Below are 72,089 nucleotides of genomic sequence, written 5' to 3'. Positions count from 1 at the left end.
TTGGCTCCATTCCTTGCAGTGAAGGTGCTTGGACTGCGAAACTGTAAATGACACGCACAACGATTACCCCTGTGGCATCACTTGAACTCACACACGTGGCCGTACATACACTGAAACCAGAGACTCTCGCAGCCGTTGCGTGACTGTCGTGGGGGCGGCAACGGAATGCAGCAACTACAGCAGAAAAAAAAAAACAGACGCGCGTCTGGCGAAGGGTGAGAAAGAGGGCGGCACGCGCATCTACGGCGTCATCTCTCGCTGACTCCCCCTAACTCTTTTTATATGCGTCGTTGCCAAGAAGCGCCCTCTCCATGCTCATAGACTGTTAAGTTCACCGCTGATCCAAGCCACGGGAACGCAGTTACTGTACATTGTGCGGTTTGCACTTCACGCGAGGGCTTTAAATGAGCGCAGGTGGGAAGGCCGCAGCTACCCTCGGTGAGCAGACCACCCGTCTCCCCGTTTCCTCGCGTGGCCGTAGCTGAGTCGGTATAGACGACGAGCTGGCGCTCTGTTTTGCTCTCCGTGGCGGGTTGGATTCCTGGTGGTGCCAACAGTAGCCTGGGAGTTTTCAGCTCACGCGCATACAAGAATTTCCTTAGCTGGTAGAGGTACACTGCTTCGCCGTAAAAGCGGATGAAACCCAAAGGTTTCTGTGTTAAGCTGCATCACACCGGTAGCGTCCGCACAGCAGTGCACCGCAGCCCTTACTTCGTCGACACAACGTCCACACGGTGAGGAAGAGGGGGCGTATCTCTGAGGGGCGCTTGGTTATAAAGGCTAAACCCAGGGCATGCTGCACTGCGTCGCTTACATAGGTCCTCCCCGTTCACTTTCGCAAATCACGGGGCATTCACGGTAACGTTTTGTGCCACCGAACTGCAGGTCCCCCAGGTGGAATTGGGAGATACGCATTCTCATCCTGGCCACAGTCGTGGTCATTGGCGGCTTGACCGCCATTGCTGGCATTCTAATCCTCGTTGGAACAGGTGAGAAGACGACGTATACGTCTTGCCCAGCCTGCCATGCCATCTTTGCACAGGCCTAAAAACAAAATACTAGGTAAACAGACCATAAGACATTCTCCTCAATGAAGGTGGATGACCAGCGTTACTTTTCAGCAGACAACATAAAGGTGACACAAAATTTCGGTTGAAGGAATAGAAAGTTTTATTTCCCTGGAGCGCTGATGGCGGTCACTGTTAAGAAATTCGCGCGGAGGTACTACAGTCGTCTGCTGAGCAAACGCGGGTAAGTTAGGACCTTTGTAAATCGGGGACATCAGGAGACGAGTTAGGGAGTGTGCATGGTGCAAAAAATCACGGGAAGATGCGAAAGCTGCACAGTGACAGGTTAGGCGTTTCTTGACTGATTAACATTATGGCGACAATGAGGCGGTACGGTGGGGCCGAAGAGTCCGAACGGGTTCATTTATGTAGTGTGGCGGGTGCAGCAATGACCATTGTCTTGCTAAGAAAGACTTCGGTGAGGCGGCTTAGCCGGAGGATTACACAGGTAACCCGGCGGAGTCTTTTCGACGAGCCGTTTGAGATAACAAGGGCACAATCCGGGAGGTTGTGTTTCAACGCATGCCCGATATATGACGCCACGTGCTTTAAGAGGTTTCATTTTAACTTTACTGTGACAGTTTTTTGTATTTTTTTTGTTTATTACATGTCATGCGGGTAGCGTGTCGCTAACGCGGTATTGTTGCGGTGATTGATGGTAACGGAGGTGTTGGAGCTATCAGGCGTTTGGAATGATGCCGCGATGGGGCGGCTCTTCTCTGCTCTTAGCAGAAAGAAAGGCGGAGAAAAACTCTAGATTGGGGGAAAAGAACATAAAGGAGGCAGAAATGCTTCTAAAAAAGAGGGATCTGCAAGGAGGAAAAGGCAAAGTGGGGAGAGAAGAGGACGAGCAGCGCGCGATAGCGTTATTATAGGGCAATACCTGCAAACTGGACACATTAAGTCACAGCGGTGATTTTGCCATTTTTGGTGTATTCTGTGTAGGAAAATATCGGGTTATCTCATTTTGCGTGTGTGTTCGTGCGTGCTTGTGTTTGTGTGTGTGCTATAAATTTGCATGATTTAGTCTCTAATTAAGGCAAAATCCTTTGTTGTAAAATTTTCTTTTCTCGCTACTCTGAAAATGACGCTTTTCTGGCCGTTTAACCTCTAAAAGGCAAACCTTTGTCGTGTTTCAATTTCCTTCAGGCTCGGATGATCCAACTACGTCGCGTGGTGGTATGCCTCAGCCTACAACACGAAAACCAGAAGGGGTGGTCTCGGAAGTAACACCTACGATGCTCAATGCCCAAGCGACAGCCATGACAACCGAGAGAATGAGGACGATTCCTACAGCGTCGATAACCATGCATAACCATGCTTCCACAAGGGTGCATATAACGCCGAAACCGACCGCAGAGACGACGCCCAACCCGCCCGAACGGACGACGCCGCGTGAGTTCTCTTGGCAACACGCTTCATCCCCCCCCCCCCCCCACCAAAAAAAAAAAAAAAAGAAAACACGAAGCCCAGGAGAATGGAAACGAAAATGAAAGGAGCTGACTATCAGTGAAAGGCAACGGGAAGGAGGTTTCAATGCCCAAACTGTAAGGACCAGGGTAGCGTTACTGAACGCGTAGCAGCGTTGCGTGAAATCAGCGGGCAGGTCAGCCTATTGAGAATCGGGGGCGGTAAAAGTGGGACATTTATTTGTGATTTTCAGACTCTTCCGACTTACGGGCTCTTACAGCAGTGAGCAGGTTCATTATAAACTACACTCATCCACACCACAAGGTAAATAATAAAAAGAAGAAAGAGTAATACAATCGAACCTCGTTATAACGATGCATATGGGGACAGAAATTTAGTTCGTTATATACGATATTCGTTGTAACAGAGGAGTTAAAATCGGTTCAAACCAATCGGTAATCTGGGCTCCACAGAAATTCCTGATACGAAAGCGCATTATTCTAATCTTCGAGCCTATAATAAACAAGTTACCCTTGCCTTCTTCCTTGTGGCATTTCAAGCTCAATGAACCCGACATGAAACGGATAATTCCAACAGAACAAATTTCAGCTGAAGAAACAGGCCTGCGTTCCTATTTTTTGAGGAAGGGTGTGATCTGTCTGGTGGCTATTCACAGAACTGAGATGGGTGGAGCTTTCCACTGTCCCTGAAGAAAGCGGCCTTCTGTACTTCTGCAGTTTCGGACGCCAGGAGTTTTCCCAAGTAGCTTCTCAGCCTACTGGTCACATATTTTCTTGTTATATACAATAGTGCGCGTGCCTCTCAGAGTTTCACTTTCGTTAAAAAAGAATAAGTGTCATTGAAATGAAGCGTGACCAACCAAAGTATGTATTTAGTTCGCTAGAGCCGACAATTGGCTATACCAGAGTTTGTTATAACGAGGTTCAACAGCAACAAAAGAGTAACTCAGGCTAGTTTAGGATTCCTTGAAAGTTTTTTTACAAATCATTCATGGTATTATGTTGCGGAAGATCTCGCGGGTGAAGGCTCTGCCAGTCCACCATCATTTGATGACACCACAGAAAATATCCTCTACGCATTGGGAAAAAAACCAGCAGTACTAGTTTTCTGGGCAAGAGTTCTTCAAGGATGCCTCTTGCGTTAAACATCACCATTGATGAGTTTTTATGGAGCTAGGGGATAGGAAAGGAAGAATCTCTAGTGGCCACAAGGTGTGACGAAGGGGCGGGTCAGAAAATTGCAATTATATTTTGTCGAAACGTTCATAAATATATAAATACTCGCACTGCCCGCCATATTTTTGTTCTGTAGGCTCAGGGTATCCTAGCTTTTAAAAAAACAGAAAATTTTAATGGCATGCGTACCTTAACAGTTGTCATGCCTGTAAACTAGCAAGTGCATCACTATCAGCTCAACTTTTCGTTTCTATGCTTCTGAGGACCAAAACTTTTAGGTGAACAAAAATTGTCTCTGAAGGGATTGAGACATGAACGCTTAGAGCATTAGGCAAATCAGATACGCATTATCGATGCACTGTGACTTTCCTTTGGGAAAGTCCAGATGTTATATAGGACATAAATTTAGTTTCCTCTTGTATAGTTCCTTCAAGAATATATGCTTCCCCAATTATGCTTTCCAGGGGGTCACAGACTGATTCATGGGATATGAATACAAAGAAACCCAGCAGGTTTTCGTTGAACTTCCCTCCCATTTGTATTATCTGCAGTCGGACTGGTCGGCTACAATAGTAGCGACCACGAAGCTCCGTGGCTTCGGCTTTTTTCTTTAGCGTAATGTATCAGTCGTCTTAGCGGCTAATTGCCACATGATTTTTTTCCAGATAGTTCCGGTAAATCAATAGTCACAAGCGTCTTTTGCAATCATACTCCGTCCTTAGAAGTCCCTGTATTGACAGCAGACAGTAATTCTATAACGTTTACAACTTCACTGTCAATTGAGTATCACAAGTAAATGAAACTCTCCGTAGCGGTAGAGCAGTCTAGCGCGAGATTAAGAGCCGTTTTCTGTAATCTTATTGTCTCCATAGATATGCACGCTTCACTGTGCAACAGACGACGTAGAAAAGCTACCTTTCAAAGATCAAGGTTACAACGACCTCTTTACAGTGGGCTTCACCTCTAAACAATATTGCATTACAGGGAAGCCATTTTCCAGGGCAATAAAAGCCGTCTTAAATGTGAAAATTATGGAATTTTTTTGCACACCTTTTAAAGACTTTCTAGGTCTACTTAAGGGCAGAAATTTTGGTCTGACGGTATGTCTGTCTGTCTGTGACTTGATTCAGCCAACGGGCCAAAGTGAAACAGAAGACACTATAGGCTTATATGCTCACAGCCAAATCTAAACGTTTAAGTCCGGTGTCAGTGTTCATACTTGTCAACATTGTTGAAGAACAAGACATTACGGAAATGTAAGGCAGCAAATCAGTACATAAGTGATGTTTTCAGTGTTTCTTTATTAAAAATTCATAAATGCTTGGTTTTTCGACAGCGAATTAAATACTACATCAACTTCCGAAAAACCGCCGCTTGCTGTTGCCAGCACTACCTCCTGGCGGCATTTAAGAAATAAAACGGAAATGACAACGAAAGTTTACCCTATATGGGATCCACGTTCCACTTGGAACGCTCGTGGAGTAGCGCAACGTGGTTCTATAAACGTTCAAGTAGGACACCTCAATTCAGGCGCGTATCCGCCGTACTGCAGCGCTGGCATCGAGGAACCCCGCCTGTAGCAGTGGAACGCGGTAAATTTAAATTGACTTGAGCAAACCTCTAGCGTGTTATCTTGGGAGGAACGATACGGGGCAGGAACAGCATGCGACGTGAGCACGGAAGAGAAGGGGGCCTTTACTTGCCCCGGGTGCCAGTCGGCTATCGTCTTTCAGCGACATTTGCAATGAAAGGAGCAGATACGTGGCCATTTTTTTTTTCTATATTGGGAACCGGTTCTTGCGCGGCTGAGAAACCTGCTCCACAGGCAGCGGGACGCGATACCAGCTGAGGCTGTCGTCAAAACCGCCACTAAAGCAGCTCAGTGGTTAAAAGAAAACAAGCTGATTAGAAGTCAAGGGTAGCGGCGAATTAAACTGTATATCGACACTATGTTACCTAGAGCAGCAGTAATAAAGGCGAATTATGCTTTATTCTTTTAACACGAAAGTATTTTATGCCCGGTTACACCAAGATCTCACTCACGTCATATCTGTCACGGAAGTGACGTAGACAGAAAAAAGTGCCATTGGCGCTGTGGTGCCCCTATTCTTGTTCATGCCCTCTCGAGCTGTCTTGCCGCACCGGGAGGTACGTGGCGCTCTTGCGACTGCGCTATGAGCAGGAACGTGAGCAGCTTTACGAACGCGCCTTCTGTCCTTCCCTATGACTCATTAGGATGGTGCTGCCATCTAGAAGAGGCGAAGCGTAGTAGCGGATCACGACGCAATGAGCGCCGACAGTTGGCGTCTCGACAGTTGGCCTTCGTGTACGGGGGACGAGCATAAATTGACGCGAGGCTCCGCTGTGGCATTGTTCGGATGACCGTTGTGCTTCAAGCTGCTGTTCCACCAGTTCGACCAATTTTTTTTCTGTTTACACCATTATAAGGAATAAATGCATGACTTGCCACAATTATGCCTTCTTGTGCAAATGCAAGGCGTCAGAACATTGCCTTGTCTTCGCCATTTTTACACGCATTTACGAAGTTGTTTCCCGGGCTTTTTAATTTTAGGCTTCGTTTTTTGGAAGAGATCTATGAGATAAATATTGTTAATGTAGTTATTTTATATTTCTAAGATCGTTAGTTTTGCTTTCGTTTGTATTTTTTGGTTCTCACAAATTTCTTGCATGAATTTTCTCAATTTACGCTGTAAAAATTAATGTGCTACTTATGCCAATTATGCCTTTTTGTGCAAGTGGCGTGCATGACCCAGTTTGCCCATTATCGCTTTTTTTTCAATCGTGTTTTCAGCGTTCCTTTCTGAGATTTAATATTTTAGCCCCCGTTTAGTAGAAGAGATGTGTAAGACGCATATTTTAAAAACGACAGCCTTTCTTGGGATACCTTAACCCGAAAATTTTGGTCTGTATGTATGTATGTATGTCGGTCTGCTGCTCGGTACAGCCGTCTGAAGTTAATACTTCAACCACAAGGTTTATTTATTCCGAAGCAGTATACCTCGGAACAGATGTCATACCTGCCAACATTGCTCAGAAAAAAAGAAAACACCAGTAATATTTGCTGCCAGATATCGATACATAGGTTTTATCTGCACTGCTCTTTTGATTAAAAATAAATGGTTTCTTGATTTTTCCGACAGCAAATAAAAAGCGCGCCTGGAAATATTTTTGGAGTCAAAAATACAAACATATCCTACAAAGCCTATGCCTCGTAGCGGCATTCCAAGTTCAACAGTAACGGAAGGTTTCACTGGATGGCGCGAGCAGTGGAATGCGAGAATTTTTAATGACTTTAGAAAATCTCCGGGCTTATCGTGTGAAGAGCGAAACGGCAGGGAAGGCCGCCACAGATGGGTGGGGTAACAAAACAGTGGATTTTACGCGGCATGGACGGCAAAAGACTATCGTATTTCGGCGACAGTTGCGGGGAAGTGACCAGACACGCACGCGGCCGATTATTTGGTTTTGTTATTTTATTTTTGTAAAATTTAAATTTTTTTTCCCACATTCTTGGTTTTTGAAAATTCCATTCTATCAATTATCTTCATCCTTGTCATTATACCGATAGAAGTTTTTACTACCGCCAGTAATGCATTTTTGTGAAAATGCACGGTTGGCCCGTTTTTATTTTTCAATAGTCGTTAAATATTTTTTCCAGGCTTCTATATTTTAGTGTTTGCTTTTGCGGCGAGATGTATCAAGTGAATGTTTTTGGTTTTGTCGTTTTAATTTATTAAACATTTTTATTTTTCTGGGTTTTTGGTTTTTCGAAATTCTGTTTGACCAATTATTTCCGTTAACGCTATGTAACGATTAAGCATGTCACTACCACCGATAGTCCATTGTTGTGCAAATGCAAGACGTTACACGTACCTCTTTGAAAGGGGGGGGGGGGGGGGTACTCGGCAAGGAATGCTGATCATAAAGAAGAAGTGTATTGAAATTTGGTAAGGCAGCGGACGGTCAGATAATGGACTCTGTCCCGACGGTGTAAATTTAAAGGCGACAGACAAGTTCAAGGCATAGGGAACAAAATATTTTCCTTGGAAAAAATTGTCAACCTTCCAGCCATACGGCAACAATTGTATGGACCCTTCACTTGGAGGTGGTTGAATTCGAACGTTTTTTCTACCTCTTTATTTCTTTTGTCACCATGCCACAATCTGACATCGAAGTATTAAAGTTACCGAGTTCTCATGGGCTGGATCGTGTGTGTCGTTCGGATTTCATTTGTTGCTTAGGAAGGATTCATGGACTTCATGGTTCTTTGTAATTAGATATAGCTACTTCGATCAAGTTTTGGTGCGCAGTTTTTGTAAACAGCAAATAACCTAAGGTTAATCCGGAGTGTTAGCCCTGCCCTGCAGTTATTCGATGTCGGCAGGCCGTAGCAGCCCTGAACGCTATAGAATTTGGCTCTAGAAGTATAGCATACAAGCTGTTGAAGTATGACATAGAACAAGGTATAGAAGTATGCTACAGGATTTGAACTGTGATAACATTCGTTGGCCTGCTTAAGAGGCCTCAAGTATTGAGCAGAGGGAGGGTGAGAGTGGGATGAAAAAGGTAAATCACCGTCTAACGTATTTTCAAGCCACGCCTTACCCCGGCAGCTGTTGCTCGATAGCTTTTCACGTCCGCTACAGCCACGCTGCAATTTACTTGGGAGAATAGAGGCCGTCTGCAAGGTTTTCAGGGTGGCTTGGTGCGTGTTGCATTGATTTAGGTCCCACTGACAGAGGAAAATTCGACAGTAGCTGGTGCAAACGGAGATACGTCGTTGAGTTCAATCTCTACTGCAGTATTTCTCAATTAAGCGGAATTCCAAGGATCCTTATAAGAGTGGAAAAAGTGATTGGGGAACCCAGGATGAGTGATGTAGAATCCATGATAAACGAGGTTGATTCGTGTTCAAATATCCAACAATTTGCAGTTTTGGTAAAGTCGCCCACATACTTTTTCGAATTCCGCCTTTGGTTGTGGTGATTATGATATTGTCAAGCAGTTTACTCTTGCAGCTCAAAGTCACCAACCGATGTCCAGCCTTTTAACAGAGCTTGGAATAGGTCTAGTTGGTACTTGACTCGAAACATTGCTGGCGCTGAGTGGGACAAGGACAAATAATTACACAAACCAGTGGGGCCCTTCCCTCGTTTGTGCACCTTTTCGTCCTTGTCCCGCTCAGCGCCAGCAATGTTTCGAGCCTTTTGTGTGTTTGGTTTTTCTGCATGGACGGCGTGTTGTGCGAAAAAAATTCACGCATCTCCACGAAGTGAATCATGACGAGTGGGCGAAGCACTGGTGATCGTTCTTACCATAAATCACCCGTGGCATTGCGCACTCGCGCATGTAAATGAGTGGCAACGCGTGTGTACAGTATATACAATCCAATCCGATACAATTCAATTTAATACAATGAAATCCAATCCACTCCAATGCTCCTGTCGCATGCGCAACACTGTGCACATAGACGCCAAGGGACAAGCCAAGGACAAAGCGAGCTCCTAAGGCGCTTCGCCCCTAAAAATTCCGCGCTATCTCGACTAAAGTGAAACCTGGGCAGGAGCGAAGCATGCAGAGTACACCGGCATTTCCACTCCAAAATCGCTGCTAATGTGCAATGAGTGACAGAAAACGATTTTGTTTGAACAATATACATTTATACATTTATTACATACAATCAGCGATTCCGTAGCTAATCCCAGTTAATATGCATATGTATTTCTCGGGTTCGTCTCCTTCCTCCTAATGCTCCTGGTGTTAATAAGGCTCCTGCGATTCCAAGTCGAAGATTGTGCCAAGTTCTGCTAGAGGTATAATACGGCTTTGCTGTAAAAGTGTCGCGTCTTTGAAGCACGAAGCGTTCTAGCACGAGCCGTTGGAAAACGAGTGTCCCGGTGTGCTTTCTAAGTGCGCATTTCTGGCACGGAAATGAAACATTCAAGTGCGCGAGGCGTTGGAAAACCAGCGTCACGATGCTTTAGTACCGTGACGACACGAGACGTGGAGAGCCCCAGGTCCTAAGGCGCTTCGCCCCTTAAAGAAAACCGTAAAACTTGTGGAACGCGGAGCAGTTAAACGTACAGTACCGAAGCCACCTCTTATCGTGCCCGGCAAGGTTTGTCAAAAAAGGACTAAAGGATGGGGGGGGGGGGGGGGGGGGGGGCTTTGTTTACCTCTGAAACTCCCTTGCAGACCCACTAGGGTATGCGGATCCCGTTTGAGAACCATTGCTCCACTGGGACGGATCTCGAGCACTGAATCAATGTGAAGCGCGGGAGGGTAATGCATAAAAAGTTTCTTAGTCATCCACGGTCAGAGAGTAGAATGGGGGTCAACTTTTTCCGTATTCCCATGGGAGTACCCCGAGAGCGTTTGACGGGCTGTGATCCACACGCGTTCTCGCAGTGCTTGGTGCCCGAAATTCCGTCGTGTCTGAATGCACAGACTTCGCTGCTTGGCAATTCCAAAGCTGAAATCACACACGCTGTAAAATTTGTGGATATTGGAGTTTAAGGATACTCCGGTATCTACGGCCTATAATAGGAGTAGACGGAGCAGAAATTTTTGTCTGTGGAGGAATTGGAGAGATCATTATCCTATGTCGCTCGCTTATTCTGTCCTGTCTATACTCTTTTAACTGAATCAAAAACAAAATTACCATCATAAAAATAAAATGGCGCGAAGCCCCAAGAGAGAAGTTGGTACAGGAATGCTGCAAATGGTTTACTTTTTCATAAAAAAATTCAGTGGTGAGTGAAGAGCTGTGTTTGCAGCCTTCCTCTTCCTCGTCTCTCTTGCGCTGGTTGTTTTTTTCATTATGAATCTGTACGAACTCGCCCAACTTGCCATCTTGGGTGAAACTTATCACTGATACAACATGGCTTCCAGTGGCTGAGCTATTCAGTGAGCCACTTAAATGCCCGCTTGACTATTGTGCATTCCTGGAAGGGCACTTTGCGTCTATTAGACCACATGTCTGATGTCTATGAAGTTATATATACCGTTGTGTATGCACCATATATATCTATAGACCATTTAGGACGCTACCATATGTCGATCAATTGCTGCCCACCGAGACCTTCTGAAGTAAGTTTTCCTGCTATAAACAAATGTTCTGTGGGAAGGCTGTACAGGGGGAAATGTAAGCATTTTTCTATGGAACTACGGAGGCCGCAGGGCCTTGTTAGAAATACCTCCGAGGAATTCTGTGTGTTCCTACGGAACGGAATACCCCGGGATTTTTTAAATTGGCGTCTCCGCTAGGCACTTGTGCAATGCTCAAAAGACAGTGTTCTAGGGATAATAGCACCGTTTTATTTTGCAATATGAAGGACCAAGGCATATTATTAAACATTCTGGGCCTAGTCAAGCTGCAGCTCGCAGCTTATAGCCCAGGAGGCCGTCCAGCGGTTGATCTGTAGAATAAATGAGTCGTGTGTCGCGTTTTATGTCTTCGGGTTTTCAAGTTCTTCATTATCAATTCCGAACCCACCGATTACAAATATCTATGTCAGTAGAAAAAATTTGCAGTGGCCTAACTCGGCTGTGCCAGGATATACGTAGCATGAGCTAGGGTTCAGCTGGTTATTCTTAGCTTTCCTGCTTGTCTAGAATTAGCTTGAATATCATGCTTACTTGAATATCATTACCTTGAATATCATGCTTACACCCGGTATGCGCATTATGTGATACGTATATTTATAAAGCGGCTCCGGCGGAGCATCACCTATCGCCCCAGAGATAAGCTGGCTCCACAGACGCACGCCGGTGTTGCTGCGACGCACGAGCCATCGGTTCCACACCCTGCCACCCCTCGCATGAACAAGTGGACCGGGCCGCCGCGTGCGACCGGAGGTCGGCGAAGACACTGGGCGCGTGGGGTGTGTGAGAGACGCCGGGCAACGAGCAACGTTCTGTGCGCCGTGTGATGTCACCGCTCCTCGCGCATGCGCAGTACGGCTCTCCACGCGAAACTGTTCAACCTTGGTCAGTGTAGCTCACGCTACAAAATTATGCATTCACTTCGGTGGTTGAATCGACTCTGGTTGAATTCATCACGGCCAGATTTTGTGGAGACACTCGCCATAGAGTGCTTTGTAAACGCAGTAGGGTCAGGCAACGCTGAGGTCACAGTTGCTTGCTTGCGCAGGTATACCGCCACCTAGATTGATTCAATGTGTCACGTTTAACTACTTAGATTGCGTCATGTCACTGAGGCACTCGCCCCTCTGAATGTGTCAGCAGGGACCAGTATTCTTTGGACGTGTTCCTTCATGCGCTACATCTAGACAAAAATAAATGCTCAGTCATAAAAGCTATGACGGGACCTGGGAGCCGTCACTTGTGGAAAGTCAAGGCGTTTGACTCTGAATTGGCGATACACTACAGTCCGCGGTGAAAATGTACTCGAGAACAGCAAAACACATCCGCAAAACGCATCAGCGATTACGGCCGTCCACTCCAGCTGAACACGTCCGTCTTCAATGGATCTTCAGTGCATGCTGGATTGAGCATGTCCCTACGAACAGGTTATCGACGGCCTACACTTGAGAGACGGTTCGCCGCAGGAGGCGGCCCTCATTACGAGTGAGTCACCCTCACACCCCGCGAGATCGCGGGCTCCACTGTCCGGAGCATCCGATATCTTTGCGCATGTTCCAGGAGTGCACTTACACTCGTATCCTCAATGGGGACAAATCCTTGTATCGTCAAAGGGGGCGTGTGTATGTGGGAATAGAGTTACGCTTTAGAAATGAGCAGTGATTGATGGTGGGCTGTGAGCCCGCCCTTATTGAAATGCAGAAACGGCTGTATGCTACAGACGGATCGGAGAAAGGCAACGTAGAACGATTGACACCCTTAAGGGTGCAAGTTCCTGTACATAAATAGCACGTTTACACGCTATCAAAATATAAAAGCAAAGGAAAACTCCCTTTAGAGGGTATTATCGTTTGTAACACCCTTACAACCTCATAAACGCAGGAAAGCCTGTTTAAAGTACGTTTCCTCGTTAATTTGATTATTTGAAATGTCCTTTTCTGTTGTTCAACATTACTTAGGGATTTTATAGTTGAACAAAAAGGGTATAAATCATTTTTACAGTGTGTTGACAGGGGAGATTGACCATACGTTCTTAATCGCAGCGCCATCTATACTGAAGGACTTCATGGTTTGCACAGTCAACGGCGAAGGACCCTCGCTTGAGAATCTCTTAGTCGGTGGAAATCTGTGCGACATCATTTTCCTCGATTCTATTCACAAAAAGATTGACAAGGAAGTGGAAGCAACCTTCCAAAACAACGTACAAACATTCCTAAAGTGGCCAACAGTCTACCCCCACCACCAGTTTGGTTTCTCCTACTCTGTGGAGTGAGTATCTTGATCTTGAATGACATTGCTGTGTTTTGTTAGTGTCTTCAAGGAGGTGCTGCTGGAAACGTGCACCTTTGAACGCAAGAAAATGTCATTGGTGATGTGTGGCGCGTAGCCAAGGTACACTGCAGGTAGAAAACCAAGGTGGCTCCATTACAAGGAGGGCGTATTGCAGTGTTGTACAGTTGTCAGTGTCCCCCTCCGCCCAGGAAGTTTGGAAAATTTATCGACTGATTCAGGGGCGGCCTCAGATGTAAATTAAAAATTAGGAATGAAACACCGCAAAGCTTTATTGCGTGACCGATACAGGGGCCATATCGATTCGTCAGCAGAGCGAGAGAAGAGAGCATGGGAGAGTACGGGGCTTAGGCGGCGCTGCCTTCGTACCGTTCCCGGCGTTGCTGGGGAAACGTCAAGTTGGAGCGCGGCTCGCCAAAAGCCCCTGCCAACGCGCCTGTGGCACGCTGTCTCGGCGAGTCACGTAACCCCCGTCACCGCTTGTAGGGGTTGTAAAATGGAGTGTGCACTGCAAGATGATTTGCACCCTTAACGGTGTAAATCACTGTCTATAACTAACACCCTGACACCCTAGTCAAAAAACAAAACACCCAAAAGGTGTTTTGTCGTTTACAGTACCCTCATACCCTAATAAAAACGCAAGAATATACCGTTTTAAAAGGCGTTTTGTCGTTGATTACCCCTTTCAAGGGGCATTTTTCTTTGTTTTCGATAGGGTGTAAGGGTTGTAGTTATAGACAAAAATGGTATAAATCATTATACAGTGCAGCGCCTTTCCGGCTATACAGAAATGAATGGGAATGACGGTGGTGAGAGGCCGATAATCGCGCACAACAAAAGGCGCGACGGGCAGCGACTGGGGCGGCGAAAGCAGCAAACGTGACCACGGAGATGGTTAGAGTGCAGTACATGCTAGGCCTCGGTTGCGAGGGACGTGAGAAACGCCTCCTTTCGGGCGTGTGAAGCCAGAGCAAGGCGTTCGCACTGGGCCGAGCTTCGTACATAATACGATTGATCTTGGGGTACTTTTTCATTTATCTACCACATTGCCAGGGACTCTTTTCTGTTTTTCAGTTGGTACGCTCATTCCCCTGGCCACGTGCTCAGGGCCTCTCGGTTTTAAAGTTCTCGTTCAAAGGTCTTCGCAGAGAGAGAGAGAAAGAGCAACTATATTTAGTCGCCTGCAGAGCGGTTTCGGACGACCTTCTCACAAGAGCCATATTATCTAGAAGGTCCCTAAAATTTGAGTTGCGTAAGACAGGATTTGTATTGCGATTTACGGAACTTCGCAAAATTTACGCCCCTCTCCTGCACTATCCAGGCAAAAGAGATGCCAGCGTACACTGTTGTCGTGTATAATGTTTATGATAGGACGTTTGTGGTTGAAGTAGTTGTTTCGGTGTAGGAAAAGTGTTCAAAAACCCACTATACAATGATTTATCGGTGCCGTAGATATCCTGGCGGCAGGCGTGATGTTATGTTTGCGCATCTATTGAACAGTCGTAACGTGGCGGCATTCCCAATAGTTGCATGCGTACCCGTTTGTGAAAAAGACTATTTTTGGTGAGATGAAATGCGGAAAAACGATCGGACGCCATGCAAGAAGACACCATACCATGAGACGTGCATGCGCTGCGTGTCTTTCTTCTTGTCTTTTTTATCTGGATGTGAATTCAAGAACATGGAAGTGAGCTTCCTCAAGCAGCATCAGCGTTGACGAGTCAGTTTACCTGTTGAGGGTAATATACCTCTAGCGAAGCACAAGCCGGAAGAAAAAAAGCCCTGAAGAAACACGGCAGAGCATTCCAAGCATTTTTTTCGCGTAATAGCTATTGGCCGTACAAAGAGGTAACAATGAATTTCATGCTTTATTCGGACGATTAAACTGGCTAGAACTTACATCCGGCATTCGGGGAATTAATCACATTATAATTGCACCCGCTGCTGCGAAAGGTTTCGGTAGTGTGCAGAGATTTTTGCCAAGGATGCACGGAGGCCTTGTTTTGCCAATGCATAAATGTGGGCGAAGATGTTCCTGGAGCATTAAAACATTCGTCTCTAGCGCGTTGCTTTAATATGTTTCACTGCTACAGTTTAGTACGCGATATTGTGTTCAAATAGTGGTACTACATCGTTGAAGAAATATGATAACCGATAACCGATAATCACACACACACACACACACACACACACACACACACACACACACACACACACACACACATATATATATATATATATATATATATATATATATATATATATATATAGAAATAAGGGTTGGCAGTCAAGAAAACCTCCCCTTCACCCCGAGAAGTCAGAGTGGCGCTGGCTACCACCCCCAAGCACAGGAAAAAATTACATTGACATAAATACCCCAGAAAGCGGGGGAGAAAATCGCCCCGCCGGTAGCGTAGTGGTTATCGCACCAGACCGGTATTCTGGAGGTCGTGGGTTCGGATCCCACCTGGCGGGCATTTTTTCTTCGCTTTCTTTCTTTCTTTCCAAATTCTTTATCTGTTTCCATGACCTACCACAACCTCCCCTTTGCTTTCCGAGGTTTTCTTGACTGCCAACCCTTATTTCTGTGTTATTTCTACGAGCCCCTCATTTCCTATTCTGATTCGCTACATGCATAGCGAGGGCCTCTGTTCTGGCAGTCTTGGTGCCATAGGGAGCTTAAGAGGGTTCAACGCTGGTTGACCACTCTCGACATGTCGTAGACACTCGAGTCACGGCACGGGGATTAAAAAGAAGGTCCCCTTCACCCCGAGAAGTCAGAGTGGCGCTGGCTACCACCCCCAAGCACAGGAAAAAATTACATTGACATAAATACCCCAGAAAGCGGGGGAGAAAATCGCCCCGCCGGTAGCGTAGTGGTTATCGCACCAGACCGGTATTCTGGAGGTCGTGGGTTCGGATCCCACCTGGCGGGCATTTTTTCTTCGCTTTCTTTCTTTCTTTCCAAATTCTTTATCTGTTTCCATGACCTACCACAACCTCCCCTTTGCTTTCCGAGGTTTTCCTGACTGCCAACCCTTATTTCTGTGTTATTTCTACGAGCCCTTCATTTCCTATTCTGATTCGCTATATATATATATATATATATATATATATATATATATATATATATATATATATATATATATATATATATATATATATATATATATATATATATATATATACATATATATATATATACATATATATATATATATATATAATTAGGGTTTGTTGAAATGCAGACAGAAAATAAGGGTAGGCAGTCAAGAAAGCAAAGGAAACCAAAGAGGAAAATGTGGTGGTAAGATATATTTTTTGAAACAAAGATAGAATTTAAAAAAATGGCCGCCGGGTGGGATCCGAGCCCAAGATCCTCCAGAATACGCGTCTGGTGCGATGACCACTACGCTAGCAGCGGGCTATTTTCCACTCCACTTTCTTGGGTATTTGTCTCAAGATAATTTTTTTCTGTGCTTGGGGGTGGTAGACAGCGCCACTCCGACTGCTCGGGGTGTAGGGGACCTTCTTTTTAATCCCCGGGCCATGAATCGAGCGTCTACGATATGTCGGGAGTGGTCCAAAAGCGTTCAACCCTATTATGCTACCTATGGCACCAAGACTGCAGAACAAAGACCCTCGCTATGCATATAGCGAATTAGAATGGGAAATGAGGGGCTCGTTGAAATGAAGTAAGGGTAGGCAGTCAAGAAAGAAAAGGAAACAAAAAGGGGAAAATGTGGTAGGTCAGATATATCTTTTTGAAAGAAAGAAAGCGGAGAAAAAAATGCCTGGTGGGTGAGATGAGAACCCACGACCTCCAGAATACGCCTCTGGTGCGATGACCACTACGCCGGTAGCGTAGTGGTCACATTCCTTGGTATTTATCTCAAGTTAATTTTTCTCCTGTGCTTGGGGTGGTAGCAGCACCACTCTGACTGCTCGGGTTCAAGGGGACGTATACTTATCTATATATATATATAAAAACGGGAAACATGTCAGTCGACTTCTATCACTACATATATATATATATATATATATATATATATATATATATAGTAAGGAAATGAGGGGCTCGTTGAGGAAATACAGAAAGATAGGGCAGCAGTCTACAACGCCAAAGGAGGCATAGGGGTGTGGTTAGGCTCTTTTCTTTTTCAGTACGGTTAATGAAGTAGACATTTTTTTTAATATACAGAAGAAAGAAAGAAAGAAAAACGCGCCCAGAGTGGGGACCGAACCCACGCCTTTCGATTACATGTCGAATGCCTTACCAATTCGGCTATCTGGGCGACTGTGTTCTCCTTCACTTTCTGGGCTATTTATATTTACTAGAAGTGTATCTGACGCTTGAGGGTGGTAGCCAGCGCCACTCTGACTACACGGGGAGAAGGGGACCTTCTTTTCAACCCCCGGGGCGTGACTCGAGCGTCTACAGCCTGTCATGAGCGGGTTACTGGCGGGAAGCCCTCTTATGCTACCTAGGCATCAAGGCTGCCAGAGCCGAGACCCTCGCTAGGCTTTCGCAGAATAATATAGTAAGGAAATGAGGGGCTCGTTGAGGAAATACAGAAAGATAGGGCAGCAGTCTACAACGCCAAAGGAGGCATAGGGGTGTGATTAGGCTCTTTTCTTTTTCAGTACGGTTAATGAAGTAGACATTTTTTTTAATATACAGAAGAAAGAAAGAAAGAAAAACACGCGCCCAGAGTGGGGACCGAACCCACGCCTTTCGATTACATGTCGAATGCCTTACCAATTCGGCTATCTGGGCGACTGTGTTCTCTTTCACTTTCTGGGCTATTTATATTTACTAGAAGTGTATCTGACGCTTGAGGGTGGTAGCCAGCGCCACTCTGACTACACGGGGAGAAGGGGACCTTCTTTTCAACCCCCGGGGCGTGACTCGAGCGTCTACAGCCTGTCATGAGCGGGTTACTGGCGGGAAGCCCTCTTATGCTACCTAGGCATCAAGGCTGCCAGAGCCGAGACCCTCGCTAGGCTTTCGCAGAATAATATAGTAAGGAAATGAGGGGCTCGTTGAGGAAATACAGAAAGATAGGGCAGCAGTCTACAACGCCAAAGGAGGCATAGGGGTGTGGTTAGGCTCTTTTCTTTTTCAGTACGGTTAATGAAGTAGACATTTTTTTTAATATACAGAAGAAAGAAAGAAAGAAAAACACGCGCCCAGAGTGGGGACCGAACCCACGCCTTTCGATTACATGTCGAATGCCTTACCAATTTGGCTATCTGGGCGACTGTGTTCTCCTTCACTTTCTGGGCTATTTATATTTACTAGAAGTGTATCTGACGCTTGAGGGTGGTAGCCAGCGCCACTCTGACTACACGGGGAGAAGGGGACCTTCTTTTCAACCCCCGGGGCGTGACTCGAGCGTCTACAGCCTGTCATGAGCGGGTTACTGGCGGGAAGCCCTCTTATGCTACCTAGGCATCAAGGCTGCCAGAACCGAGACCCTCGCTAGGCTTTCGCAGAATAATATAGTAAGGAAATGAGGGCTATCTGGGCGACTGTGTTCGGCTATCTGGGCGACACAGTCGCCCAGATAGCCGAATTGGTAAGGCATTCGAGATCTAATCGAAAGGCGTGGGTTCGGTCCCCACTCTGGGCGCGTGTTTTTCTTTCTTCCTTCCTTATATTAAAAAAAAATCTTAACTTCATTAACCGCAGTAAAAAAAATAGAGCCTAACAACACCCCTATGCCTCCTTTGGCGTCGTAGACTGCCGACCTATGTTTCTGTATTTCCTCAACGAGCCCCTCATTTCCTTACTATATTATTCTGCGAAAGCCTAGCGAGGGTCTCGGTTCTGGCAGCCTTGATGCCTAGGTAGCATAAGAGGGCTTCCCGCCAGTTACCCACTCATGACAGCCTGTAGACGTTTGAGTCACGCCCCGGGGGTTGAAAAGAAGTTCCCCTTCTCCCCGTGTAGTCAGAGTGGCGCTGGCTACCACCCTCAAGCGTCAGATACACTTCTAGTAAATATAAATAGCCCAGAAAGTGAAGGAGAACACAGTCGCCCAGATAGCCGAATTGGTAAGGCATTCGAGATCTAATCGAAAGGCGTGGGTTCGGTCCCCACTCTGGGCGCGTGTTTTTCTTTCTTTCTTCCTTCCTTATATTAAAAAAAATCTTAACTTCATTAACCGCAGTAAAAAAAATAGAGCCTAACAACACCCCTATGCCTCCTTTGGCGTCGTAGACTGCCGACCTATGTTTCTGTATTTCCTCAACGAGCCCCTCATTTCCTTACTATATATATATATATATATATATATATATATATATATATATATATATATATTGATTGCGAGAAGGGCTGTCTTTGGTTGCCGTAGCAAATAGTAAAAAATGGGTATAGCTTCTAACAAAACTGTTTATTGGTCGACGTTTCGATCGGATGCCGATCTTTCTCAAGACAACATTTCGTATTTCTGTGCACGTATTTATAAGCTCGTCGTCCAACGACGCCGAAAAAAGAGAGAGGGGGGATTTGGGGAGAGAGGTAGCAACAAACACGCTCTCGGCGAGGTGAGGTGAAGGTTTGCAAAAAAGAGAGAGAGAAAAAAAAGACACGAAAGAAAACGCAAAACACAAACAAACCTAAACATGCAGAAAAGAGAGAGGAGTACACAACTCTTTCAAAAAACATGTCCTCCATCGTTCGTCAGCTTGTAGAACGAGTGACAGGTAGCGCCCGCTTCAGAGGGGGGCTGCTCTGCTTAAGAAACGAAAGCGCAAAGCAGTAACAGGGACGCTCTCACACCATCACTGGGAGGCACAGAATTCTAATGGTCACTGACCTTACGGGAAGAGTTTACAGGAAGCGGTCGCAGCCGCACGCATATCTCAGTGACGCCAACCCTACAAAACAAACAGGCAGGCTCGTTAAGAGTGTAGGTACGATCTCCGCACTGTGGCTCAAAGCATGCACGATTCTGCCTACCGGCAGGACGGGCGAGCGCCATTCATCATTCTTAGCTTTATTCTTCTGCCCTGCCCGGGCAGCCGACAGGGTCGTCCCTGACCATGAACCAGGGAGAATGGGCTTAACTAATCCCCTAACCGCACGCGGGAGTCGCGCGGGTCCTTTGTTGGAGTAAACGGTGGCGGGCGCCTCGATGTTGTTTGTGGCATATGCCGCCTGTGAGGACACCCCAGGAAGGGAATAAATAAAACAAGAATAGCTTGTTTACTTGTTTAAACAACACAGAAACTTACAATTTAGATAGGGGATTATTCTGCAGCCAGATTATTGACAGCATGTATAGACGACATAATGCCCGGGCTAACATTCATTCCTGCCTTTACTGTGTTGAATTTGTAAATAATGTAAGATTCACGTTGTTCGCGTTCTCTTGTAGTAGAAAATCCACTTTGTAAAAGTGTGACCCTGATGGAGTCGAACGGGTGGTTTTCGGAGTTAATATGTCGTGATAAGGGTAGATCCGGGAGTGAACGAACATGTGCGCGATGGTTGTTGAAGCGCATGCGGAATGCCGTGTCCGTCTGGTCAATGTATTGGATGCCACAAACACCGCACTCCAGGAGGTACACCACATTAGAAGAGTCGCAGTCGAGTGTCGCGTGAATTAGATGCTTGAAATTTGAGTTGGTGCTTTCTGCCACCGTGGTTGTCTGCATGTGTTTACATACGCGGCACCGTGCCTTTCCGCATGGTCGACACCCACCCTTGGGTGCCCTCTCAGTTTTGGCGTGTACAAAGTAATCTTTAATATTTTTGGGGCGCCTGTATACGACCCTAGGAGGGGTGGGGAAGATTTTCGAAAGCCGTTCACTCTGTTGAAGCATGTTGAAGTGCTTTTTCAAGATTTTGTTTATGTTTGGGGAGTTGCCCCCGAACGTCAAAACTAGGTTGCCTCTCCCCTTCTGGTTTAGTTCCTTTTCATGGTGCAGCAACTCTTGGCGATCAAGGTTGACCGCTTTGCAAATAGCGTCGTTGACTATGGGTGGTGGGTATTGTTGCTTCGCGAGTACATTGCGCAAGTTTTCTGCGTTTGCCTCGAAGTCCTCGGTGCGGGAACAAATTCTCCTAAATCGGTGGGCCTGCGAGTATGGGATACTCGTTTTGCAGTGGCGCGGATGACAACTGTCGAAGTGCAGATACTGCTGCCTATCGGTAGGTTTTTTGTACACGGTAGTGATCAGTTCTCCTTTGTCTGTATTTATATGCACGTCAAGGAAATTGATTTCCGTGGTTGAATAGGTATAAGTGAATGCGATGCTTGGATGGGCCTTGTTGAAACACTCGATGAAGTCGATTAAGTCATCCTCCGTACCGGTCCAAATAAGGAATACATCGTCCAGAAAGCGTTTGTAAAAGAATGGCTTAATTTCACGGGTTGATAGAAATTTTGTTTCGAGATCGTTCATGAATATATTAGCGTAGTTGGGTGCCATTCGAGTACCCATCGCAGCGCCGTTTATTTGTAGGTAATACTGATTGTGGAATTCAAAGCTATTTAATTCCAGCACTAGCTTGGTCAAAGTTTCAATGACTTGTGGGCTTGGCGACTCATGGTCCCGATGTATGCTATAGGATTCAACCAGGGCTTCAATCCCATCTCTGTGAGGTATATTTGTGTACAGAGAAGTTACATCTAGAGTTACAAGGAAGGCGCCATCAGGAATTTTTATGTTGTCGATTTCCCGTAGGAAGTGGTTAGTATCACGAAGATACGACGAATGGGTAGCGGGTATTTGCTTAATCAGGGAGTCTCTGTAGCTTGATATTGGTTCGGTGAGAGTGCCTCTTCCCGAAATTATTGGCCTACCAGGGTTCCCTTCTTTATGAACTTTAGGCAGCATGTAAAACCTTCCTGGCGTTGCGTGTGCTGCTGTAAGTGCTTTACAGAGGCGTGGCTCTATTTCCCCAATTTTGACAAGATTATTTAGTGTTGTTGTTATTATTTCCCGATGTTCAACAGTTGGATCCGCGTCAAGTTTTTGGTAGAAAAATTTGTTATTTAACTGACGGTGGCCTTCTTGAATGTAGTCTGGTTTACTAAGTATTACAATACCTCCACCTTTATCGGCCGGTTTTATGACAATGTCTGTTCGATCACCCAGTGCCTTAAGTGCCTCGCGCTCCTCTTTAGAAAGGTTCTGGGCCCCTGGTTTGCGAGCGTTATAAGCCCGCAGGACGTCTCTTTGAACGGCCTCAATGTACGAGTCCAAGTGTTTTTCCCGCTCTGATTTCGGCATCCACTGCCGCCCTACATTGACGGAGGTTGGGGCAGTGCGCTCCTTGTCCAGCTTATCGAAAAAATATTCTTCTAGGCGTAAATTTCGTGAAAAATTGTCCAGATCTTTCAGCAAGCTAAACTCATTTTTCGGCCGGTACTTGGGCAAAATGTCAACCCGCGCGATATTAACGACCGCTCATGAATAGTAAGCTGTACCCCGGAGAGGTTAATTATGTTTTCATCTATGTTCTTTTGAGTTTTTGACATTTCTTTCGACTTGCAGGGTGGAATTGGGGGTGTAATTTTGGAATTTCCAATGTCTGTGTGGTGCGGAGCTGAATTGATTTGAGAAAACTCGTCTGAGTATGGAACAGAAAACTCGTTTGAGTCTGGAACTTTATCCCTTGACAATTTTTTAATTTTGATTCTCATTATTTCATCTGTCTTCTTTTTCTCGAACAGTTCCAGTTCGCTGGCCTCCAGCGCAGAAAGGACAATATTATTCCTAGCACGAAGCTCCTCCGCCCTCAGAGACGCGAGTGTATTATCACAATGATCCACTACGATTTTAGTTAGCTGAAGTGATGCGGATTTAAGAGTTTCGTTCCAATTTTGTGTTTCACGTTTGTTAAACGTATGCATCGATGGTGTTAATGATAGAAGAAGGCCCCGGGGGGCGATCCCAGCCTTTAGGTATATTTTGAGTGTACGCACATGTAGATCATGGCGCACCCGCTTGTCAATTGTTTTCCTTATCTTAAAAAAATTAGGCGTCAGCAGCTGATCACGCGTGTCATCTGAGGGAGAGGAGGTCGGAACATTTGCGCGGCCAGGATGTCAATTCATGCAAATGCGACGTGCAGAGCCACAGTGTTTTCGGAGATCGTACCTTTTGACGGCGGGGGTGGCAGGGCTTTTCTGGTTTTCTGGACTGGATTCCAGAATCTCGCAGTCTCTCGCGCTCGGCTGGGGGTCAGAAGGTTGTGGGCTCGTTGAAGTCCGTGGGTTGAGTTCTGATTTCCCGGGCTTGGGCTCGATCGTCTGCAGGTTTTCCGACGGAAATGCGCTTGTGGCTGAGAGCCCTGGGTCCGGGCCTTGGGGTTGTTCAGGTGGTGCGCTGTTTGATCTGGCGATGGGTTTGGCTGGTTGCGGTGCTTTACGATGCTTTTGGGGTTTTTTGTTGATAGCCCCACAAAGAACGCTGCAAGGTGTTTCACTGGGTTTCCACAGGCGGCATATGCCACAAACATCGAGGCTCCCGCCGCCGTTTACTCCAACAAAGGACCCGCGCGACTCCCGCGTGCGGTTAGGGGATTAGTTAAGCCCCTTCTCCCTGGTTCATGGTCAGGGACGACCCTGTCGGCTGCCCGGGCAGGGCAGAAGAATAGAGCTAAGAATGATGAATGGCGCTCGCCCGTCCTGCCGGTAGGCAGAATCGTGCATGCTTTGAGCCACAGTGCGGAGATCGTACCTACACTCTTAACGAGCCTGCCTGTTTGTTTTGTAGGGTTGGCGTCACTGAGATATGTGTGCGGCTGCGACCGCTTCCTGTAAACTCTTCCCGTAAGGTCAGTGACCATTAGAATTCTGTGCCTCCCAGTGATGGTGTGAGAGCGTCCCTGTTACTGCTTTGCGCTTTCGTTTCTTAAGCAGAGCGGCCCCCCTCTGAAGCGGGCGCTACCTGTCACTCGTTCTACAAGCTGACGAACGATGGAGGACATGTTTTTTGAAAGAGTTGTGTACTCCTCTCTCTTTTCTGCATGTTAAGGTTTGTTTGTGTTTTGCGTTTTCTTTCGTGTCTTTTTTTTTCTCTCTCTCTCTCTTTTGCAAACCTTCACCTCACCTCGCCGAGAGCGTGTTTGTTGCTACCTCTCTCCCCAAATCCCCCCTCTCTCTTTTTTCGGCGTCGTTGGACGACGAGCTTATAAATACGTGCACAGAAATACGAAATGTTGTCTTGAGAAAGATCGGCATCCGATCCAAACGTCGACCAATAAACAGTTTTGTTAGAAGCTATACCCATTTTTCTCTCTCTCTCTATATATATATATATATATATCAAGGTTGCAGTCATCATTGCCAGTGCTATTCGGCTTTTTTCGAAATATTTAATAGGGCCGAATGACGTGTGCTTGTCACGTTTCTTTGATTCATTGATAAAATAAGCGAAAATATAAGTCGAGAAAAAATCCGCCGTTTTTCCGGGAGCGGGACTCGAACCCACATCTCCGCATAACCGGTGCGGTGCGTTCGCCATTACGCTATCCCACAGTGGCTTCTCTCTCAACTTTATAGCGGGGGTTTATATTTACAAGAGCTCTGAGGCCGGTAAACTAGCGCCGCCCCTCGACTACCGCGGGAGACGTAGAACGTCTTCTTTCCCAGCGGCCGCCACGTAGAACGTGGTCGGAGGTCGGGGTTAGCAATTGGCATATCCGAACTGCTGGAGCCAGTGCCTCGTAATGCATGTAGCAGAACAGAGAGATACGGGACGAGGGACTCGGTAAAGATACATATCAAGGTTGCAGTCGTCATTGCCAGTGCTATTCGGCTTTTTTCGAAATATTTAATAGGGCCGAATGACGTGTGCTCGTCACGTTTCTTTGATTCATTGATAAAATAAGCGAAAATATAACTCGAGAAAAAATCCGCCGTTTTTCCGGGAGCGGGACTCGAGCCCACATCTCCGCATAACCGGTGCGGTGCGTTCGCCATTATGCTATCCCACAGTGGCTTCTCTCTCGACTTTAAAGCGGGGGTTTATATTTACAAGAGCTCTGAGGCCGGTAAAATAGCGCCGCCCCTCGACTACCGCGGGAGACGTAGAACGTCTTCTTTCCCAGCGGCCGCCACGTAGAACGTGGTCGGAGGTCAGGGTTAGCAATTGGCATATCCGAACTGCTGGAGCCAGTGCCTTGTAATGCATGTAGCAGAACAGAGAGATACGGGACGAGGGACTCGGTAAAGATACATATCAAGGTTGCAGTCGTCATTGCCAGTGCTATTCGGCTTTTTTCGAAATATTTAATAGGGCCGAATGACGTGTGCTTGTCACGTTTCTTGGATTCATTGATAAAATAAGCGAAAATATAAGTCGAGAAAAAATCCGCCGTTTTTCCGGGAGCGGGACTCCAACCCTTTTCTCGACTTATATTTTCGCTTATTTTATCAATGAATCAAAGAAACGTGACAAGCACACGTCATTCGGCCCTATTAAATATTTCGAAAAAAGCCGAATAGCACTGGCAATGACGACTGCAACCTTGATATGTATCTTTACCGAGTCCCTCGTCCCGTATCTCTCTGTTCTGCTACATGCATTACGAGGCACTGGCTCCAGCAGTTCGGATATGCCAATTGCTAACCCCGACCTCCGACCACGTTCTACGTGGCGGCCGCTGGGAAAGAAGACGTTCTACGTCTCCCGCGGTAGTCGAGGGGCGGCGCTAGTTTACCGGCCTCAGAGCTCTTGTAAATATAAACCCCCGCTTTAAAGTCGAGAGAGAAGCCACTGTGGGATAGCGTAATGGCGAACGCACCGCACCGGTTATGCGGAGATGTGGGTTCGAGTCCCGCTCCCGGAAAAACGGCGGATTTTTTCTCGACTTATATTTTCGCTTATTTTATCAATGAATCAAAGAAACGTGACAAACACACGTCATTCGGCCCGATTAAATATTTCGAAAAAAGCCGAATAGCACTGGCAATGACGACTGCAACCTTGATATGTATCTTTACCGAGTCCCTCGTCCCGTATCTCTCTGTTCTACTACATGCATTACGAGGCACTGGCTCCAGCAGTTCGGATATGCCAATTGCTAACCCCGACCTCCGACCACGTTCTACGTGGCGGCCGCTGGGAAAGAAGACGTTCTACGTCTCCCGCGGTAGTCGAGGGGCGGCGCTAGTTTACCGGCCTCAGAGCTCTTGGAAATATAAACCCCCGCTTTAAAGTCGAGAAAGAAGCCACTGTGGGATAGCGTAATGGCGAACGCACCGCGCCGGTTATGCGGAGATGTGGGTTCGAGTCCCGCTCCTGGAAAAACGGCGGATTTTTTCTCGACTTATATTTTCGCTTATTTTATCAATGAATCAAAGAAACGTGACAAGCACGCGTCATTCGGCCCTATTAAATATTTCGAAAAAAGTCGAATAGCACTGGCAATGACGACTGCAACCTTGATATGTATCTTTACCGAGTCCCTCGTCCCGTATCTCTCTGTTCTGCTATATATATATATATATATATATATATATATATATATATAAAGACAGAAATAAGAATTGGCAGTCAAGAAAACCTCGGAAAGCAAAGGGGAGGATGTAGTTGGTCAAGATAAAGAATTTGGAAAATAAGAACGTGGAGAAAGAATGCCCGCCAGGTGGGATCCGAACCCACGACCTCCAGAATACCGGTCTGGTGCGATAACCACTACGCTACCGGCGGGGTTACTTTAGCATCCCCTTTCTGGGGTATTTATGCTCAGGTGTTTTCGTTTCCTGCGCTTGGGGGTGGTAGCCGGCGCCACTTGGACTACTCGGGGTAAAGGGGACCTTCTTTTTAACCCCCGGGCCGTCACTCGAGCGTCTACGACATGTCGAGAGTGGTCAACCAGCGTTGAACCCTCTTAAGCTCCCTATGGCACCAAGACTGCCAGAACAGAGGCCCTCGCTATGCATGGTGCGAATCAGAATAGGAAATGAGGGGCTCGTTGAAAATAAGACAGAAATAAGAATTGGCAGTCAAGAAAACATCGGAAAGCAAAGGGGAGGATGTAGTTGGTCAAGATGAAGAATTTGGAAAATAAGAAAGTGGAGAAAAAATGCCGTCCAGGTGGGATCCGAACCCACGACCTCCACTTTCTTATTTTCCCAATTCTTCATCTTGACCAACTACATCCTTCCCTTTGCTTTCCGAGGTTTTCTTGCCTGGCAGTTATTATTTCTATATATATATATATATATATATATATATATATATATATATATATATATATATATATATATATAGCTCTTGGAGAAAGCCGGCTATGAAAGAGGAGAATAAAGCTGCGAGCGGCGCGTGCTTGGTGCGCCAGCACGGCACGGGCAGTTCGATTCCGAAAGCCTGCCACGCTGTTACTCTTTAAGTAGCACTGCGCTTCGACCCCGCGGTTCCCAACAGTGGTGACCCGGAGGTGACCCTCGGGCCCTCTTTTGCCTGACGCTTCCTCGCCGCCGCCGGACGTCGCAGTCGTACAGCTCCGTCTCCGCACCTTCGTGCGCAAGAACCCACGCGTTTGGTTCGCCCAGGTCGAAGCCGTCTTCGATCTGCACCGCGTCACCTAGGAGACTACTCGGTATCGCCACTTGTTTGCAACCTGCCTCCTGAGGTGGCTGATGAGGTGGCAGACGTCATCGGTGCACCTTTGAACGATGCTCCGTACCAGCGGCTCAAGCAGAGTATTCTGGACCGAACCACGGTGTCCGAGAGCGCGCGCCTCCGGCATCTGCTCACCCACGAAGAGCTTGGAGATCGCCGCCCTTCCCAGCTGCTCAACACCATGCGACAGCTCGTGGGCGCGAGCAACGTGGGCTCGAACGGTGCACTTTTAAGGAGCTCTTTCTGCAGCGCTTGCCACAGTCCACTCGCATCGTTTTAGCTGCTGCAGGGGACTTGACCCTCGACCGCGCCGCCGAGCTTGCCGATAGAGTTCACGACGCGACTTCTCCCTCAGTCGCTATCCTCGCTTCGACAGCAGAGTCATCGGCCGTGTCCCGCTTAGAGACTCGGATCGATCAACTCGCCGCTTCCATTGAAGCGCTTAGGACGTCCTCTGATCGCCGATGTGGCTCCTCCCCACGTCCTAGCCGTCGTTCGTCTTCCCCGGGAGGTTTTTGATCGCGCAGACCTCGAAGCTCGTCTATCTGCTGGTACCATCGCACTTTCCAGCACCGCGCTCGTCACTGCACTTCCCCATTCAGCTGGTCGGGAAACGCGACGCGAGATCACTGATGGCGGCATGTGACCTCGCCTTACAACCTGGCCGCCTTTTCCTGGTCATGGATCGCATTTCTGGTTTGTGCTTCCTTGTAGACACGGGTGCTGAGGTCAGTGTATTACCGGCCACCAAGGACGAGCGTACTTCTAAGTCACCTGGACCTACTCTTCGTGCAGCGAACTCTACCTCTATCGCCACGTATGGTCTGCGGTCCCTCACCCTCGACCTTGGTTTGCGGCGCGCCTTCCGGTGGGTCTTCGTAGTAGCCGACGTCAATCAGCCCATCCTCGGCTCCAATTTCCTCACCCACTTTGACCTAGACGTCAGCATGCGTCACCATCGCCTGATTGACAGCAAGACGCGCCTTTCCATCCTGGGCGTACTGTCTACTGTCGCTCCAACTGGCATCCGCACGCTGCTTCCCTCATGCCCGTACGCAAGAATCCTCGAAGACTTCCCTGAGGTTACGAGACCCTGCAACTTAAAGCAGCCGCCCAAGCACAGCGTTACCCACCACATCGTCACGCGGGGTCCACCAGTCACAGCTCGGCCGCGCCGCCTCTTCGGTGAGCGTCTGACGACTGCTAAACGTGAATTCGAGCACATGCTGGAACTCGGTATTATCCGCCCATCGTCCAGCAACCACGCGTCTCCACTGCATATGGTTCCTAAGAAAAGTGGAGACTGGCGTTCGTGCGGCGATTACCGGGCGCTCAACGCTCAGACTGTCCACGACAGCTATCCCCTACCCCACATCCAGGATTTCACAAGCCACTTGGAAGGGTGCACAATCTTTAGCAAAGTGGACCTTGTCAAAGCGTATCACCAAATCCCCGTCGAGCCTGCCGATATCCCGAAGACGGCCATCACTACACCCTTCGGCTTGTTTGAGTATGTGCGCATGCCCTTTGGGCTACGCAACGCAGCCCAAACATTTCAAAGGTTCATTGCCGAGGTGACGCGCGGCCTTCCGGCTGTATTTGCGTACATCGACGACATCCTAGTCGCGAGTCCTACTCCACAAGATCACGAGCGTCACCTCCGAGAACTCTTTGAACGCCTTCAACAATTTGGCCTGGTTGTCAACGCCCAGAAATGCGTCTTCGGGACGTCCGAGCTCGAGTTCCTCGGCCATCACATCTCGGCGCAGGGAATTCGTCCTTTACCCTCTCACGTTCAAGCTGTGAAGGACTTCCCCGAACCTACCAGCCTCCGCCAGGTTCGTGAGTTCCTGGGCCTGGTGAATTTCTCGCGACGCTTTATACCCCACTGCGCCGAGCTTCTGCATCCACCGACTGAGCTTCTTCGCACAACCAAGAGCTCCTCATCCCCGATTTCCTGGTCTCCCGAAGCTCAAGCCGCTTTCAACGCTGCTAAACAAGCCGTCGCCGATTCGGTGCTTCTCATTCACCCGAGAACCGACGTGCCCACTCGCATCATGGTAGATGCATCCAGCGTTGCAATCGGCGCTGTTCTCCAGCAAAGAATCGACTCCGAGTGGCACCCGCTGGGTTTCTTCTCTCGGAAGTTCCAACCTGCCGAGACGCGCTACAGCGTTTTTGGTCGTGAGCTGCTCGCCATTTACGCCACCATCCAGCACTTCCGGCACTTCTTGGTGGGCCAGTCCTTTCACGTTCTTACGGACCATAAGCCTCTGGCGTACGTTTTCCGTACGAACTCCTCCAAGTACGTCGCACGGGAACTCCGTCAGCTGGCCTATATTTCGGAATTCACGACGGACATTCGGCACATCAAAGGTACCGACAACGAGGCTGCTGACGCGCTTTCACGCATTACCTCAATCGGCAGTGCTGCATCTGCTGTGGACTGGGAACGCCTAGCTCAAGCGCAGATTGAGGACCATGAGCTGCAAGCACTGCGGGACCAGCCGGGTTCCCTTCGTCTACAACTTGTGCCTCATCCGTTCGTGCCTGGCTCACTGTGGTGTGACATGTCAGCGGTGGCGCCTCGACCCTTCGTTCCGGCTGCCTTTCGTCGTGCTGTGTTTCACTCGCTCCACGACATCTGCCACCCCAGCATCCGAGCCACGCAGCGCCTCATCCACGCAGTGCATCCGAGCCACGCAGCGCAGAGCCACGCAGCGCAGACGCACACAGCGGTACGTCTGGCCGAGCATCAACACTGATGTCCGCCAGTGGGCCCGTTCGTGCCTCGCTTGTCAGACAGCCAAGGTGATCCGCCACAAGAAGACCCCAATGCAGCCTTTTTTGCCACCTAGCTGTCGCTTTGACCACGTGCATCTTGATTTGGTCGGACCATTTCCTCACTCCCGTGACTGCCGGTACATTCTCACAATGATTGACCGCTTCACCCGTTGGCCCGAAGCCGTACCAATTCCGGACATCACGGCAGAAACGGTCGCAAAAGCCTTCGTTTCAACATGGGTTTGCCGTTTCGGCTGCCCCGGCATTGTTACCACGGATCGAGGCAGGCAGTTTGAATGCACCCTGTTCACTTCCCTGAGCCGCTTGCTGGGCACTAAACACTGCCGCACCACGGCATACCATCCCTGTGCCAACGGCATTGTTAAGCGGCTCCATCGCCAGCTAAAAAGTGCTCTCACTGCGCGCCTGGATAAAGAGCACTGGGTTGATCACCTTCCTGTAGTGCTTCTTGGCCTGCGTGCCGTCCTTCGTCGCGACCTCGGCTGTTCAACTGCTGAACTTGTCTACGGCGCACCCCTGCGTCTTCCTGGCGATTTTTTCGTCCCTACGGCCTCCTCGCCCCAGCCGCTTGAGTACCTCCAATGCCTGCAGGACTGCATGCAGCACCTGCGACCGGTCCCACCTCGGTCTTCTGACCACCGCATCTTTGTGCATCCCGACCTGGCGTCTTCGACACACGTTTTCCTCAGGCGGGACGCTGTAAAGGCGCCTCTTACCCCCTCCTACGATGGACCGTACCGTGTCCTTAACAAGACCCAGAAGTCCGCCACCATCCTCTTGAATGGCCGCGGAGAAGTCGTCTCGTTGGACCGCCTCAAACCGGCCTACCTCGAGCCGCCACCCAACGAACTCCGCGCAGACATCGCAGGCCTAAACATTCCACTGCTCGCCCCCAAAACCAACGCCCGCCTGCCAACGCCCGCCTGCCTCGACATTCCGTCTGGGCGGGGAGCCCTGTAGCGCCCTCCAGTTGGCGCTCTTAGCCGGCGTCTTGCCGCCGGCTATGAAAGAGGAGAATAAAGAAGCGAGCGGCGCGTGCTTGGTGCGCCAGCACGGCACGGGCAGTTCGATTCCGAAAGCCTGCCTACTCTTTCAGTGGCGCTGCGCTGCGACCCCGCAGTTCCCAACATATATATATATATATATATATATATATATATATATATATATATATTGTAAGCACTGTAGTTCTCCGCGGCACAATATTTCGCTGATTTCAATCTTCTGTGTAATCATCATCACCTGTCATCCTTTTCAGTAATGCTTCATCTTCGTCACCTGTACATGATCATTATCATCCCTGAGGCTAGTGCTGCTTGGCTGCGCGTTCGCCAAATAAACGGCGTCTGTCTTCTCCGCTCTATCAGTGAGCGACGTCTCCTTGAAGGCCTCTTACACGTGGTGGAGGTGCACCTCGATCCCGCCCTCTGGCTCTCCTAGCGCACCCCTGGAGCTACGTTCAGGAAGACGCCTTCAAATGCCAACCGGGCCAATGGAACAGGACGTCCCGACTCGCACCGCCCCTGCAACGGCTTCTGCGCCTTCTGCGTGGACCGTTACCAGCGGCCAACGGGACCCCAGATCCTTCGCTGGCCTTCGCGGTGAAGACGTCGACGATTGGCTCGACTATTACGACAGAGTGAGTGCGTTTAATCGGTGGGATGACTCTATGAAGCTCTATAATGTCCCGTTCTGCCTTGACAAAGTGGCTAGGACGTGGTTTTATAACAAGGCACATCGCCTAGGAGATTGGAATATGTTTACGGAGGAGATTCGCAAGATTTTTGGCACATCGGCGAGCCGATCGGAGAGCGCCACGAAGAAACTCTCCCAGCGCGTTCAACATGTAGGTGAGACGTACACGTCTTACATTGAGGATGTGCTTGCGCTTTGTCGCCAGGCGAACGAGGACATGTCGGAGAACGACAAAGTCCGGCACCTTCTGAAAGGCATTAGCACATTTGCCTTTAATGCTCTCGTCGCTCAGAATCCCACCACCGTACGCGACGTAGTTACGATTTGCCAGCGCTTGGATGCGCTGCAGTCCGCTCGCATCCAGCAGGATACCCCACCAGCCTGCCTTCCACCCGACACGGAGCTGCGCTCTTTGATACGTAGTATCATTAGGGAAGAACTTCAGGCGCAGAAGACCTCTGGACTCTCTGGTGATCGCCAGTTCTCCTCTGGCGCCACTTTGCGTGACCTGTTTAAAGAAGAACTGCGTCTCATGGAAAGCGGGCCCTCTACCGAACACGCCGCTCCACAGCACGTGGCTCAGTACACCGAGATAAGCCCGCTACAGCCAGTCTTCCCGCATCCTGCGCCTGCTCAGAGGCCTAAATATTGTACCGCGGAGAACTACAGTGCTTACAATATATATATATATATATATATATATATATATATATATATATATATATATATATATATAAGCCACAAATAAGTAGTGTAACAAAGTTTCGCAAAGTCTTCTGCGGTTTAAATCCCGCTATGCGCGTCCTATTGGTTTTATGCAAGCCACAATGTCAAAATTTGTACTGTAGGAACCCTTGAACCCAAGTTCACCTGCACGCCGTGTTTCACCAAGAAAATGGGGTGGCGTGATGTGTTCGTATCTCTGGGGATTTTAAAATCAGTCTCGGGAACGCGAGAGCGAGCCTTGGGGTGTCGAGCTTCCTGGGAGATTGTAGTGTGGCTCTAGCAATCAGGTTTTCATTCCGGTGTGCTTTGGCCCTCTTGCTTATACGTAACCACAAAATTGCAAAAGAGAAAAGTTTGTATTTTAATTTTAAACAGCGATGAGATGGCACTGCAATCTCCCAGTACTCTTTTAGATCGTGGTTGCGTGCGTCGGCATCATCCAGCACAACAAATTGTTTTTGTAACGTTACAAGTGAAGGAGAGGAGAAGGCGGATAGGAAATGAAACAGGCATAAAAAAGAAAACTCTGGGGCTATAGTAAGACGCGTATTAAAAAATCACATAGTATGGTTTTTTGCAGGAACCTTCGTAGGAGCTTGCAGCTGCTATTTTCTGCCTCCTTACCTGTCTATTACCGTGACGTATGGCAAAATCAAAAAGCGGCGAAACAAACACACGTTAGCTGCAGCTGCAGAAAGTGTCCGCAAAGTTCTCACCTTGTTTACGTTTTTCATTCATTCTAAGTAAGCGTAAATGCAACAGGTATTGTTAAAAGTTGCGTGTGTGATTACAAGGAGTCAGTCTTTTGCATGGAACGATGTTGCGTGATGCCTACGTGGACCCTTCAGATACTGTTAGCACACTTTTCATGCTGCGCAATTACTTCTTCTAAAAACCAAAAGAGCCGTGTGCATATTTTTCTCCCCAAGGACTGATAAGCTGAGAGTCACGATCGAGGACGGCAAGCTAGATTCCGAGATAAAGATTCTGCACCAGTACGGCTTCAGACATACGGCGGTGATCAACATCCACAGGGAAAGTGCGACAGAGCATGGCTTTAAGGTGGCTCTCCATGCTCTCAGGGTAAGACGTGCAGTGCTTGGAATGAAATATTTCAGCGACGGCGATGTTCAGGTGGCACAATCGTTCCGTTGAGGATGAGTCTGGGGAACGGGGAATCTGAGAAGGGGCCATTGAAACATATCAGTATGCTTCTCGGGAATGCGGAATGTGTGGAGTGACTAGAGGTGGACTTACGGAATGGCTTGTGACCTTGGACGTACGAGCACGTGTTAGGGACATGTGCAGGGATCTACGTGAGGAATTGGGCTACACTTAAACGGGAGCACCACTTAGGTGAGTACCTAAGAACCATCCCCCGTAATTTCTGTTTGATTGGGGATGCGAACGCGGGTATGAGCCACACTAACAAAACACAAAAATAAAAGCAGTTAAACTCAACACGAAAGCTGTCAAGGGCTGAGAAATGATTACCCAAGGGAGCTGTGGGACCCTCTCTTCACTAGTTTCAGTTTCAGCCTGGGGTTGATACCGTAGGTAGTCAAGAGAGGACGCCGCATCCCCTGAGAAGGCATATAAGGAGACACTGGATTGAGTTTTCGTATTTTTAGGGTAAACAAGCATTATTTCGTAATTTTTTTATTTTATATTATAGCGAACCTATTTGTGGCCTAGTAACGGTACCATCCGTGGCGACGACGCAGCGCAAAGGTCATCCAATCATATTACATACGAGTAACGCGGGGGTGGGATAAACATCGCTTCGCAATGCGAGGGACACAGGTTCGATTCCAATCAGCGTAGGCGGGTATCTTTTCGAAACCTCTGTTCGGGTGCGTGACGCAGCTTGACTAGGGTGACTTGGCCACCGACACGAGCTACTACGAGAAGCCGGCCACCTAAAGTGCTCCGTACTTAATATGCGAAGTGGAGATTATGGCGATGGTAATAACAGGACACGTTCGGCAACAGGAGACAAATGCATTACAATGAGAGGACGCATTTTGCAATTGGACACGAATTCCTTTTTTGCGCAAGTTCCTCCTACAGCATTGTACAAAAGAAACTTACTGCTCCGGTTTCCGCAGTGAAGTTTAGGGAGCGCCGGTATTGGTACCGTGTGTGCAGTGGTGAAGGCCAGACGTTTCCGAACGAAAAATCCCGAGGCACCGCGGGCCTTTAGAATGCGAGGTGTTGTAAAATGAACGTGACGGTTTGTGCCCTTCCCAATCAATCAGTCAGTCAGTAAATGAATGAATGAATCAATCAATCAATCAATCAATCAATCAATCAATCAATCAATCAATCAATCAATCAATCAATCAATCAATCAATCAATCAGAGTCAGTCAGTCAATCAATCAATCAATCAATCACTTTCGCAACTTGACAATGCTCCAGCCACCCGTACACAGCAGAGGTAGCGTGTGAGGGTAAAGAAACGAGAAAAAGGGAGAAGGGGGAGAAAAAGAAGGTAAACAAAGTACTCTCTAAAATCTCCATGAAAGCCCACAGTAAAACGTTGGCCGAAATTAGAACACGATAAAACCACAGTAATGCATTAAAACAAATTGAAACATGGTTTATGCGGCCTATAATGTTCATGGTGACTGCACTCTTATTCAACACGCCGAAATGTTCACCCTTCTTACGTAACGGTCTGGGGACTTCGGCCCACGAGCGGAACACGCCCTGTATTTGTCGAGTAAGCATTTCTTTCGTTGATGCTACTGATGCACCAGGATGAAATGCCGTAATTACCTGATTCTAACGCGCCCCCGATTCTAACGCGCACCCGATTTTCTAGGCAAGAAACCGAAACCACTTGCACCTCCGTTTGTAACGCGCAAGGAACTTTGTAAGCAAGCAAAACGAATGAGAAAAACGGGCGATTTATTCCCCGAAGTAATCCCACTCATCTCACTCCTCGTCGCTCTCCGAGAGCTTCTTGTCGCCTTCCGCTGACCGCAACATCTCGTCATTGGTGCCGTCGAGCGCGTTCGCGATGCCACACTTCTGAACGAACGTTCAACCATGTTCGATGGGATCGTGGCCCACGCCTCGCATGCTCATCCCGCGAGCTTCTCCAGAGGCATACGCTTCAGCCAACCGCTCGCTGTGAACGCGTGGGAGCCGTTCGTAAGACGCGAAAGCGGCGCACCTTCGTTGCCGCGGCTGCCATTGCTGCTATCAAGCACGCAAGTGGAATAATTTGACGATTTGTGTGAACGCCGAAAGAAAAGCCTAGGCGCCTTGATCCAAAAAATTGTTGCTAAAAGCTTTGGCGCCATCTTGAGATGGTGATGGCGATGGGTGGAACAAAATTTCAGCTGTTTCGGCAGTTTCGGTTTCGTATCCGATTCTAACGCGCATGCGATTTTTCGGCTTATTTTTGCGGAAAAAAGGTGCGCGTTAGAATCGGGTAAGTACGGTAGTCTGAGTTCGAGATAGACAAAGGGTAGAGTTCCGTGCATTTTTGTTCTACGTGTGAAAAAACGCCCCACGGGAAAGCCATCTCCATCGTGGATACTCTGCTGAGGACGGTTGTGACTGCGGGCGTCCTTGATTTACCATTTACCAATGCTGGACGGTCCGCGGGCAGTCGGAGGACTGCGTTCGGACCGCGTTCGGACCGGAAGTCGCATAGGAATATATAGAAAAATCGAGCGCCGGATCGCGTCTCGGGCAGTCCGCAGATGATCCGGGACTGATAATCGAGCAGGCCCTGTGTATTTCTTAGGGACCACTGCCGTCTACGCTCAAGAGAAAAAGAATTTGATCATTCCTTTCACTTAAACTTCGTGTAAGCTTTGCCTTGCGGTGACAACCTTCCGTGGTTATGTGCTTTTGCAAAGTAAAATGCCTCAACAATCTTTTCTTTCAGACGGCGTTCACGACGGTATCGCAGTTGGAATCTAAGGATATCTACACTGTTCTTGGTGCTGCCATCAACAACGCGTCCATGCTCCAAGTACTGCTAGACCAAATGAAGTAAGCATCCAAGCGTGAGATTTCGCCCTGTAGCAATGCCCCAAATGATATACCCCGATGATATGAAACTTCGTCACCAGGGAGAATTTCAGGCGACGAGTACATCCTGTCCCCTTCGGCCGCAAATAAACCGCTGTACAGCCGGACATCGTGGATCTATCAGTGCAGTGCCATATATACAGCAAAACGCAAATACATCGTTGGCCACAGCCGATATACGTGGCGACCACGTGGCCGCAGCGTAGAATATACTGGAGCATAGTCGAAACGTTCTTTTTTAAATCATTCTCACCGGTTCTGTGCACGTTCCACTTATGTGTGTATACGTTAGTTTGCGGTTGTGTGTATACCTGCGACAGCACGGAGTTGCTGCTTGCACGCCGCAAGGTTACTGCACTCCCCCGGTGCAGTGACAGTTCAGCAAACACATTTTGTCATTCGTGTGCTGAGCACCTACTGCCCCAGGTTGGCCATCTTGTCCCTCCAGTCCGACTCCTGGAGCTTTTATCTCGATCTTTGACACTAGGAAGAACCTACTAGCATGAGGAATAGAAATGTATTATGCTATACACATCATTTTCTGGTATTTGTGGAGGTGTTTACGCTAGCATCGTTCCCGTCAATACTTTCAAAGTAGGCATGGTTTTGCCCATGGTATGCCAGTTTCGGCTATCAGTGTGTTGAGTAGGTTTAGTTGTTCCTGAATATGCCGGTATCGGGGATGATTTTTTACTTGTGGATTTAGTCTCGTGTACTTTGATTTCGGATCATATTCAGAAAACATTAGGTGCGTCATGTATGAAGAAAACCGGCGGTGTAAATGCCCGGTGCAGTTACCGCCGCCGTGAACGCAAGCATTGTAGTAAGCCCATTTGGTTGAAACTTTGTTACATTGGCGTGCGTATCGGACTCGCACCCAGCCCTCCACAATAGAAACCGAGTGCGTTACCACTGTGCCCGAATTAGTACGTTGCCTGCTCCGGAGAAAGGGAACTTTGTGCGTGCGGCGCTGACCTCATATCACGTGACAGGTGCACGTGACGGCACGTGCTAAGAACAGGCGGCACTCAGCTTCTGATTGTCATGTGTCAGGGGGACCCCCGGAGGGGAATGCATCAAAACCACCGGAGAAGCAAAGAGGAACAAAGAAACTGAAATTTGAAGTGCGCGCCAGGAACGCACCAAGAACGCCGCGCCGAAACACCGAGGCATAATGGTCAAATATGGCAGGGCACTGGTCAGCCAATCAGGGTCGCCGCGCAGGAGGCAAGTGGCGTGATGAACAAATATGGGCACGTTAAAGGGGACAAGCCAATCAGAGTGTGCCGCGATCAAGCCCAGAGGGGTTAAAAGCAGGGCGCACAAAGAGAAGGAAGGAAGCAAGAAACTGGGAGGCAGCAGGAGCACGTGAGCTTCATAGAACGAGCCAGCGGGACGCGGCCAGGCCATCGACAATGCCATCCGAGCCTTGGGCGGGAGGGGGCCGACTTCGCATCGGCTGCGGCATCCTAGGCGCACCACGAAGCTGTGTGTTCGTGGCCCCCCAGCGGCTGCGGTCGGGCACCTGCGGCCAACGTCCACGCTTCGTTGACCTTCGTTACGACGGCCCCGACGGGCTACGTTCGTGTTGATACCTATATGGGAGCTCCAGCGGCAGCGGCTACCAGGAAGCAGCCACCGAGGAAACACGTTGGGACGCGCGGAGCCACGCCGTCCAACGAACGACCACGCGCATCGAATGCCGGCACAGAAGCGACACGAGCACGGCTACCACCGAGTCGCGGCCACGCAACGGGTGCGACACGTCAGCGCCGACCACCGGAGTAGGCCAGTCCACTGGGGACGCAGTCGTAGGACACAACTAGGGTTTTTTTTTTTTTTTTGCGAATGGAATGAACTGGGACTTGATGTAATGAGCACATTTGGAATAATTGTGTAGAACTTTGTTGTAAAGACTTCTGGGTTTTGATTTGAATTGTATTTTGAGATTTTTAGTTAGGGGTTTTAGTGTTTATATGTTGTGTGCAATTTTTTGGGTGGTTTGCTTTAGGGTTTTTATAAGTGTGCCTTAAATGGGTGCTGCGTTAAACATATGAACGGCTTTCATGCGTCCATCCCTTTGAGCTAGTCAAGACAAGCTCATCATCCGTCCACGTGACACTGAGAACACTAATTTTGAGAAAGAAGTGTTGGCATTTAGAGAGGGCGAACTGTATCCCGTCTTTTCATGCTTGCAGCACGAAGGCAATTGCGTGTATTGGATCCTACAGTGCATACTTTAGCCATGCCCACGAAATGCCGGGGCATCCCTACAAATAGCAGCGTTAGGTGGGGCTAGAATTTGGGAGTACGTGTGCTGAGCTGATCACTTTTCTAAGAAAAGTCTATACAAATATTAGACGGAAAAACGCAAACCCGGGATAATAATTCTAATGACATGCCCCTACCGGGAGGCATACTTAAGCCTTTTGTTCGGATTAAAATGTTTACTGGCTCGTAGGAGAAACGTGTGTGTAATTGTAATTTTTTCTGTGCTGCGAATGGGTAAAGCGAATGGGACCGGTAGTTGAAGAAATTTTACTCCCTGCTTATCTCGTTCATGGGTGATCTGTCACAGATATTTATTCTTCTCACCGTCTCCTCGCCCTCGCAGGCGGGTCTTCGTGCCTTCCCTGTTCATCTCCATCACCCACGTCTCGCACGAGGACAGGGCACTTGGGGACTGCCGCATCGTTCCACCGACGTGGCTCTCGGTCCCGAATGGAGAAGTTAGCTCTGGACTCAGTCTGGTGAGAAATGAATGGCCGAACTTGGCGCTGCTGATTGGAAGCGGGTCCTGATGTTTTGTTTAATTCGTAGTAGACGAATTGAAGAGAAAGGGTAGTTTTGGTGTAAATGACTGCAGTATTCAAGGTTAAAAGAGAATCAAGCGTGCGAGAGTTGGAGTTTTATTTCTCCCGGAGTGCTGCGCTCTTCGGTTCAGTGGCTCAAATTTCACGTAATCTGTTGACTAAGGGATGCCTAAACACCCCTATCGCATCACTCGCTACTACATAGTGATCAAATAATATTGGTTGGTTGTGAGGCTAACGTGGCGACGTTTCACAGGCGATGAGGCGCGCCGTACTGGAGGGCTCCGAATTAATTTTGATCACCTGGGTATCTTTAACGTTCGCCGAAATCTCGAACACACGCGTTTCTGCTTTTCGCCGCCATCTGAAAAGCGGCAACCGCGGCCGGGAATCAAACACGCGCCCTTGGGCTCACCAGCGCAGTGCCTTAACCACTGAGACACCGCGGTGGCTTGTTATTATTAAATATTACTGATATACTGAAAATGACAAAAAAAAGCTTTTGTAAATTATAGCTCTAAAACAGGAACGATTACAATAATTTTTTTATATTAGCAACCAATACAAAGCATGTTTGCCTAGAAAAAGGAAAGAGCCCTTTGGCAGAATGCTTTTTATTATTGTGATGTTATCACGAGCAACTTAGGTTTCTCTGACTGGCAGATTTTGTACAAACAGGTTGTTTTGCAACGTTCAAGGTCACGTTGAAGTCTTTTAACGGTACTTGCCATTATCGTGGCCAGTTCAGCAGTCTTGCATTCTACTTTGTACACCCGGGCAAATGTCGTAGCTATTCGCTGTGCATGTGCAGAGCCAAGCCACTATCTTAACGGGTTCGTGGTGGTGGCTGTCCTCTTCGGCTTTAAGTCAAGCTACGATTTTTTTATTGACATTTGCAAAAGGCCGACTTGGCGCAAACATTCCGTTTTTAAATATTGATGGTGGTGGTACTTGGAAAAAAGTGTAAATCCAACAGGTTGCTCTAACGAAAAGTTTAATTGCGCTCAAATAAAACACCTTATGTATTTTTATATTTCCGGAAATTCAATAGGGTTTTTGCACTAGTGCTAACGAAGTAATATCGAATGAAAAAAGGGGCTGGACTACCCTAGAGCTTCATCTTGATTCGTTTGGCTGTCTTCAGATCCCTCGCATGCAAGCTAGACAAAATTGACGAATTCCAACTACAAACCCAATGTGAAACGATTCGTGGATAATTTTATAATGGAAGATGTTCCCCGTTTATAATGGGAGATGTTCGGCAAAAACAGCATCAACAATCAGACTTTAACAAAAAAAAAATAGCAGCATTTTGTATAAAACGCGCGAGGGAGGTATTGAAATGCCCGTGGTTCGTCGTAAGTTCTATCTCATGTTTGAAATCCACATATCATCCGGGTCGTTTCCCTATTTTTCGGCGTGCCGCACATTTGCTATGGAGTGACAATATTGGGTTCACACTCGACTGCGCAGATGGCTGAATCGATTTTATTTACAATCCTTGCATGAAGACCTCGAGCTGCCAGCTGCTTTCGGAGGTGGCCAAGGCTGGCTTCAACATTGGCCTGGCTGTCTCGTTTACGGTTAGCGGTCACATGTACAAGCCTAAAGGCGACAAACCCGAAGACTACAAGCTTTTCAACCCTTGCGAGAACTTTGACGGAAATTACTACGTGGCTCCATACGAGGTGAGCTGCAAGAGGGCTGGAACGCCGGATGAAAATAGTGACACGAAAACCATCAAGTTTTTTCACAGCGAAGTTGTCTCTGGATAATGTCCATCAGATCGTTCCCGGCGACAGACGAAGCATAGACGAACAATTTTCAGCGCACAGGGAAAATACTAAAATAGTAAAAATGTCCTATAACCGCAATATTTTAGGGATGGCTTATATTTCCTTTGGAAAAACGTCTTCTGAGCAATCCGGCTATGTTCAGAGGTGTAGCTCACTTTAAGAGGACTGGTGTAAGCTTTGGGTTTGTAAGCTGGCTTTCCTACAGTGTGTGTTGCATAGTGAACCATGGCCATCTACGCAGGGAGTATGGTTACAGCTACAATTGATAGTGCTCTCGAACGCCACTTCCTTTAGGAGTCACGTGGCTTTCTCCCTCCCCGGACATTGCGCACTGCCCCCGCTCCTTGGAGGCACCTGTGCAGCGCACTAGAACCTGAGCCATCATAGGCGTTGTCATGCTGCAATTAAACATAATTCTTTCTACCCACAAACTGCGTGTCCTTAGTCTACGACCTCATGATTCAACATATAAAATAAGCAGTTATAGCAAAACCTTAGCGTAGCAAATCCAGCCAGAGCGGCGACTTCTTTGGACTTCCCTTTCCACATGGTGAAAAACCTCTGCTTTTTAACACAGACGGATATGTATCTCCATGTGCCTATGGTTGTTTTTTTCAGGCACACGTATTTACAGAGAACGGAAAATGCTCTAGCCACATATTTTCGAGCTAACAGTGGCAAAACTCTGCAACTTCGCTGGCCATCGCTGAAGGCCTGAAAGAGGCGTTGAACTTTCCTAAAGGTTTATACTAGTCACGTAGTGAGGACCTTTATTGGTTACGAGACTTCCGCTTTCGTACCATTGTAAACATCAGAGCTCGATCATTCTCAGCGATGTGAGGCGTATCTGCAGGATATTTAATTAAGCTATGTGTCAATCTTTACACCAACACTGACTTTCTAGGCAAAACATCACACCTTGTGGCATCATCAACATACCCATAGCAGGAGCTCAGCCGCCAGGCAGAAGAGAAATCGACCTCGAATTTAAAAATCGTGTCCCGTAAACACGTGGTCCCGCAATTTGTCCCCATCTTATACTTAGTTAATTTATAATTGTGGGGTTTAACGCGCCGACGCAACGGAGGCGATGAGGCGCGCCGTAGTGGAGGGCTTCGGAATAATTTTGGCCACCCGGGAATCTTTAACGCGCGCCCAAATCTCGTACACACGGGTGGTTTTGCTTTTCGCATGCACCAGAAAAGCAGCCGCCGCGGCCGGGAATCGAATCCGCATTCTTGTGCTCAGCAGCACAACTCCTTAGCCACTAAGCCACCGCGGCGGGTCTACTTTGTTAATTGTTTTAAAAACGAGAGCAACAGCATTCATTCGCCTACCTAGTCTAACGCGGTCCAAGGAATTCGTTGAATTATGGAGAGCACTGATGGAGACTGGGGCCTGCTTATCTAACAGTTTCCTCTTACATCTGTTACAGTTATGTAAACCAAACACCGATTTCTTCGACAAAGTTGAAAGAAGCGAGAATTATATGTTCACGTTCAACACCTCTGCTGAACGAGCACTGACATTCGAAAGCCCCGCGACGATAAAGAACAAGGTCAGTGCACGACCCTTGAGGATGACAGTTTGTAATAATGATCGTGTTGGGCTGCTTTTACCTTGTTGCACCCACGACCCACTTTGTTGTACCAGGCTTATCTTGTCTTGACGAGAATGGTGTGCTTCGGGGAGAAGGGCAAGATCAGCTCTTGAGAACACCTCCTAAGGGCGTTTTCGGTCAAGGAAGTAACTTCCACACAAACAAGGCTGTGAAGTTAGTGTTCGATGTGTGCGCTGAATGCGGTGAGAAACCGACAGGTCGCAAGTTTCGAAATCCTGCTCAGTTTTTCACTTGCCTCATTCGCACCTAATTACTTCTTTTTCGGAAGGCTACGCAGGAATGACCTCTGGCATAGCTTGGTGGGCAGAATATTAGCTTATAAGTCGGCAGCCGGCCGACGTCGAAAGGATGAAATTCCAAAACGTTTTCTGCCGACAAAAAAAGCAAGCCACCCATATGGGCATGCAAAAATGCTGACCGTTATACCCCATCGCCCCCGGTTTTATTCCTTCCTTGTCAATATTCAGTGCAGCACTTGCCATATCGCCTTTTTGGGTTAGGATCAGGGTGCTGATGACAGTCCAGCAGAGGCATAACCAAAAATATTTTTCAACACGCCACCTGCAAAAAAATAATTAAAAGGAATGATATCCTGCACTCAAATAATGTCTTTTTCATTTTATTATCCGATTTTTGGCTTTTCCTTTTAATATATAGATGCAGCTCTCTAGATTCTAATATGTAGATGTAGATATAATATGTAGATGCAGATGTAATAGCGTGGAAGAAAAAAAGCGCCGAAAGAAGGGGGGAAAGAAAACTTAGGGGGGGGGGGGGGTTCTGGCACCAAAACACACCTCCGGCTACAACCCTGCATTACCGGCATGTCTATCAGGAGAATTCTTGGCCGTGCTATTGTTGACCAATTCCGCGGATGGTAATATGGGAATGGGACTATAGTGAGTTTAGATGGCGTGCTGTATATTCGGGGAAACCGACGGCAGGCTGTTTTGGGGTCGGTGCGTGCAATAGCGACTAAACCTAATAAAACCGCATCGAATACTAACTCATGCCTTAAGTAATCTGATTTCCCCTAACCTAACCAGAGATTTTTTTTTTTCAATTTTATTTCACTGAGAAATGTGGGATACAGTGGAACGAAATGCATCGACACGCTGTTGGGTTATTTCGGCGTACTTATGATGACGAATGTTGTTAAGGTAGTAAAAAAACTGTTATTACCAAACGTGTTTAGACGGACAGTTATTCAAAACAATACGATTACTAATGGGTGTCAATACATACCTACCGTTATTCTCAGTTCGTATATCTCCCCCGGTGCAGTGTCATTCTGAAGATTGCCGTAAAGGTGGACACAAAGCAGAGCTGTCAGCCAGTTCGCAAGCCACATGGAAAATAGCAAACCGATTTGTAAAAGTAAATATTCCCCTCCAAACTGACCCGCGGGGCATTCTGTGTATGCTTAATAGGCTGTTGCTCAGCCGTACCACAGTTACAAGTCTAGGAATTACCTCTTTAAAACAAAACAGTCCTCCAACCAACCCTAAACTATTAAACACGTGTAGTTGAACTTTAAGGCTTTATTTCGACGTGACGTCAAGTTATGGAATGACAGACGTGAGCGTTTGATGGGAGCACGATCAGCTGCGCACATTCCTTCTGCGACCTTGTCGGTGTGGGGACAACTGCCCCCGCTGGCGAAGACATTTGACGCCCGAAAGAAAAAATGGGGATCGAGTTTTCTAGCTTGAAGTGTTAACAAGCTTGTACACAGGAAATCCGGTCCTCCCGGTGTCCTTTCTAAGTTGTAAGACTAAGGCGGAGATATTGTAGAAAATTAGGTACACAGGGGCGATTGCCGCGCCTTCACCAGTAGAGAAGGAGCGGCCTTGTGTTGGGGAAAGACCACGCGTAGTGCAGGGAAAGACGCATCACACGACGCACAGCTTCCTTTACACCAGTCTCGGCGGGACACCTGCGGATTCGAGAACGACTGTCGGGAACACCCGCGCGCTATGTACGTATAAGTCAGGCAGTCAACCAACCGAAAATTCGCCTGGTCTGTTCCCGCGGTCACGTCGCCCCCTTTCGCGAGCATCGTTCCAGCAGCACAAAGGCTGGTTGGGGGCTGCATAGTAGAGTTTGTAATCAATGAACAATCCATTTCAGGACATTCGAGTCCGACAGCAAGAGCCTCAACATTTTCCGTAACTCTTCAGGCTCGGAAAGGGCGCGGCTCTTAAACACATCAGAGTTTGCAATGACACCGGTCTCCCCGTCAAATATAAAAAATCTCTATAAAGGCCTCACTAGTATAACTGATTGGTGTAACCGCTGGAGAATGGTTTTACACACAGATAAAAGTGTCCTAATCCGCACTACACGCAAGAAAGCGCCTTTAGGCTATAACTTCATGTTGGGATCATCATCCTGAAAAGAGGTCACTTCAGCAAAATATTTGGGTTTGATATTAACAAATACTTTATCACGGAATGATCACATTGACAATGTATGTTCATCTGCTTTTCTTAAGCTGTGTTTTTTAAGACATAGTTGAGACACGTTCGCATCATCTAACATCAGTCAGTTGTAAAAAATCGAAAGGAGACCCGCCAGGTTCGCGTACTCTAAATTTTCACCTTACGATTCCCCCTCAGATTTACTGCGTGATAGTAACATTCCTTTACTTCAGGTACGTCGGAGGACACTCCGTTCAGATTTCTTTCCTCTTCTCGCCGATAGAAAGCTTGGTCTAGATCCCAGATTCCAGACCTGATTCCTTTTTCATGAAAGTCTACACGTCATGATCACACGCAAAAGTTGACGGCGTACTTCGCATGTACAGACCTCTTCTAGTTTTCTTTTTTTTACCAGGCGATAAATGATTGGAACGCTGATATACAACCCCGTAGTGTTAACTTCCTTACTTGATGTTCTCATGTTTATTGTGTGTTGCTGTTTTTGTTTTTCTTGTAAAGCGCCTGTCCTGCTTTGAACTATATAATGTATGCAGTACGTACACAAATAAATAAATAAGTAAATAAATAAATAAATAAATGTCGCAGTAACACGATTCTAACCGGTGATGCGTTATAGGAGGGACAGGAGTTGTACAGTAAGTCCTATCTGTGCTGCTTTCTATCCATGGCGCAGGCATGTGAAGCGAAGAGCACCTGCCAAGGAGTGACCTTCGCAGTGGCAGCCTACGACATTGAATACGACAACCAGCCACACCGTCCGCAGTGCCTGGAGTTTGGTCTCGTGGGTCCTTTCGGGCGCGTTGCGATTCTGAAAAAAATTAACAGTTACCTCGCCCATCTTTCCCCGGCGGCAGCATTCAACAAAGGAGAATGCTTGCGTATCGAACTTACTTGATTTCGGTTGCATTAACACATGCCACTAGCAACATCTTTGCTGCCAATAAACAAAATCGCCAAGCACCTCCTGGTGCCTTTCTTTGATCAAGCATGCAACGCCCACAAAAGAAAACAAGCGATGTGTAAACGCCCAACAGGGAATTTTCGGTAGTGCGTAAGCGCCTGCCCACGTGCTATGTCTATGCATACACCTTTACCAATATGTTTACATTAAAGACTGTACGCTTTAGTGCCCCAGGCGCTTTGTAAAGGGCCCTTATTAAATAAGGATCATTTAGTATTAAAAAGCTCTACGGTTTTTTAACAAATACCCCATTAGGTCAGCGCACGCAAAACGGGCATGCTGTCCCACGTTTGTGACTGATCCCAGTGGGAGAGGGCCACATATCCACACATGGCACATTTAACAGAGCTTTGATCAGGCATATGTGTTGCTACAAATTCTACAGAGACATCGTGTGGACTCCATGCTATTTGGAGATTGCCGGGAAAGAGGCAGCTCACGCTACCACCCGCGATGATTAGCTCCGGCAATTCCCATCTTTAAGGCGAGCGTCACCAGCAGCTCGGCCTCCTCCTCGATTGTACCCACAACGGCACCCTGTCCAGCTCCCTTCGTTCCCGAATGATATGTCCCCTCGTCAACCTAATGTATGAAGTAGAACGGAAAGTTGAGGTAGTTGGAGGAGGAGGAGGACAAACGTTTATGGCAGAGCATGTCAGCTCTAAACGCGCTGGATGAGAGTGGATCCCTCTTTACAGGATTCCATATGCTGCCTTCGCCACCTGGCCCCTGGTAACCAGCCGTAGCTGATCCTCCAAGGCGGGGCTGGACAGCAAGATTTCCCGTCGCTCGCTATGGGTAAGGGTGAAATTCATAGTGGAGGAATTGCGGAGGGGGGGGGGGTGTTTTGGGCTGAACCCGCACTCTCCTATCATGTGGAGAAGAGTACCGAGCTGCTTGCATAACTTGTCGTACTGATTTGGAAACATGCTATTTACTAAGCCAGGGTGAGGGAAAGATCCTGACTGAATCTCTTGAAACAGTACTTGCTGCTCCCGCGTGAGTTCTGGGTGCGGGGCAGGAAGTTTCGGCCTATCCTCTCGATAGTGCCGCACTATCTGTCTGTAGGTGACCATAGGTTCACCTCTGGCCTCCTCCTCAGCCGTTTCCCGGTATGTTAACGCGCGGGCCTGTCGGTGGGCAAACTCATTGCCCTCCACCAAGGAGGGGGCTGGAACCCATACTAATTCAACATGGATCTGATTCATGTTTACAGCGCAGAGAGACGATACGACGGCCGACAGACGATATGACGGCAGACGGCAGACAGACGATACGACGACAGACAGACGATGTTGTCCTCTTCTTGTGTATCGTTTGTCTGCGCTTTAAACATTATGTATGAAGCCGGCTACAGACCGGTACGATCTACCACGCTGTTCTATCTCATGCTTCCCCATCCCTCTTCCAGCACTCCTGCCACTTTTTCAACGGCCCTCTGACAGCCTAGGACTTGGCACGCTCACGCCCTGACAACCTAAAATTTCTTCCCGGATTATCACGGGAACAACTGAGTGGCTTAAGTCTGCGCTGAGCAGCAAGACTCCAGAGCAATAACAGATGTTTTTATTAGGGCCAATGATCGCACATTAAGAAAATGGCCAGTGTTTAACACTTCGGAATCAAGTTTTCGCGGCAGAAAGCACAGCCTATGCACAGCGTGTTCTGTGAAAGTGTGCCTTGGTTTGAGATTCTGTGGCCTGCCGTCTAAATGTCTCTCTGGATGATGAAATTCCTCCTTGCGATTGCACTGAAGGGCACGCGTGGACGGCCCAGTCGCGGAGCAATTTTCAAAACGCTTCGCTGCACAGAGCACCCACGTGACTTGTGTGATGTCACTGCGCGGGCTATTTTTTTCATCGCCCGTAAAAGGACCCCTCTGTGGCCTCGTTGTAGAGTACTGAGTACTTGCGCTGATGGCTTGGGTTCGAGACTCAGCAGTCTATGTCATAGTTTATTTCTTTTCATTGCTTGACGTTTCTTCTAAATATAATTTTTTTTTCGTACTCAAACCTTTGTGTTGTTTTTGTTTATAATGCTGATTTGGTATGTTTTAGGTCGCTTCAGCTTTGGGGCGCAGCCAATGACGACGTTTCATAGCCGTTCTGCATCGCGGGAACAGACATGTCACGTGGGGGCTCTGTGCAGAGAAGTGTTTGGAAAAACGCAGCCGGGGAGCCATCGATGGCGAGACTGAGGAACCAAGCGCCGGCAAAGTAGCGCTTCCCTGTGCGTGTGTGGTGTGTTTCTCAATAGTCGTGGTTCCTCTAAGCTCCCTCCGCGCAGTATCAGTCATTAAAACCTCGCCTAGTAACGTGCCTCTCTTGTGTTGAAACACACGTTCAGGCGGCCCAGCCGGCGCGGGATTCAAGATTCAAGATTGTTTATTGTCTCTTTTTCATTTTCACCAAATACAGGCATGAATGTCTGGATCCTTAGCCTATTGGCTAGTAATGGATCCATTAAAAACATAATACAAAGGAATCAGGGGCTATGCTATGTACAACCACATGTTTGAGGGAAATGTAGTATGTACAGGTGTTCAAGAAATTGTCAATAAAAAGCATGTGTATGAATAGGAAAGACACATTCAATATAAATTACAGTGCTAAAAACAAACGTTCGGTTCTATACAAACAAATTAAACTATGAATAAGACAGCTGTGCATAGTTTTCATTGCAATAACACACATACAGAAGACCACACGTCAGGAATGAAGTACATCGTCAGTGGTAGAAGCTGCAAATATTATCGTCGTCCCCAGGACAGCAGCAGTAAGAAAAACATGTACAAGGCATTGTAAGTTGATGTTATTTTCAATTTGTTTTTTTTTTATTTTTTTTCTTACTTTTTGTTCTTCGATATGCTGGATGTTGTGTGATGCAAAAAAAAGTCTTTTAAAGCTTGATCTACCCTGGTTGATTGTAAAACGGATGACGGGAGATCATTCCAAACTTTAACCCCGGCGTACTTGAGACGGCGTTGTCCGTATGTGTTATGAGAGAGGGGGATTAAAAATTTGCCCTCGGAGGCAGAGCGGCTACTTTTACCGGGTGTTTGGAAAATAGTTCTGGGAAAGGGGAAGTTGTTACAAATTATTTTATTTACCAAGAGAGTTATACGATAATCTCGTAGCGTAAGCACTGGCATTATTGCGGTTTTGAAAAATAGAGGCAGAGAGGGTGTACGAGGGGGAACATGGTTTATTATTCTCAAGGCTCTCTTTTGTAGGCATATTATGTGCTTGATGTATGTGTGATAGGTGAATCCCCAACACTCGATGCAATATGTTACCTGAGATTGGAACAGAGAGAAGTAGATGGTGCGCAAGATATCAGTTTCAAAATGCTGTCTAGCTTTGGTCAGGGTAAAACAGACAGAGGAAAGTTTCTTCCCCAGTGTGTCCAAATGGGGCTTCCAGTTTAACGCATCGTCCAGTATTACACCTAAATATGATATCCTACCGACTTTTTCTATTTCTTTATCATTGACCTTCAGCTTGCCCATAGTGAAATCTACAGGCTTGCAGGGTGATTTAAAAACTATATATTTGGTTTTATCGGTGTTTAAAGTAAGCCTATTTGTTGTGAACCACTCGCTGATTTTTAAAAGTTCGTCGTTTAAAATATGTGCCGCAGTATGAAGTGACGGGGTGGTGAAAACTAGCGCTGTGTCATCCGCGTACATTACAGCACTTACCCTAGAAAGACAATTGGTTAAATCGTTAATATATAACGTAAAAAGAATGGGTCCGAGAACGGAGCCCTGTGGTACTCCCGCATGAACTGGTCTTAAACTAGAAACATGTTCGTCAATAACTACCCTTTGGTATCGTCCATTCACATAACTTTTAAAAAACTGGAGGGACTGGCCTCTGAATCCGTATCGCTCAAGCTTTTGGCTTAATATTTCAAGATGAACTGTATCAAACGCCTTTCTAATGTCTAGAAACACACCTATTGCAAAGTGGTTGTTGTTGAGGGCCTCATTAATTACATCTGTCACGGAAAGTACTGCAGTACTGGATGATGAGACACAAGCGAAGCAGCCGTTCCATCCTCGCCTACTCACGTGGTACCCCAGCGGGTAAGCTCACAGCAAGTGAAGTGATGAGAATTAAAGGCAGAGTTTGCGCGTCGGTGGCTGAAGGTCAATATGGCGCGATTAATGACCTTGAAAGATGTGGCGTCGCAGAGATATCGCTCTAAAGAAACTCTGGTCGGCCCTGAACTCCACGCCGCCTTGTGGCTTAGTGAATTTCAGGATTCAGACCCTCTTTCCCCGACGCTTTCTGTTCTCGGCCTAATAAATGATCACTATTTCTGCCGCTGCTACTACTAGTAGTACTACTTCAACTACTACTACTACTTTTACTATCACTACTTCTACTAGAATTGATAATACTGCTACTTCTGTTACGACTACTACTACTACAACTACGAGCACTACTTTTACTATTACTAGAGAGAGAGTGAATAGTCTTTAATGATACTGGTGAGGTTAGCCTAGCCAAGGCGCCTGGCTGGCTACACCAGATGTACGGAAAAAAAATGAAATCGATGAAGCGATGATGATGATGACCGTGACGCCGATGATGCACTCATTATTGGAAATCTTTTTAGAGAGTCTGATCCAATCCTGTGCTTCGCAGGAAAGACAATAGAAGGAAGCAAACTTTATTAAAAAAGGATGGCCCCAAGCCGCAGGGGTAGGGGGAGGGCAGAAAGGACGCTAGTAATGTTCAGCCATCGAGGCCGCACATGACAGGAAAGACAATAGAACTTTGGTCGCACGAGATGTTCGTTTAGAGTTAAACCAAGGGCCTAACACGTCACTTAAAGTTAGTCCTCTATAGCGGAAGGCCCAAAGACGCTAAAAGGGATATCCTAGCTGCTCTATACATCGTACATTCACATAATACTTGGTTCAAGTCCTCGCGCACGCCACAACTTCCACTATTAATACTACTATTACTACTTTTACTATTACTACCTCCACTTCTAATAATACTACTGCTGCGGAGCGACCACCTCGTTGCAGTTGAGCCGCTCGGAATGGAGCCGTGCGACACCCTCATGGAACGTCTCTTTAATGACAATGAAAGACTAATGTACATTGATGATGATAGTGGTGCGGTATGCTCCAGGAGCCCCATCTACAATTCGCAACATACTCCCGGGCACAAAATAGCTATGGAAAAAACTTTATGACCTAGCAATCTGCTCCTGGGGAAACAAAGCACCGTTTTCTAGGCAAACACACAGCAGTAGAATGGGCAATTGGGCTAGTTGGTAGCTGTTCTCCTTGAAGCGGGCAGCGCTCACACAACAGGAACGAAAGAAGAAAAAACAGAGACGACACGGCACTAAAACGAAAATATTTGTTTATTGATAAGAAACACAAATATATACTTTCAACATCTCACGTGGTGCCTTCATCTCGCCAAAGATAAAACCATGGAAGTCACTTTTTACAGGGAATAAATACATACCGGGGTACACGCGACAATGGAAGGGTAAGGGCATTAAAAGAGCGAAAGAATTACAGACCAAGAACCTGCTACGATTGCAATGAATGGCACAGATAAATGTATTCTTTCTCTGTTATAAAAATTGACGGGGCACTAACACATCTATTGCCGTACCTTTTACTGTAAAATGCTTCTATCAGCTCTCGAGTGGTTTTATCTCGATGCAAGGACAAAACTTTGGTATCGCAGAAGATGGGTGAACAGCCATGCGTGGTGCAGCGCTCCCATAGTTGGGAGCCGTGCTTTAATATTTCAGCGCTTTTATGTTGTTGCAGACGTGTGTTTAAACGTCGCCCAATTTGTCCTGCATAAGTGTGGCCACATCGATATCAGATACACAACACACGTTGCACAACGAACAATAAGGGAGGTGTGTTTCTCTCGGCATGCTTGTTTCTTTTTTTTTTTTTTTGACGGATTCTCACTTGGAGATAACCTTCTCCCTATTTTTGCTGCATAACTTGGTGAGTTAGTTTGGTGCCGAGAAAATCACGTCCACGTCATACCTGTTCGCAACATTTCTTGATTTCAGGCCTGATTCTGATTTCTGAACATTTCTGATTTCGCGCCTTTTATTAACTTAAGTATTATCTTGCGAATGACAGTTTCCCAAAAACCAGCCCTATTTAGCCTTTCTAGCTGGCTTGGGAAACTACTGGATATTTTTTCAGTGCACGATTTTGTGAGGGATGCTTGCAGACGAAAAACACCAAGCCCCATTTTAAGGATATTTGAGTTCGCGGAATTGAAGTTTAGTATGGGGTTCCTTGAACGCGGGAAGTAGGACCAGCATATACGTTTTTCTACTCGATACAGCCTCAGATCTTAAAACTGTAATTCATGTTCCTTTGATAACTGAACTCTAAAGCTCAGTCGACAGTCGCACTGTTTAAAAAGGTTCGAAACCTGCGTCACCTTTTGGCAGAAGCTGTCAGGGTTTACAAATTGTAGAAAGTCATCGACATATCTGACAATCTTACTGGTCACCTCTCCCTAGTTCTTCTCAATTGGCTGTCACTTCTTCCTAGAAATATGTTGCTAAGAACAGGGGCAACTTTAGACCCTATGCGCACACCTGTTTTCTAGAGATTAAACTTTCCTTTCAATTCCACAAACGTGGACCTCAAATAAAACGATAGGATTTACAGGAAGGTGTTGACAGACACACCGCAAGTGCTAACGTTCTTTATCTCATTATCTTCGGTTATGCAAAGCCACACACTCTTCATAACATCTTGCAATGGCATAGAATAATCTTGGAAATCAATAGCACAGAAATCGCAGGCACCCGGATTCGACAGCTTGAGAAAACTCAGAAGTTCATGATTATGTCATGGTTATGATTATGTATGTGATTATGTATGTGATATCATGATTATGTATGGGAGGTTGAGGATAAAATTGTTATCGTTGTTACCGGGACGAAGAAGTCGTTTTGATAAGCCGAACTTGTACTTTGTCTTAATGCCCCCTTTGAGCTCATTCCTGTACAAATGACACCAAAATGTGAGTTTTCGGCGCACGTTGTAAGGATCCCCAGGTGGTCAAAATGATTTCGAAGCACCGGACTATGGCCCGTCTTGTAGCTCAGGCGTAGCTTCGGCGCTTTAAAAGCCCGCAATCAAACCGGTCACGAAAACTCTCAGGTAACACTCCGAGCGAGGCTCGCGCATTTGATTCTACGAGGATACTTCGGTACTCACTGTGAGAAAGAACTGGCGGAAGTTCACCACATTCGGAGAGTTGTATCGGTGGGGCAGGACGGACGGGAAGATCGTCTTATCTGCGTGTTCGTATTAGCGGCAAAAACGGAAAACAAAGTAAGAGATTCATCTACTTCGAAGGAAGAGCTTGTACGGGACAATATGCGCAATGGTGAAGTGGTTACGTTCGTCTTGCACGCTGTAGGCTGAGATTACAAGGGGCAGCTGAAGCATACGCCAGCAGGTGTAACGTAGAAGCTTGCGTGCTATTCGTAAACTCGTGGGGTCGAAAAAACTAAAACTCAACTAGCAAAGAACCATTTATCTCGTAGGTTGGCAATCATTTTAAAATGATAGCTTCACCACGCCAGGTCTAGCAAAGTCATTCATCGCGTCGCAACGACCTTGAGCAGCCTGAGCGCAAGCGTTGCGGGTGTGAAGTCACGCCACGTGATCCGCAGCGGAGAAACATCGCGGCTGAGCTCGCACGGAGCCTCACTGCTGCGGTACAACGTGACTGGGCGAGCGTTCAACGGCTGCTTCGCCGGTGCTTGGTCGCTCCGTCTCTCCATGGATAGCGTGCCGGCTGGTCTCTCTGTTCGTGTTCTTCAGCTTTCCCTCGTGATAAGGAGGTTCACAAGTGTTAAACGTGACCCATTTTTCTCGTGTTGGTTTTTGCTAATTCTTGGTATTGTGCGAGTCGTACACGTCTTATCCGTCGTGGCTGCCTTTCCAGTGGTGCGGGCACTACTATACTCGGGAACAAGTTAAGAACCGCAACAGCTTATGTATGGTATCACTCCGCCTAAGCGACGGACCCGGATGTCAACGGGCGCGCGCGTTTTGAAAGGGGTTTGCTATGAATGCGTGATATCGTCTGCCTTGTCTCACTCAGTTTGTTCGTCGTCGCTGTAGTCGTTTATAAGCATAATAAGTACAACAAAATCACGGGAACGGCTCACGCCATGTTCAAAATATTTCCAGTAACGCTCTACTTCCGCCGCGCGGAGTAACATCCGGCTACGGTGATGAGGCACAGCGCAACTTCCGTTGCCGTTCTTAAGTTGTAACCGAGTATACAGTCCAACCTCATTACAGCAAACATCGATATAGCGAATTATAGGATATAGTTAATTAATACGAACCTTGTTTAGTCACACTTCATTTCAATGACAGCTATTCTTTTTGTAACAAAACGGAAACCTAGATAGCCGCGCGATATCGGCTATAACGAAAAGATATTTGATTTCCCTGAGGCTCATAATTCGACAGAGAGGATTATTAATAAAAGCAAAAGGTAACAAGAAATGGGATAAAACAACCATTTTTTTGTAGCTTGGAAAACTGCACAAGAATAAAAGGCTCTTTATTGCATGGACACTGAAAAGCTTCATTACCCCCAGACTGCGAAACGCCATCAGCAGAAGGCCACATCCTCCTTCAAGAAAATAAGGACGCAGGCCTGTTTTGCCGAACGAACGTTGTTCTGTTGTAATTTCACGATCTTACGTTCCGGTCTGTTTAGTTCGGAATACCCCAAGGAGACAGATAAGGATTACCTCGTTTATGGCAGACTTGGCAGTAATGAAATTAGAGTAATTAAATTACTTTTTGCTGTAATGAGAAATGTAATGAATTACTTTTGAGTGTTGGTATTTAATAATGTAATGAATTACTTCAGGTTAGTAATTTCATGGAAATTACTCATTACTTTCCCAATTACTTTTTACTACTATATAGCCTGTTCCGCTTCTCTTACGGCATAAAAAGTTGACCAAGAGAAGTTGACCAAGTAGAGTTCCGATGCCCAAATAATCTCTGGGCATTGGAAGTCTACGAACGCGAAGGAAACAACGCTTCGAAGAGAGCTCTGCCTACTTTCTTGTGCCTCTTCATTCTCTTTTCATGTGTTCCGGGAATGCCGTGGCGGCAGTCAGTCGGGTTAAACAAAAACGTGCTGATTGTGTTCAAGGCTTCGTTACACTGGTCACTGGTGTAATCCCGCTGCTAGAAAGGCGCGTTTTTTCATCCGGCGGGGATAAGCATGGAAGCGCGCGAACACTTTGTCTCGTCGCTGCAAAGCATTGCCCGAGTTCCTTGGAATATTTTGAACTCGTGCGGTCCTGAGAAGCTGGGCTTCTCAGGACTGGGCTTCAAGATGAGGAGGACCGGGCCCATTCAGTCGTCAAGCGATGAACTCGGGCGTTGGAGGAGCACCGGCATCGCTGATCTTACTGTTTTCGAAGGGTACGCGAAAATGAAAAAGTTCTTCATTATGTTCAACACAACCCTGCCCTCATCCGCGCTAGCGGAGCGTCCTTTTAGCATGGCAAAAGACACTCCGTCGTACAAATGGGACACCTTTGCGGTGCTCTCTTTGAATCGCAGCTTCTTCTTAGATGTAATAGATATATCTAACATATCAATGTCTAGCGCTGCAAATAAACTGTACATAAGTTGGTGTATAAACAAATATTTTTGAGATTGCAGTGTATATATATATATATATATATATATATATATATATATATATATATATATATATATATATATATATACATATATATATATATATATATATATGTGTGTGTGTGTGTGTGTGTGTGTGTGTGAGTGTAAATAAAGTATATATGAGTTGGTAGTGCATGAATGATGAATTTCTGTCAAAGTAATTTCAAAGTAATTTTATTACATTTGAAAAGTAATAGTAATGTAATGTCGTCATTACTTCTGGCCACCTGTAATTTCTAGTGTAATTTAATTACATTTTAGAAAATTCTAGGAATGTAATGAGTAATGTAATTTAATTACTGTTAGACGTAATTTTGCCATCTCTGGTTTATAGCGGGTTCAAAGCCTTGAACAATGCGTTTTTATCTAGGATTGTGGCGCTAGCGAGATTGCCGATTTATTAGAGCCGATTTTTGTCTCTACGGTTAGAACAAATATCGGATACAACGAACTAATTTACTTCCCCGATATAAGTCGTTATAACGAGGTTCGACTGTACCTGGAATTTTTCGTGTACATTATCTCTTGTCTGCTGTATTAAATATAAATTGGCAGTAGTCAGTGATTGCTTAGGTGATTGCATATGTATCTCCAGTTCTTGCCCATCTCTCTGCGATATGGATAATTATGGTGCACCAATATTATGAGCAAGTGTATTGTAGCTGACACGCTAATTCACATATTATCGGTCTTGCCAGCTTCACATTCGAAGACACGTCTTTGACAAGCCCTCACGGTAATCTTAGCAAGGGACCACATTGATGTTTTGACTGGCCAGAAATGGTACCGGAGGTGTCAACGCGTGTTTATTAAAAAGTGAACATTTTATTCAAAATGTAGGTTCTACGCATTTGATAAAATGGAGACATAAAACAGAAAGCATCTTTTACATTTTGCATGAACTTGGCAGCCACTGTTGTGAGGCGTGCACTGGCTCAAAGCGATTCTCAGGGGCGGTCACAGTCTTTTAGAGGTGCACTCCAAAAAAACTTTGGGGATCGAACTGTGAGCCAAATCAGGTGATGAGGCCATGCGCCAGTGTGCCCAACTCTAATTGGGAGATGGTTGGAGCCAATTTACGCAAGGTTTTTTCAGGAGAAAACAGCCTTGAAAAGGGTCTTATCCTATTCATTACTCACATTCCACAATTTGGCAACGTTAGTCGGGGTCTTACGAAATTTTCAGCTAGAAGTTTGTTCAGAGTTAAATCTGAAAATTTTGGCAACATCCCGACTAACTGGATGGATTTTAACAGGTCGCGAGATTGTATACGAGGTTAATTTTACAGGAGACCGAAAATAGGTCGATTAGAAGTCATGGAGCGGGCGAACATAATAACATCATAAGGGAGAAACACCCTTTGCCTTTCAACAAAAATAAGCCTTAAAAATATTCCTATTCCTATTCCACCATTTCAATAAAAGATTTCTTCGGAAGGAAGAAATAATCATCTCAGCGTCTATGTCAGCTTATTCCGAGAATTCGAACAGCCCACGTAATTTCAACACTATTTTTGTTTTTTTTAAACTTTACATAAGCAGCGGTACGTACCTTCATCCTTCAGATTTGATTGCCTGGAAACAAATGTATACGTTATCGTGAAGGACAAGTGGTGCACCAACCTTTTTCTTGTAGCAAAGCTGTGGTACGTGATGCAAGTCCTTCATTCTTCGCGAGTTCAAGTTCAGAATATGCATCGTGTGTTTGCCGTGTTCATTTGGTCTTCAGTTTGGGAGCGTTAAAGGAGAACCAATCTTTTCCGGTGAGTTAAGAAGGGCGCGGTTGGCTTGTGTTACATTTATATTCGCCAGCTTGTTAACCGTTTTTTGCTTTTACGGGATACGAATGCTTTTCTTTTTTTTTTTTTTATTCGAAAGTTTACCCTGCGGCATAACGGTGCACGATTCACAGGTACACGAACAAGTTTGGTTCTCGTATAAGCTCTAGAAGGTGCCTATGAAATGGTCCATGAACCCAGCGCTGCAGGTCTGGAGGGCGGCCAGGGTGGAGGCCGGTTGCACGAAGGTGCCGTAATCGCATCTGATGCAGTCCGGGGCAGGTCCACAGCAGATGCTGCACATTCACATTCTGTACGGCGGAGTCGCAGAATGGGCAGGTAGAGTCGTATGGGCCGCGGTACTGCGATGGCCAAGAGGCAGTCACAGACGGCGTAAGGGCCATCCCAACGCGTATTCTCCGCAGCGCAACCTCCTCTCGGCGAGTTAAGTCACCAGGGAGGTTTGAACCACACGGAGGTATGAGGGCTCGCGTGGTGCGCCGGAGAATTTCCTTCTGTTGTGCCAGGTTTCCACTTGGATCTTCGGGAAAAAGTGGTAGTGGTCGCATCAAGGTATGCGGGCGACTAGCCGTGTCTGCCTCCCTACTGCCGGGTACAGCTGAACGGGGTACCCATTCTATGCGGATCTGCAGTGAAGTGCTTCGTGCTAAGTGGTGAATGGCATCTGCGAACGCTGTAGCTTGTGTTACGCGGCGGATGTCGTGGATGGCTTGCGTAGAGTCTGTGCGTATTATTAGTCGACAGTATGGCCCTGCCTGGACAATAGGCAGTATTGCGGCCATCCCATCGTGTATTGCTGCTAGTTCAGCAAGATACGCTGGTGGCATCGGGTTAGCCTCATAAGAGCAACATTGGTCCACCTCTGGTAGCTGGGGGCAGATGAGTGCAGTGTGCACCATGCCGTTTTTGACGCTGGCGTCTACATATGCAATTGCCGTCTCCGCGTCTGGGCTATGTAGGCGAGAGACTTGGGCCGTGGCCTGGCGAGGTACCGGGTGACGGAGGCGACCGATTGGTTTGTTGTCTGTTAAGGGCACAGGGTAAGGCGAAATTTTGAAAAAATGACTTTTTGTTTTTCTTCGCAATTAGGAAAGTTCAGTTCCTTGCACACATTTTTCATATTCACACTTGCCTTAAAAAGTCATATTTCTCACTAAAAAACAGTTTTCCCGTAAGCAAGTAGTAAGTGCCCACATCCTCTTTAAGAATGTTCTCAGTGTTTATTGTAATTTTTTTCATCAAAAAACTTCCAGTTCCACATCAAAATGCTTTACTGGAACCAGCTGTATTAAGAAATTGCTTAGAAACCATTGCATAGCTGATTTTTCAGCGAGGGCAATCCAAAGACCCTGTTTCACGTTTTTTACACATTTGACCATCGAAGCCGCGTACGAAAAAACATATTTTCTGGGCTTCACGCTCTCATGATTGCAACATTGGATGCTGTTCTTTTATTAAATGATGATAGCAACGCATGAGCCAGCTTTTGAAATTATTCAGACCAAAACCAGGGCACAACACCACCATCAAGTGGCTTAAAGAGGTTTACCACAAGCGAAATACTTTGTGAAGAGATCTGTATGATGGTGCACAGTAATAGTCAAGGGAGGACAGACGACCGGCTGAAAAGCAAAAAAATAACTTCGACGGTGATTACGAAGCTGGTGCTTTCAAAATAAATGGCTCCAGTGGTGTTTTTGGCAAAAAAGTATTGTTTTTCACGTCTTTTTTTACTTTAAACTCAATTATCTCAAAACAATGTTTTTTATTACATAGGTACCATTAGTTCCTGCATCTTCCACGGCAACGAGCTGATTTTTTTTCCCAGTCATCTGCATAACTTAGCACACGTGCTGTACTAGAATTGAAAATATTCACGCAAAAGTTTTTTTGTTACACAACTTTTAATACTAAAATAATGCCAAAATTTAGGTACTGACTGACAAAAAATTATACAAAACTGAGTTTTTTTAGGATGTTCATAATTCTAGTACAGTTAAAAGAGCACAAAATTTGAAAGAAAATGATATATACGTTATGTAGATACCTTTATTAGATGCCGAGAAAAGTGTACCTTAAAATGGCCAAAAATGCATGGGAAGTATAGGGCCTACCCTGTGCCCTTAACTGTACTCGCTTCCACGGAGGAATGTCTGAACCTTTCACAGTGGTACTTGGTACAACGTACCCCATGTACCGGGCTAGCGCAGCGGCGGCACCGGTCATCGAGATTTTACAGACCCGGGCAGAGCGGCGTTGGTGCACCAGCTCATCAATCGTATTGAGTTGGGCCTCCCCCTGCAGAGTTGGTATCGGGGTCATTCGGGGTAGTCCAGTAATGGCCCGCATGGCATCCCGGTTGATGGCTTCGAGGCGATCCCAGTCTCTCATCGTGAGATGGTGGAATTGAGCCTGGTACACGATTCTGGGTTGCAACACTGACCGCACAAGGAGGCGAGCAACGCTGGTGCGCGACCCGCCAGCCTTCGTCGCCATTCGACGTATCAAGTGTATTGTCCGTGCGGCACGATCCTTCGCACTCTTCACCCATGGAGCCGCGGACCCAGACGAGGCAACATCAAGGCCAAGCACACGAATAGCTGGGACCTCCTGTAGAGGTTGTTGATGAATAAACAACCGGACAGGCCGTTTCTCAAGTCGGCGTCGCCCATGTTTGTTAGTCACTGACATGTATGACGTTTTTTCTTCCGATAGTTCAAGTCCTACTTGAGCACACCAGGAATCAGTCATGTTTAACGCCGTTTGTAGCACGTTTTCTTGGACAGAGATGTCAGGATGCACGGACCACACAGTAATGTCATCAGCATACATGATGTAATACGCCTCAGGTATGCCCGCCAAGCGCCAAGCCAGGGGAAGCAAGGCGATATTGAACAGTACCGGCGCCAACACAGAGCCCTGTTGAACACCACGGTTAGATGTGAAGTGTCCTGTAGCCTTCCCGGCCAAGCGAAGGGTGAAGGTTCGGTCCCGAAGAAAGGCGTTCACAAATGTGCAGACACGGCTGGGCAGTTTAATCCACTCTAGGATCCGAACAATGGCTTCGCGGCTGACATTGTCGTAGGCCTTTTTAATATCCATTGCAAGGACGGTTCGAATCCGGCGAGAGCATCCTCCGATCAGGATCATATCAGAAAAGTGCTGCAGTCCGTCTTCGACGCCCAACTGGGGCCGGAATCCAATTTGGGCGGGATGGTACCAGGAATATCGCTCAAGCCACCAAGTAAGACGTGTAGCTAGCACGCGCTCCATCAGCTTACAAATCAGCGAACGCTTTTACAAAGTCTACTGTCAAAAGCGTTACCAACGTTTATTGTCTCGTCCGCAAACGAAAACGGTAGTAGCACTAAAGGCTATATGAAGGAGGTTGTAGACTCTTTCAGGTTTCAAGCAGTACGATTTTCATTGGAGTAACTAGCAACAGTGTCAAGAAAGCACTTACTGAGGACTTGAGGGATGTGTTGTTACCTGTGCCACTTTACCGATCAGTGTATAGATCTGTTCTTCGACAGGACGTGTTATCTCGTGTTAAAAAGATGGCCATTCCCGCATTTCTGAAAACCTTTTTCTTTAAACTACACACCGGTACACTTCCCGTTAAGACGTGGATGCAGGAGAAAGGCTTGTTTGTCGCTGGTCCTACAACTTCCACTTTCTGCAACAGACAGGAAACCGTTGAGCACGTTTTCGTGGAGTGCTGGGACGCCATCTTTTTCTGGGATGTGTTACTAAGGGCCTTAAAGATAGACCTGCCTGTTTCACCCGAAGGCATACGATTTTGTTGCGTACCTAGTGACAACAGTGTGCAGTATTACCTCATCATGGCTCTATGCTTGCATGCCATTTGCAGGTCGAGGAGGGCGGTGTGCCCCGTTAGTCCTTACGTCCTCACAGTAAGCAAATACTTCGCACAAAGTATTACTTTGCTCTTTGAAGTGCACCAGTTGCAGACGCCTGATTCGGAATGGCGACCTGTAGTCGAAGAACTGAGTACGCTTGATGTTTATTATAAGTTTTTCCGACAGCCGAAGTCCGGCCGATGGTTTTTAATCTATCCGTAACGTGCATTGTGTGCGAAAAAAAGGTAATAAAAAAAAAAAGTGGGCGTAGCTTAGTCGCTAAGACGGCGGCTCTCCCTCCGTGCTCTATTCGGATGCAGGTTTGATCCCTTGCGGTGCCGGTAGTTTTTTTTATTTATCCTGGGAATTTTTCTGCTGACGCGGACATGAAAATTTCCTTGGCTGATAATGTATACTGCTTCGGAGTAAAATGCAACCAAATGTCAAAACCGTGAAGAGAACACTGGTGCTCTCTGTTGTGCATTTACATTACATCTAACAGTCATCAGCCCATTATACGTCAATGAAGAGTGCGATGGTTCATTGCTTGTCGAGCCTTTGCCTGCTTAACATGTGTTGCAAGGGAAATTACGTTATCGATGCTGCTCCGGCCCTTGCGGAAGCCTGACATCTGCGACGGATACATACTTCTCTCAGTGAGATCCCAGTCCAAGTGCTGCAGTGTCATTTTCTCCATCCGTTAACCAATGCAGCTGAGGAGCGCAATTGGCCGATACGAGTTAGTGTGCGTAGGCACCTTGCCAGGTTTCAAAACTGGTACTATGCGGGCGCGCTTCCAATCTGGTTCAAGGTGGCCGGTCTCCCTAGAATGGTTAAACACTGAGAGAAGTCACCGCTTCGCATTAGCACCTAGATGGCTGAGAGCCGCGTAGCTAATGGCGTCAGAACCTCGGGAAGAACCTGTCCAGGAAGGATGTGTTCGCTCATGGAGGGCTCATTGCTCCTACGGTGCTTGAAAGAAGTTACCCTTTCGCGTTGGTGATTTTGGTGATTGTGGTTGGTGGTGGTGTAACTTCGGGTACATGCAGGTCGGTTATATTCATTATCAAGGAAATTGAGGGGAAGGTAAGTAATTGAGACCGTGGTGCACGAAGGCCAGAGAACTAGACTGCATATCCTCTTGAGAGGCTTCCTGTGATCTAAGTTAGATCAGAATGACATCCCTTCACGCTTGGCGAGCTGTTCCAAATTTCTTTGAAAGAGCTTTTGCGTGTTGCCGCTCGTACATTTTCGATCGGTAAGGCTTTCCGCGCGCGTCTTTCTGCATTTCTGCGAATCGCCCGAAGATTGTCATAATCAGCGTCAGCCGCAGCTAACCTGGCTTTACCTATAAATGCACTATATCTTTCTCTCTCTCTACATTACAGCTAATACTTGCAAGACTGGAATAGCTCCTGCAAAGAGTGTGGTTACCGCACGGACCTGCACAAAGAGGGAAGCCTGCTCCCTGGAATGGCCGTAGGGGTCCAGTTGCCAGACTGCGCGGGGCAAGGCACAGGGGGCGCACATGGCGTTGATCCAACGTATGCCCAGCGTCATCTGGTCGATGATATTCGAGTAGTGGGTCGTCGCCTCGTCGCTCTTTACGAGCCCATCTTTGACGAGCTCCACGTGGCCTGAGAAAAAAACTTTACCATCCTTTCTCAAAGAAAGTTGAGAGAAGCGTGAAAGCTAAAACTGCGTTTATCATTCGCTGAAAGTGCATCCAATCTATCGTCAAACCTTTAGACGCAAATCTCAAACGAAGAACAAAACCATGCGTCGTTTTTTGCGCACTAGTTAAGTAAACGCATCTACGAACAATTTAACTGTATTGGCGCTGAGATGTTTGAGTGGCGCCCCCTGGCTCTGACGTCGGAGGGACTCGAGCCGCTGTCGTCTGCTACACTCCGCTTATGATGGCCCGCAGTGCCTGTGCTAGAAATCGCCCGCTTTGAGGCTTTAGCGCATTAAAAAAGTATTTCTAGTAATTCAGTTATTTTTGGCACCTTCGGGCACATCTGAATAATTTCAAGTGGTGTCGCCCACAAGTTTGCAACACACGAGGAGAGAGAAAACAACTTTCTTTAGAGCATCGGTCCCAACATCGTGTGTAAGTCGTCCTTTCTAACTTATTCACGAGGTTCAGCGCTCAGAGCTCCTCAATAAGAACTCCAAATGCGTAGCTTCCCTACAGTGCTTTTGAAATGCTCTTACGGAAACTCAATATTAACGCTATGTACCAAGCAGCGGGGCGGTACACGCGCATCGCACAGCAAGAAATAATACGGATGTCACGACATGATCGGCTCTACGGAGCACGGACTCCAGCTCAGGGCCGTCCAACGGCTCGAGGCTGCTCTGGCGCGGCAACGGCGAAAGGAGGACTCGCGCTCCCCCCCCCCCCGGTTGCTTCCCTCGGGAACGGTGACAGGGGGCGGGGCGGGTACACCCCTAGTAGCCCGAGCCGCAGGCCAGGCCCATTGCTTCGAGGTCAGCCCGATGCCTAGAATAGGTAGGTAGACAGGGGTGACGGCGAAGCCCTGCGTGGCCTGACCCGCACCCCCCGCCGGACGACACAATAAAGGTCATTTCTCTCTCTCTCTCTCTCTCTCTTCTGTTTCTTTTGTTGTTCTTGACTTGTATCAGACGAATGCTTTTTTTCTGTGCCCAACGCATTTTTTTCTCAGCCGTCACAAACATGTTAAAGGAGGTTTGGGAATGTTTGGGAAGCTCAAAACGTTCGTGTGGATATTTTATTCAGGCTGTGCGGACGATATTACGATATGGACTGATGGCTCGACCGTCGTCAAGACGGCCGCTGCGGCGGTGCAGCGTGGACTGGACGTCATTGAACGGGGGCTCAAAGCTACAGGCATGCGCGCCTCTTCAGAGAAGACCCAGTACATCGTTCTAGGTGGTGCGGAGCAGGCTAGGGAGGCCATCGACATCAGGCTAGGCGGTCGCCGCATCGAGCGGCTGCTTCCCGTTGGATCCGGATCCTAGGGGTCCCACTGCACGAACAGGGTGGAGCCGACGAGTGGGTACGACAGCTGAAGGTTACGTGGCGGCAACAGCTCCATATCATCCGACGGATGGACAACCGCTTCGGCGGTGCGGCGACGCGGGCTATACGTACGCTGACCCAGGCGGTGCTTACATCGAAGGCATGCTACGGGGCGGTTTGCTTCGAGCTCACCCAAGCGCAACACGCGCAACTAGAAACGCTGCACCGCGAGTGCCTGCGAGCAATCACGGCTCTTCCCAGGCACTCCAGAACCAAGGAGCTCTACCGGTTTCTCCGCTACGCCACATCATAGAGGAGCGGTACAAAGGGCACACAACGAGACGAGCTACCACCAATGCCGGCGCATACATCCAGCGTCTCATCAACGACACCGCGAGCGACGAGTCGCCGATTTTGCCACCACCAAATCTAATCTCCCCTTGGGAGGACGAGCTTATCCGCACCCCCAAACCCATGTCGAGGGTCTGCAGGAAGGACCACCACAGAGAGGAGCGCGCCGCCGCCGCTGCGCGAGCCGACCTGCAAGAAGGTGCCACATTCGTGGACGCCGCCGTCGATGCGACCACCAACCACGTTACCGTTGCTTGTGCAGGTGGGCCAGCGCGGGCGAGGCGGACGTTTCAGTTTGACACCACGCCCAGCACAGTGCGATGCGAGCTGGAGGCGGTACTACTGGCGGCGGACCACATCGAAGAGCGCTACCAGGTGGACGAGCACCGGGGGCGGGCGTTTACCATATATACTGACAGCAGAGAGGCGGTGGCAAGACTCGGCGGCACCCCAGTCACCGGATCCACAAGCCACTTCATCAAGATGGTTGCGAAGAGACTTCGCACAACGAAATCCATTACCGTGCGGGTGGACTGGGTGCCGGGACACGCGGGTGGTGTCGGGAACGAGGCCGCCCACGCGCGGGCGAGCGACGAAGCAAGTATCCGCTCCGACCCATTTCACCCTGTTCCCCAGCACGGCACGACCCAGACCCTGCGGACGACAGAGCCGCTGCCAAGTAAGAGAGCAGGGCGAAGCTCCGTGCTGCTACACCCCATGACCCACGACCACTGCCAGGAGGACTTCCCCCGGGGGGGCCCAAGTCCTGGTACACAAAATAAGAGTAGGGGCTGCTCTTACGGAGGACGTGCTCGCAAAGTGGCGGGCATACGTTCCCCGCCGCTCACGACACCTGAGAGAACCCCTCGAGAACTCCAGGGAGACTACCATCGTGACCTGCTCCACGTGTCACGCGCCAATAAGGCCCACAATGCAGCAGATGCTTTGGGAGTGCTCGGGGCTCGCGGCGGAGAGAAGAGCCCATCTTCCGCCATACGTCAAAACCCTCCAGGAGTAGGCATCGCCTCCTCTGGGCCGGGCTCACCCAAGAGAGACTGTATGTCCCTGTGGACTATCGCTTGTACCACAGGGATACACAAGAGAATGTAGACGCTCTCACCTTCTTCACCGCCTTCCCCATCCCTGACTAGACATTGAGTCTCCCCTTCCGAATAAAGAAGTATAATAATAATAATTTACGCTGTGTGGCATACGTTCCATTCTTCACAAATTGCCTATCGGTATTGCTGTGTGCAAGAAGGTGAACATCCGCAGCCCGCTTTGTTTATTCATATGGAAATAAAATGAGAAGGTTTGTGCCGCGCAACCGCGATCGCACCCCAGACAACGTTGTCCAGAGTACTCGAAGGCGGCTCTTGTGCTCGAATTGCTATCGCACCCTGTTGCAAAAACCAGTGGCACTGACTGATTGATTGATTGTAGGGTTTAACGCGCCGACGCAACGCAGGCGATGAGGCGCGCCGTAGTGGAGGGTTCCGGATTAATTTTGACCACCTGGGGATCTTTAACGTGCGCCGAAATCTCGTACACACGGGCGTTTTTGTTTTTCGCCTCCATCAGAAAAGCGGCCGCCACGGCCGGGAATCGAACCCGCGACCTCGTGCTCAGCAGCGCAACGCCTTAGCCACTGAGCCACCGCGGCGGGTATTGCCTTGGGCCTAGTGCGAAACATTATATCGTATTTTTTTCAGTTGGTCAATTATTTCCTGAGCTAATTAGAGATAATTAGCCATTTTTAGTCTAAACAATAGACAAAACAGTATTGGTCATAAAACTCTAATCTTTACATTTTTCAATACTATGAGCCCCGGTGAATGCAATAATCGAAGCAGTTTTTTGATGCATCGCTTGGAACTAATTTTGAATCTATTTGAACTTTGGTGGCACCACTGTCGAGGAACTATTTTCAGCGTGCATTTCAGGCAGTGAAGTTTGATGAGCTGTAAAATTAGTTCCCGGTGATGCATCAGAAAACTGCTTTGATTATTGCATTCAGCAGGGTTCACAGTATTGGAAAATGGGAAGATTACAGTTTTATGACCAACACTGTTTTGTCCATTGCTTGACTAAAAATGTCGAATTATCTCTCATTGTCTCGAAAGCTAACTGACAAAATAAAATATAATGGCATATTTGAAATCACTGGGAAAAAAGCAACAAAACTGACAAGTTTCTCAAAGTTTACTTGAAAATTAAAAGAAGTTGTTTTAAGACCAGTGTCCCCCCTTAATAAAAACGAAAGCTTTCATAGCAGACTAAACTCTGTGTGTCGAGTTAAATGTGTAGCTCCTGACCTCCACATTAATAAATGCAGTTGGTTGATGAGAAAAAGCATTTTATTTTACACTAAAGGCATGTGCTTCATTCCTTCACCTCCTGTAGTGACCCATAGCATCCTCTTTGGATTGGCTAGAAAAAAGAAAGACACCAAATTGAAGCAGCCACTCCATGTTATGGAGTTGCGACTGACTACCAAAAATATACGCTATAATATGTAAATTTTCTATCAAACACTGCTGTTACTCCAAACCTGATATGCTGACAGTTGCAGTTACAACAGGGCCAAGTGACAGACCTTCCACGCTTAAATCATCCAAACGCACATGTCTCCTCCAGTCCTCGTTTAGAAAAAAGTTAGTGTCAGTATCGAACGAGTATGTTCATTTGACACACATCAGGCAAAGATATGTCCTCACTCTACTTCGAATGTCCTCTTCGGAAAAGAGACTACCTATGCATGCACTGCTAACTGTCCATGCTTCATGCTTTGAACAGCCTACGCCATAGTTCCCATCTAATTCTAATCAAACTGCTGTGAGTTGTGCCCTTGAGTGTGCACCTCACTTTTTAGTTATTAGTTTTTTAAGGCTTTTTATAAACTTCAAGCATAGCCCTCCAGGAAAAGAAGGGAAGGGAAGAAGTTGTTTCCAGTTGGAATAATTGCCTACCCAGTTATTGTGTTGCGGTCTCATTTGGTGTTGAAGGCTACTTTCAGATGTGTTGAAGGCTACTTTCAGCCCAATTTTTACTAAATGATGTTCAAAAGGGAGAAGAGATATCGAGTAGGCAGGACACAGCGCAACGAACAATTTTTTTTATTTCTAATGTGATTTAGCTGACTTTAAACAGGTACAAATGCAGTCAATGAGCAATAAAGGAAAGCACTAACAACATAAAATATAGAAACTTGAGGGTGAAGGTGGGTGACATGAAAAGGCGGCGGTAAAAATGCGCGCGTGCATGGTGAAACCTAGTGATCGGATAACAACTGCAGTTCCGTTCGATATGGAAGCAGTGCTAATGCATTTGCTATCGAAAAAACTATATGGTGGGCCTCAATGGTTTCTCTGGTAAACTGATCGCTGCGTCAAGCTACAGTGGTAGTATTACTTCATTGTGCAGCTTAAAGGCACAGTCCTTGAAACAAATCGAAAACCCTGCAATGTACAACGTGACAAAAATGGCATTTTTTCGTTGCAATGTGGAAAAAATGATTAATGCACATTTGACACCTCTGACAAAGCACACTCAGACGTTCATGAGTTAAAAAAGGCAGTTCATGGACATTAGGGAATTTATTAAAGGGACTGTGCATGTATGCCACCTTTCAACAAGACCCCCTACCCCCCCCCCCCTCCCCCAGTAGCTTGAAGCGTATATCAGTCGTCAAGTGAAATTAGGCTCACCGAATAGTTTCTCTGAATGACTAATGCATATAATTAATTGCAATTGTTATCCAGTCTCTACAATTGACCAAGCACGGGCCCCTTTTTACAGTCGCATTTCATGTCACCCACTTTTGTCCTCAACTTCCTAGATTATACTGTTTGTGCCTTCACTTTTATTTGCTGGGTTTCACAGCTATATAGAATCGACCAACTCTCAGTGAAAATAAAGAGTTAGTAGCACAGTGTCCTGTCTACTCTGTGTGTCCCTCGTCTCACTGTGCTTAAGTTTTGCTATAATTGACCACTTCCCTTGAGAGACTACGCCTATGATTAATGCAGCTGCAACCAGTGGTGTAAGCACACTTTCATTCTGGGAAGGAGGAAGGGAAGACCAATTAAAACAGGGCAGGTTACGAAATGTTTTTAGAATACCCACAGAGAAAAAGCAACTTTAAACAAGGAATGGTTTGAAATTTAAAAATTTAGGATGGTGTGGGGGCACTGCATCATGGCGTTCCAACTGGTTTTTCAATTCTTTTTCATTCAGTGTCATTGCAGAATGCCTGACCACCACGGTGAAGGTAGACATTAAAGGAGAAGGATGAGTGTCAAGGCCCAGCCACAAGGATGCAAAATCACGCGTCGCGTGAATCTCGGCCTTGTTCAGCGGCAATGCGCTGACACGCAGGGGAGGGCAAGTAACCGCATGACACCGGCGAAGTCGCGTGTCAGCCGCTGCGTCGACTTGCGTTGCTGGACACAATTGTATGAACTCTGCTATCGTTTTAAAGTTTTTTTATTGTTTATGAGCAGTCATTTTCGATTGTTTAACTGTAGTAATACGGACCTTAGCTCCACCATTAAAAAAACACTTGCCCATCTCAAAGCACTGCTAAGAACATTTGCAGGCGAATTTTGAAATGCTGCGAAATGGATTTCAAGCCCTGACCACCAAATAAGATGAGCGAAAGCATGATATACAAAAATGCACTGAGCAAATTGTCCCCTCGATACTTGATTTCCTATCTTGATGTTATGTGCAGTTTGCTTCATCAAATCAAAGCATGATCTAAAACAAACTTTAGCGCTGCCTTGCTACAGAGGTAGAGTCGAAAATCACTCGCAGGTTGAAAGGGAAGGAGCAGACACATACCGTGATAAAAAAGAAACTTATGAGACCCTCACCGAAAAAAAAAAAAAACTAGCGGTAAGTTTTGCCAAGATTCGACCCATGGTCGTTCAAAACACAAGCCGAACATTCACCCCTTGGCCATTCCCGCAAAGCATGCATGGCAGCCAGAATTTGGCATACTAATCTAGGTCGGTGTTGAATATTCTCTGGGTGTGTCTAGTGTTGGCCATATATCAAAAATGTTGGCTCTGATAAAGCTTGTTTCTCATCACCAACCTTGCAGACGGGGCCAATTATGCTCGTACTACAAGCGATGTACGCCAGGCGCGTTGGACTCTCCTTCCACGACGATGGCCCACTGGCGTAGGCCACATCGCCGCTTACATGACGACGTTTATTGGGCATACCCAACGTTGCACGAACGATTATTATCAATGGTTTTAACTAAAGTAAGCAAGGTACCACCCCGGGAAAAAACAGAGCAAGGTGCGGACAGGAGTCTTTGAGCATTACGTAATGACATCTAGGGAGGTAGGCGGTACAAAAGGCACCCATAACCTACATTTCGTCGGAATATAGGTCGAGATTGTCTAGCCAAAAGTTTGTCGGAAATAACCCCTCCACCTATATACCGGTCTTTGGCTTAATATTAGTTTTCATCTGACAACCAGGCAGCACATAGAGCCCATCCAAACCGCAAGGCACCGTCGACAATGGCATCAATCGGACACGTCGCCATCTTAGATTTGTTGCTCCTCTCCGGTTTTGTCGCTGCGAGTTGAGTGAACTAGAATAATATTCTAGTTCACTGTAGCTGCAAGTGAGCGTGTGCTATGCATGTGCATGCTTTTTTATTCTCGCTCAAGACAAGTTTGTGAGTGTTTAAAAAGTGCTTCGTAAGCAGTTCTCCGTACTGCACCGAGGACGACTTGCTGTGTGGGACGAAGCTTTGTGTCTCGCAGGCTAACCTCATGAACTCAAATGCATCCAAATGTAATCGTTATTACAGCGTTAATAGAGATAATTGGTCGAACGAAATTTTGAAACAGAAATAAGATTTTAAGCAATAACGGAAAATGGCAAACCGTATAACGGCCTGCATTTCCGCAATGCAAATTTCGCGAATGTTCCACTTCGAATCGTGACTGAAAACTCCCACTGAAGAAAAGCAGCAAAAGAATGCTACGCATTAGTAGATAATTCCGAATTTCTGCAGACTTTATTCAATATAATCCAGTTCTAAGAGGAAGAGCGCGAAAGAACACGTCCGCTCAGTTCCGAAGCGACGGCCGAACTGGACGCCATTCCGGATCCGCCGTAGCCCACTACAATTTGGTAGTAGAAAGCTTCGGCGATCACTCGCTACTCTGAAAGGGCATTGGCGCTGTCTGCGTATAGTCGTTTCCTAGTCAGCAAAGCCAAGCGACGCATGGCACCATCTAGGGGCATGTTTGAAGCTATGTCCACGGGCATATGGCCCTCAATTTAATCCCTCAGAACCGGTTGGTCTCATAGTGTAGCAGTTCCGCTCCTGCGAAGCAAACATCCTAACGCGGGTTCAAATCCAGTTACCACTTTTTATTTTTCTGGTGTTTTTCATATTTGAATATTAAAATTTCTTGTGCATATAATCTATGACATTTTTATGCATTATCAATGGGATTTGGGGTATTTTCGTTGACTTTTGGTGGGTTTCAGCTACTGCTTCTTGTACGTTTTGCGGGTCTTCTCTTTTAGGTCGGTTTCGGGCATTTCTGTTGAATATTTTTCTACACAGAGGTTTTTAACCATTGCAGGTCCGTTATGGCTGTTATTTCAGATCGGGTGGTTTGGTATGCTTGAGGTAAGTTTGTGCTGTGATAAAACCCCCATAAGCAAGCTCAGGTGTCGGCTGGCTGTACTGACTAGGAAACTCGTATACGCG

General features: G+C 47.1%; 1 protein-coding gene across 1 annotated transcript; it reads left to right on the top strand.

Moving 5' to 3' along the window:
- The first annotated feature begins 12,854 nt into the window (after positions 1-12,854).
- On the top strand, positions 12,855-46,571 carry LOC144167436 (uncharacterized). The gene is made up of 7 exons (XM_077696699.1): positions 12,855-13,066; positions 33,832-33,985; positions 36,806-36,912; positions 39,566-39,701; positions 41,276-41,452; positions 42,996-43,118; positions 46,296-46,571. The coding sequence occupies exons 1-7, from the start codon at positions 12,864-12,866 to the stop codon at positions 46,515-46,517; spliced, it is 1,122 nt and encodes a 373-aa protein (XP_077552825.1). The 5' UTR covers positions 12,855-12,863; the 3' UTR covers positions 46,518-46,571.
- The last annotated feature ends 25,518 nt before the right edge of the window (positions 46,572-72,089 follow it).

This window comes from Haemaphysalis longicornis, unplaced genomic scaffold (genome assembly GCF_048455015.1).
Source record: "Haemaphysalis longicornis isolate Haplotype H1 unplaced genomic scaffold, Haemaphysalis longicornis Haplotype H1 scaffold_2, whole genome shotgun sequence".
In the NCBI taxonomy this organism is placed as follows: Eukaryota; Metazoa; Arthropoda; class Arachnida; order Ixodida; family Ixodidae; genus Haemaphysalis; species Haemaphysalis longicornis.
This window is presented reverse-complemented; position numbering and strand designations above follow the sequence as displayed.

Excerpts from the sequence above, each read along its gene's own strand:
- LOC144167436 (XM_077696699.1), top strand. The coding sequence starts at position 12,864 with ATGGTTTGCACAGTCAACGGCGAAGGACCCTCGCTTGAGAATCTCTTA. Across the intron at positions 33,986-36,805 it reads TGGCTCTCCATGCTCTCAGG|ACGGCGTTCACGACGGTATC; the intron begins GTAAGACGTGCA and ends CTTTTCTTTCAG. Across the intron at positions 36,913-39,565 it reads GTACTGCTAGACCAAATGAA|GCGGGTCTTCGTGCCTTCCC; the intron begins GTAAGCATCCAA and ends TCGCCCTCGCAG.